The following is a 72,089-nucleotide window of genomic DNA, read 5'->3' as shown; positions in this document are numbered from 1 at the left end:
AAATGGATACTTGTTACAGGTACATTCAACATATATAACTCTTAAACTTTTATTGGGGATGGATGTATTCATGTAGTTGAAGGGCCTGGTCTTCGCTTATTTCTACATGCAAACAAATACCACTAAGACTCTAGGGCAAAAGAGGGATTGGCTTAAGGAGAGTTGACAGAGGGAAAATGATCGAAGAGGTGATGCTAATCAAGAGGCATTGTACTTATAAGTTGACATATTGAATTGGAACCACTACTTAAAGATAATTTTTTTAAGAAGAATAGAAGTCCATGAAGTTCTTCAAGTGCAAAATTTTTTTTGGAGTTTAGTCATGTTATTGATATATTTCCATCTGTTTCTCCTGGATATATATGAAAATACAGGTAGGAGAAGGTGGAGTAGCCAGAGAGGTATATTAGACCTTGATTTTGTTTTTTAGGGATTATTTTATTCCTGTTAAAAAAGGGAAGAGTTTCAGTGAATAAAAGGAGGTTTAAGCCAATGCTAACTCCCTTTGTTGTTGTCGTCATTGTTGTTTTGGTAAGCATTAATGGCAACAGTTTTGGGGATCTGATCCAAGACCTATCCACAAACCTCTTTTCTCCAGGCACATTTAAACTAGTGGTGACATGTAATACCATTTGGATGAGAAATAGGAATAAGATTGCTCTCTGAGGGGGCTTGCTTTCCTGATAGAAATAAGAGACTGAACTGGCAATCATCCATGCCTTTGGTTCCTTTCTCTTCCTGCCTGGAATGTAGATACTGATAATTTGAGATGCAGTATCAGTTTCCAGTTAGAAGGCAGTGAGTATGAAGAGTGAAACCTTTACCTTGAAGAGAGTGGAAAATAATGTTCAAAATGAGTCTCAGTCCATTAGTTGCTTTAAGAAAACAAACGTCCCACCATTTTTTTTCTGTATGTAACAGGAAAATTCTATATGGGTAAACCTTTATTTTTTTTGTTTTGTTATTTGGAACTCAACTCATTCCTCGTCAATTCCAAGTTTTAAACTTGCTAGCTACCTGTCATAAAGTGAGTACTTATAATGTATTGAGTACTGTACCAAATATTTTACATATTTTAATTTAGTTCATATGGAAACCGTGGGGTAGGTAATGCTTTACTACATACAGGTAGCAAGCAAACACAAAGGATGGAGCTTGGATTCCCATGTGACCAGATGCATCTATAATTGAAGAAACCAATACTGAGAAATATTAAACAATTTTATATAACTAGTACATAACAGGTATTGTCAGTCATGCTTAAAACTTTTAATAACAGTGCCCGCTTCAGCAGCACATATACTAAAATTGGAAGGATACAGAGATTAGCATGGCCCCTGCACAAGGATGACATGCAAATTTGTGAAATGTTCCATATTTTTTACCTATTGCAACAATGATACAAGACGCTATGTTGGAAATGAACTTTACTGGGGGGGGGGGGGGGGAAGAGAAGCAGCGGAGTGCGGGAGGTGGGGGAGGGAAGGGATAGTAGGAAAACAATAAAAGAGTGGGTAACAATGCTTGACAAGAAATGCACTCATTGCCTTACTCATGTAACTACAGCACCTCTGTTACAGCATCTTTACCATAAAATAAAATTTAAAAAATCTTGTAATAGCAAATTTCCCAAGTTATAAGAAGCTTGTTTTGCCTGCATTTGATTTGTTGTGAGGTATATATATCTTTTGGATGCCTTTGTCATTCATGTTATGCCTACTCTGCTAATTAGGACATTTCAATGACAAAGAATGGTGTTGAACTTCACCTCCCCTTTCATTTTTGTCATTTCTTGTTTTCACTTTGTTCAGATGGTTTACTTTTTCATACAAAATTATTTATAAAGTTATATTTGTCAGTAATTTATGATTCCTATTGTCTCTTATTTAATATTATTCTTGGTTTTTTCCAATAATTAATTTTTTTCCAAATTCTTTTACCTATGTAGAATTTTTTCTCGGGAGTATGTAATATGACAACTTTCCTAGTTTTTTATAATTGTATGACTGCCATGTGTAAAAGCCAACAGAAATCCTTCATACTTTGTCTGCAACTGAACTTTCTGTTCTTTTCCATTGATCTCTTAAGAGTCTTCTTATAACCATCACCAGCAACACAACTGATAAGACTTATAAAATATTTCTACTATACATAGGATAAATACAAAAAATGCACGACACTATGTAAGATTCTGGTGGTTCTGACCAACACATAAAATATTAAATCAGATCTGAGAGTAGACACATAGTTAAAGAAAACACAATATTTAAATATCTGTAAAAGATTTTCTTTACTATTAGAAAATTCGAGTGCCAACTGGGAAACTATTAGAGGTAATAAAAAACAGTAAATTAGCAGAACAAAATTTAATTAACCCAAGGTAATGAACTGTCTTAAATATCCATGAATCTGGGTAAGATCTTGAGATTAAAATTTATAGTGTTTTTTCCCCTCTATCTTTCCCTCTATCCACAATTTAAATAGGTCCCAGTTCTGCACTTTATTTCCACAGGAGTTGGCTGAGCTAGAGGCAAAAGAGGCCTGAAATATATTTGGCCTTTGAATAATATGTAGGAATTTTTTTTTGTAAAAATGCCATACAGAGGTGTTACAATTACATAAGCAAGGTAATGAGTACATTTCTTATCAAGCATTGTTGCCTCCTTTGTTTCCCCTTTCCATCCCTTCCCATCTCCCCCCATCCCCCCCCTGCCCCCTCCCCCTGTGCCAAAGTTGTAAAGTTCATTTTTCGACATAACATTTTGTACATCTCATTGTTGCAATGGGTCCACCTGTATCTCTATTTAAACAATTCATTGGCATAATTTGTGGAGGGGAAGGGAAAAAGCCAGTTGTTTAAATATGTAGGAATAATTTGTAAGTTGAGAGACCTTGCATAATGTGTAGGAGACCTTGGAGGAATTTTGGGAAAGGTAAGGGATGCGAAGCATATTGAAGATTCCTATAATGGAGATGTTGGAGATCAGTAGAAAATTTAGCCTGGCTTTTTATCCTTCTTATGTGTTCTAGAGTAGAGGTTAGGATGAGATCTTAAAATTGGCATTATTATCCCAGTGCCAGGAGGGTGGAATGGAGCAGGCTGGCAGTTTGCAATGCTACCCTGAAGCTATGATACACCAGGAGGGCTTTGAGTTACTTCCTTTTAGATTCAGTTCTGCCAAGTGTTCACTAAAAAAAAAAAGACCCATAAAATAAGGATTGAAGACTGTGTAAATTTTCTTTGTAATAAATTGTTTAAATGTGACCACTTATGCATTCGGGTTCTGCAACCTCGCTGGGAGGGAGACAGAGAGACAAAGTAAGAGAGGACTGGGAGTGAAGGAGGAGGGAGAGAGACAGAGAAAAAGCGAGGTGGAATGAAGTTTTAGACAGAAAACATCCTAGTGGAGTTGAGCTGCTTTGGAGCCACATTTTGAGACTGTACAATGGGCTGAGTATAAAGGTGATAGAATAGCTAAGCTGATGGAGAGAATAGGGCAAGCTAGCATTCAGACTGGGATTTGCTTATTGCTAATGTATTTAGCCAGGTTTGCCGTGAGAATCCAGGGCAAAACCCAGAAGGGAAAGATTTGAAAAAAAAACCTGAAACTGATTCAGAAAAGTCAGGTGGAGCTAAGGAAGGCAAAGTTTCTGATGGGATTAATACCATTAAAAATAAAGCAAGCACTTTTACATTCAAATAATAGAAAAGATGCCTTGAGAACATCTCAAGAATTGATCAAACCCCATGCATCACAACCAAGTAGAGTCCTTGGAAAGATTTTTCCCTTGAGAAAAATACTCCTTCAGAAGCACTCAGCTCACACAGAACCACCTAGGGAATTCTTTCTCTGGGATTCATTTCAGTGTGTTCAGTCATCTGGTCAACTCAGAAGCCAGTGAGGCCATACATAGTCAGAAGGGCCCAGCTTCCCTTTAAGCTAGTAGCAGATTAGCTTGACATCTGGAACTGTGAGAGTGAAGCCTAAGCTGCAGTGAAGACCGTAGGATGGCACAGATGCCAGAAATATGCAACATCTACCAAGAAAGACAGGCAGCAAGTGGGGCCAGCTCACTGGCAGCTCTAGTAAGCCCATGGAAGCAAGGCAGCCAATCCTGATGGGAGCTCCCATCATGCAACACAGGCCTGTGAGGCTGCACATGTAACTTCAGGAAGTAGGGTTTTCCCTGCTTAGTTTTGATGTTGCTTCAGCCTTTTCTTTCCTTGTTAAATTTTTATTCTTCCCTTTTGGAATGGGTAGGTGTACACTGTTTCATTGAATCATGGAAGTAGGTAGTTTATAATTCTACTAGAACTTATAGCCAAGAGTTTGCTTTTCATCATAGAGGAGACTTTGAACTTAAACTTTTGAGCAATGATGGGACTATGAAGACTAGAGAGTCTCGGAGATTGACTTATTACCTTATATTGTATAATGGACATCAGCCTTTTAGAGGCCCACAGTAAAATGTTATGGTTTAAGTAGTGTTGGGTATCACACTGACTCGGAATGGCCTGTGATGAGCAGTCATAATTATCAACCTGATTGGATTGAAAAGTGCCTAGGATATAAGTAAAACCCAACACTGGATATCTCTGAGGGAACTAACTGTGAAGAAGATTCTGCCACCCTAAATGGCCTACATATGAGTGGTATTACTCTGTAGGCTTCAGGTTCAGATGGAATAAAATGGCAATGAAGGAGAGTATTCACTAGTGCAGGAAATTCTCTTCCTCTGCTTCCTGCCTATTATGATGTGAACTACTCTTCACCATATCGCATGTACCCTGATAGAGCTCTGATTCCAGAAGCTTAAAGAAACATGTCATTCTTAAGTTATTCTCATCAGGTATTTTGTCACGCAGCATAAAAGAAAACCATTTCAGTAGAGAATAGCACAATTTATAGGTGTATAGTGATGTAGGATCCAATAATCCAGACATACTTCTAGACAACTGATACATCCAATGCCCTTGTGATAGGCACCAGAGGTTCTAAGTAGATGTGATTCTAAATGTTTATTCAATAACTTAAGAATTTATTTAGTAACATCACCATCTATTCAATAGACAAGGCACAGTATACTGCACTGGATAGTGAGAAAAATGATGCCAAAAAAGCATCATACAGTCTTGTTAGATGATGATGCAAATCAGAGCATCCTCTGAGATGTAAAGATGGCATAAAAGACTCTGATTTTGCCCCCTTTACAGTGTATAAGGAATTCCATAAGCTGGTCACAAGTATTCTCTATGTCATTGCTGTGCCCTTGTGTCACCTCACATTTACCTTACCTTGCACGTGAATCCTGGTTTCTCCAAGCACAGCACGCAATGTCGCACCTTTCCTGCCCCTTGGAGAACTGCTTTTAAGCCTGTCGTGTCCATTCCATTCATCTCTTGACAAATGGTCATTCGCTTTTTAAGAGTTCTTTTAGACTTCATCTTCTTCTTTCCTGTCATTTTTTGATGACCAAAGCTCCATGAAAGTAGGTTTAATAGCTCTGTATCCCAGGGCACTTTTTTCATTCTACATAGTATAAAAATAGTGTTTGCTACATTCTTTTAGGCTAGATCCTCCTTAATGACTTCTTTCTATATTTTAATCCCTGGCTCTTTTTACAGTGATAGTGTGTAATGAGTACAGGGTATGTGTTTATTTAATGGAGCAGAGTCATGAAGGAGATAATCATGGACAGGGTAAGTCAGAGAAATTGTCAGTGCTAACCTCAGAAAGTGGGAGAAAAACTTGATAGTTAGATTGATGGAGTGAGGGGAGACATGGGGCATGTAGAAATCAATGATGATCATCAGGATTGATTACTTGAGAATATCAGATAATCAAGAAGTGAGGTCAACTAAGAATCTCTAAGGTGTCTATTTGCAAACACAATTATACAGTAACAGGTAGTTTTATAATTGTCCTTACTAGATTTAGAGTACAAAATCATTGATCACTAATTTTCATTTTTAAATATTGTTCTTATATATGAACAGTTGTTCATAGAGATGGGTAGTACGGATGGTACAGGAAGGAGGCTCAGTGAGTGGGATGGGGAAGAAGCACACAATACTAAGTCAGAGGCAGATACTTCACTCCTCTGCAGCCAGGTACTTACAACTTCTGGGCTCTTTTCATCCAAGGAGAAACCAAACATGATACAGTTCAACGTCTCTTCATTAAATCCTCAGTCCTAACTCTTTGACTTCCTACACCTGCACCTGCACACACTTGTAGGCAACTCCGTTCATATGGGAAAGTGGAATGGCACTGTAATTAGGAGTGAAAATGGCATTAATAAAACTAGCCACCCAGGAGGCTGAGATCTGAGGATCACAGTTCAAAGCCAGCCCGGGCAGGAAAGTCTGTAAGACTCATATCTCTAATAAACCACTCGAAAACCAGAAGTGGCACTGTGGCTCAGGCAGTAGACTGCTCGCCTTGAGCTGAAGAGCACAGGGACAGCACCCAGGCACATAGTTCAAGCCCCACGACCAAAACCAAAAAACAACAACAACAAAAAACTACCTCACTTCTAGCTACAGGTATTCTGATGGATATCAACATTGCTAAAAGGCCAGGTTTTATTAGGTAGAAAAAGAATTTCCAAGAGAGTATCAGTGATTCTGTGTTGAGACCTGGTATCTCTCAGTGGATTCTGATGCTTCCCTATGGAACCTGCTTTGTGCAGAAACACACCCTACACCTGAATATGAGACCCCATATCCTGCTCCTATGGAGCCTGCAGATTCAAGCCAGCTGAACCAGATCATATAGGTTTGCTCTTCAGAATGCCCATCCTTACACCTAAGATCTACACAGTTTTGTGTGGTGGTCGCAATGGCATCTCTGACTTCTCATCCATTGCTCAGATCTATACATTTCAAGAATGTGACACTAAACACCTCTCTTAAAGGCCTTTGATTTACTCTTTTTGCTATGACACTGTGAAAATATCTCTAAGACAGTTTCCACTACACTCCATTGACATGGAGACATCTGTACACACAGGTCTCTAGTGGTCCTCTCCAAATACTATCCTGTATACTCCAGTTCTGTTCTATTTTTCTCACAGAACTTATACCTAAATATCTTTGATTCTCTATAGCACTAAGTTTTCAGTTAAAGAGAGTGAGGAATTTATATTATGTTCACAATTGTGTTTTCAGAGTCTGAAAGAGTACCCAGCATATACAAGTCACTCAACACACAAAATTGGTTTAATGAATAAAGAAATAGCCAACTGAATAGTTATTCTGGCTCTGATAATGGTGGGATGGATTTCTTCTATTCACATTCTTCCATTCTCTCAGCAATCACAAATTCAGGAAGGAAACAATGAAGGCACCAGAACCAGAATTGACCCTTGTCATAAAAGAGCCTAATTTCTCCTCATCGTGTCTCTTAGTTTGTGTAGAACAAGGGAGCAAAACTAGAATTGTAGTCGTTTTTGTCTCCATTGCCACAGGACTGAATCAGAGTTGGTCTTGGTGGCTGAGAACTTCCCTTTGTAAGCAAACAATATTAGAGGATGAACTACAGTGTAGGTGTTCTCTAAATACTGGGTGAGTATAAATGTAGGAATCCAAAGTACTCAGTGGAAAGTAGTAGTTCGGAAGTTTAAAAGGGTCAATAGAGATGTTAGCTATTGTCCACCTCAAGGGATATAGACATTTGGAGTATGAATCATAATCAATTAGATGGCTTGATCATACCTTTAATATCCTGTTGAAACACCATGTTTTTAGATTTAAGAGTATACCACAGAATTTGACACATGGGATTTGCCAAGATATGAACAATCCAAAAGTATTCCTCTTTTGACAATTTATCAAAGAACGGTTTCACCAGTCATTAATTGAACAACCCGCTAGGGGAAAAAGCAATAGTACTCAGAGAACATGATCTGAATCCTGTATCACCCCAAAGTAAAATCTGCCATGCCTAGGATATAACTGTTACTCAATATACATACTATGATGCTGAACCAATGGGGGAAATAACACAATAGAAATAAGCCAACAGCGACTGATTCTGTCCTGGAATTAGAAGATAAGTCTTTTAAAATATTACTATTATAACTATTCAGGAACTGAAAGAAAAAGATGGTCATATTAAATAAAGATGTAGAGATCTCAACATAGAAAGGTAGATATGAAAGAGTACTATGAAAATTCTTGGGCTGGAAATTAAAATATGTTAGATATTAGTACATTGGAGAAACTAGAAGAAACAGTTAAAAAAAGATAAAAAGATATCAGCCAATTTGAAGAACAAAGAAAAGAGTAAAGAAAAGGAAAAGATATTTAAAGATATGCAGATTAGTGAGACAAAGAATAAATGGTGAACCTGACAAGATACTTCATTGGAAATGAACTTTACAACTTGGGGAGAAGAAAAATGGGAGGGATGTGGGACAAAATGAGGGAGGAGGTAACAATGTTCAACAAGAACTGTACTCATTACCTTATTTATGTAACTGTGACTCCTCTGTAACTTTACAATTAAATTAAATTTTAAAAGACATGCAGATTAGCATCAAGTTGAGTTGTCTAATCAGTTGTATGTTTAATTAATACATAAACAGCTTTTGACTATGCATCATAGTAAAACAGCTGATAACCCAAAATAAAAAAAATTGAAAGCAACGGAGTAGTGGATGTCAGGGGAGGAGATAATAGCCTATTATGCACAATGAAATAGTGATTCAAAGATTTTTCACTTCTCACCAAACATTGCTCAGGCCAGTGAAACAAGATCTTTAAAGTTCTGAAAGACAATTCTCTCAACCCAGAATTATCTCCAGAAAGACTATCTTTCTGAAGAGAAAGAGAAGACTGAATTTTCAAATAAATGAAAGGTGATGATTTTCCCTCAGTAGACATATACTACAAGAAATACTAAAGGATTTTCTTAGAAAAATAGATAAGATTTCAAAAAGTTAGGATTTCAAAAAAAGGTAGGATTTCAAATCTTCAAGAAGGGGTTGAGAGCAGAAAAAAGTAAGAAAATATTAATTTGTTTAAGAACAGCTGCCTTTCAATAGATATGTTTGTGTTTTTAATGTATAGAAATTTGAGATACATGAAACAACATATAATATGTAGAATTGTGCAGTTAAACTGGTACTGTAGTCCAAGTGAAAAAAATTAACTATCTGTAACCTGTGTTAACAGGGTACATCTGATAATTATATATGAAATGCTTTAAAAATCCACTAATAAGTATAGCTAAAGTGCTTCCTCTCAAAAACAAGATTCCAAACAAAATATTAAAAATTAACTAGTGTAAAAGGAAAGATTGTAAAAAAAAGATTATTGTAATCTAAAAATAAAACTTTACATTGTGATATTGATATAAAATACAAGATAAATGCAAAACAAATGAATGAAAATAGCCCTAGTGGATTAGAATATTGAGATCTGGATTCAGGAATTTACTTTTTTATGACACATTTCCCCCTAATTGTGATTAATTATTATCCATGTTGGAAATTAATGGTAGGGATGGGCCTTACCAACTTTCCTGTATTGTGAAAGCACATAGCTTCTCAAACGGCTATTTTCTTCTTCATGTGGACATCTTACTCAACTGGGACAGCAGCAGGAAGTCTGGCCTGTCAGTGGAAGAAGCTGGGTATGGCCTAATGCCCTGCAAGAATGATGTTATCAAAATGGCTGCAGTTATGAAAGCATTGGAGAGTTTAATGGCTTGTATTCCCTTTTATTTTTACACACCTTTTGTCAAATTTTATCTTCCTTCCATTTGTCTGCCTTTTTGTAGATACTGATGGTGACAGAATTGTTATAATTTGACACTTATTTTTTATGAGATAAAGGAGACTTCCAGAGGATTATCAATGTTCTTGGTCAACTCTTATTTATGGGCTGATTAAATCTGACACTGAGATCTTAAGCAGAGAAGACTGTGGCAGAAACTATCCATAGAAAGCCAGGGCTGTGTGTAAGATGGAGAATCTGTCCAAAAAAAGTGCTACAGAGGCCAATAGGACTGGCCTACATTGCCAGGAAGTCATGGGATATTTCATACAAACCTGCTCCTCATGTCCCTAGAAATCACCTGCCATTATATTGGGGCAAAATGTAGAAGGAAACTCTTCAATAGCAACAACAAAAATACACTGAAATCAGGAAAGTGGTATCAAAATGAAAAGGGTGGATTCTGTCAGTTTTTGACTTTACAAGACCCCCCAAATTTGTTGGGGGTGTTATTTAATATTTTCTTATTGGGTTTTGTTGAGTTTCCTTAGTTCAAATACGGAGGTGCCTTTCTAGCTATCACCTTTTCTGTAGTTTGTTGTTCTTCCTGTGTAACCCTAAATGGTTTTACATTCCTGTCTTTCACTCTATCTCATACTTCCACGTTCTGAGTACCTTCTTTTCCCATTCGCTTTCACTTACTCATCCTTTTGAGTTTCTGTTGCTAGTTTTAAACTAACCCTAGGCCTATTTTAACTGAAAAATGTCACTCAAACTTTGTGCAGAGAACGAAACTGGTGACAATTTGAAGTAAGGACTCATATTAAAACTTTCTAATATTATACATCCCCAGCCGAGACATCAGTTTCTAGACATAAAATTGCTTTGAGCTCATCTAAGGAGAGGATTTATTTCTCATTTACCTCTACTCTGAGGGTTTTACAATGTAAGGTCCATGTTGTATTCCAGCATTAACTCAGCTTTACTTCCTGCCTCTTTCTTCTGAAGTCCTCTCATGGCGTTTTCTGAAACCAATTATCCAAGCAAATTTTATAACTCCCGGTGTTATTGTTCACTTCAAGTTTTGACACTGTGTTCTTTTGACTTGTGACAGGTTGGCTTTATTTTAAAAGGTGCTTGATACTATAACTTGAATTTTTGTTGCTTCAGTAGAACTATGGACTGTGTTAACTATGTATGTACCTACTTCAAAGACAGATTTCATTTTATAATGAAGATTAAAACCTTTCTCATCATGGAATAGATTAGCAGCTTTGCTCTCAAGCACATGAATCAAATTCACCCCATATAGTTAAACAAAACATCTTCCTGTTATAGTTTGAATATTGAGTATCATTCAAAGTTCCAGGTATTAAAGGCATGGTCCCTGCAGTGTACTACAAGCATATCCTTAAGCCCTTGGGTATGTGTCCCTGAATAGGACTGTAAGACCACAGGCTGTTTCCTCCTACTTTCTGCTTCATGCTATACACAATTTTGCTTCACCACACATTCTTGCAATGGTGTACTACCTTTGCCAAGGACCCGTAGTAATGAGGTTGCCGATCTTGGATTGCAAACCTGCAGACCCATGGGGGAAATTAACTTTTTCCTCTTCATTAAAAAAAATTGTGTGTTTGTTATAGTGGCAAAAAAAACTGATCAGGATACTTTCTTTTATTAAAAGCAAGAAAAAGTTGCATATATCATAATTATGACAGGAAAAAATAAATTTGATTGTTGTCTATGAAATCAATGCTCCTTTATGATCCTTAGAAAAGATAGAGAAATGCTGCATGATCTTACCTGATCCACTTTGAATTGATGTTAGTATAGGGTGAGAGACAGAAGGGTAGTTTCAGTATTCTGCACATAGATTTCATCTTCCCATTGCCATTTCTTGAAGAGGCTATCTTTTCTACAACTTACACATTTGTCAAAAGTCAGATGGCTATAGATACAATGATTCACTCCTATAATTTCTTCTAATGTGTTCCATTGGTCTTCAGGGCTGTTTTTGTGTCAGTTTTGTTTCTGTTATGATTGTAAAGTATAATTTCAACTTCAATATTGTGATACCTTCCACTATTGCTTTTTTTCTTTTTTTGGTTCAAGATTGCTTTGGTTACTTGGGACATTTAATACTTCCGTATGAGTCTTAAGGGTTCCTTTTAAAATAGATAAATCTTAAATTGTAATAAATAAACTCTGTAGAGAGTGACATTGAGATTTTTGAAGGCTGGACATGTCTTTCTATCTTCTGGTAGCTTCTTTAATTTATTTTTTCAAGGTTTTGTAGTTTTCATTGAAGAACTATTTCACTTCGTTGGTTTATTACTAACTATTGTATTTTGGGAAGCTATTGTAAATGGCATTGTTCTCCCAATTGTCCTCTTATCCTGTTTATTGTTGTTGTACTGAAAAGCTCCTAAAGTGAGAGTGTTGATTTTGGATCCTGCTATACTGCCAAACATGTGTCTCAAATCCAGGAGTTTTGCGGTGAAGTCTTTGGGGCCTTTTCAGTAGCATTTAAATTCTGTCAGCTAAGTGTTCTTCATAATGTTGCCTACTATATTCCTCTGGAAAAATCTTGAGATATTTTGTATTTAGAGCAGTTAATATAAAATTTTTAATGCAGTGTCATAGACATAAAGATGCCAACAACCTCCTGGGAATTTTTATATTATTACATGTTAACATGTTACATTATGTTAGCATCTTTACTTCACTTTCTCTTCTCTTCCTTCTTTCCATCTGTCCTTGCAAATTATTGCTTTACTTTTATTTCTCCACTTTATAGCTACATTTTCATTTTTGTAGTATGCATGCTACATTTTCTTACATCCATTCCACTCTGCACTTTACATTGTGCTATCTCTGTAAATCTTGGCACTTACTAAATTAATCTTTCTATATCTAACCATATCCACTTACAGTCTATGTCATAATCCCCTTTCACTTTCTGATATCTGTCCCATCATAAGATAGCATTTCTCTCATTTGGACTCAGTTCTTTGGCATTGTGAGTGTTATTCTAGATCAGTTAAATCCAACTGCAAATTCACACCAACCACCAGAGTAACAAAGAAATTGCAAAGAATTATAGGAGAAAGCCTGAGAAAATGGTTCAGCTTGGAAAGCACAGTGCAGTGATTATCCCTTGGGTTCCAGAGCCATACCTGGGTTAAAAACACAACTTCACTACTTCCTGACAGGGTGAGCTTGGTCAATTGAATTCCCTTGGCTTCAGTTTGCCTAAATTCTCTTTATATCCTGGGATTTCAAACAATGGATGTAATATAATTAGTGCAGTATATAGTACAATACAGCAAAACACTTAGTATATTTTAATTCATATTACTTTGGGGATCTTCTAAATGCACGATGACAATGAAATAGAACACAAGTGAGTGCTTTGCTGAAAACTAACTTAATTACCATTATGATTAACTTCCCATTGCATTCTTTTTTCATAACACCTTTCATATATTCTGAATCTTGTATGTTTCCTAATGTAACCAACTTCCTTTTTGAGATTCAGAAATTGTAATGCATTTTCAAATATTCATGAACAGAGAAAATCTCAAAATGGCCTTTTAATATCTACTCACTGATTATGGAACATTGTCTACACATTCTTGTTAGAGGAATGAATAATAGGATTTGTTGTAGATAGACAGATGAGACAGATAAGATTTTGTGTATAGCCACATTCTCTCTGGTACCTTGAGTATTTATGTTTTGTATTGTATCCTTTATGAACATGAGAAAAATATTAATTTAGTAAATATTATGATTATTTCAATATTGCTATGGTAAGGCAGACATTTCTGTTTTGTGTCTTTTTTTGGTAAGACTGAAGCTTTAAATTTAGATATTTGGAATTCATTCTTCCTTTAAAGTTTATTTTAAATCATACATAAACATGTCATTTGAATGTTGATTAACTGCCACAATTTTCTCTATAATAATCTCAGAACTGGAAGTGTGCATAAATCAGAACCAAACATTTCTATTCATGCAAAAGCTCATAATAATTTCAGTGATTTTTTAAAGAAAAACTGTAGTCAATGTGCAAATTATATATTTTGTTGATAAATGCACTATAATAGATGCTTAATTGAACATTTGTTTGTATATAAAACTTAAGATTTGCAGATCAAGGACTGTAAATACACACACAAAGAAGTCTAGCCAAACAAACTGAAGTGAAAACATCATGTAATCAAATTAAACAGCATAGCTGCCATAGGCAGTTAATGATGGAAATCCTGCAGTGGCACGCAGAGGTATTACCTTCTGCAAGGCAGGCGAGGGAGCTCTTCCCCACAATGTGCCAGCTAATAATCTGCAGCAGTAAATCAGATGTAAAAGGTCCACTCAGAGCAAGTACCCCAGAAGTTCAATTAACATCCTGGCAGATGCTTATTTGGATGCCTAGAAAAATATAATCACATTGATCACAGCTAGTCATAGGGAAGACTTTGATCAATCTTAGGGAGGTTTTCAGAGATTCCATGTAGTTCTGGAATAACACCAAAGTTACAGTATCTATTCAAAATGGAACAAGGTATTTCAAATCAGTAAATTCCTCCAAGTTTACTCTCATCCTAGAGTATCAAGTGTACTTAAGGCTAATCTATACTATCTGGGCAGGTTCCTTCTAACCAGATTCCTGGACTCCTGGTGGTGTGGGCAGTGGTGAACAGTGCTGGGATAGGGAACACTTTATTTACTCTTCAGGGAAGTTCTAGTCTCCCTGGTAGAAGATTCCATCCAATGAACTTTGCCTTAGATTCTGGATACTTTCTTTTATGTATCCTTTAAGTTTTGTGAAACATAGAATGGAAGTTTATAATCTTTGGAAGTTTGAAGATGTGAACTGCTTCTACCTTCTATAAGGGATGGTTTTGTATGTGTGTTTGGGGAACTCAATAGTTAGAATCCTCCTACACCTTTATTCTTCTTTATTTTACTCTGTGATAACTATGAGCCTCTCCTCTTTATTGAACGTATTGTCTGTCATATGGAAGTAGTTATTTATTTTAGATAACAATGGGAGTGAGTATTGCATGTTCCCTAGCCTGAAGTTTGTCTACAATGTGACCATTTTAGTAGCATGTGGATATATATTTAAAAGAACTGTCCACTTTAATCATGTCCTACTGAGCTCATACCGTGTGTGTACATAATGGGCTTAGAGTTGCCCATCACATCGTGTCAGTCACTGCTGTGAATGCCTGCAGTGGAAACATGATGCTATTTCTTTCAGCAGACCACTGGACATTTCTTAGGTTCATCAAGGGGTTGGAAATAAGAGTGAGGGTGATGATACTGGATTGTCAGAGAGGGAATTAAATAATTTGCATTGAATTTGTTCTCAGGAATAAATACAAACATCAGATAAGGGGTTATCCTTCAGATGGTAACATTTTTCAATAGATTTCTAACAATAAAATCAAAGGAATGAAAATGTTTTCAAGGAAAAATAAGAAAAAAATGGAACCCAAATGCCTTAGTAAGTTTTTAATTACTTTATTTTTATTAGCATAGATTGGTTGTACAAGGGTATTTCGTTGAGATATGTCCACACAGGCATACCCTATCTCCTGGTCAAATTTACCTCCTCTATCCCCCTCCCTCATTCACCATCTCCTACCTCTTAAAATGATCTGGACAGGTTCTGTTTTCATGCATATAAAATACTTAACATATTTACCTACCCTCATTCTCTTCATTCACCTTTTATCTTCCCACTCATACCATCTCCCAACAGCAATATCTTATTAAGCCATCTTTCTTCAATTAAAATCATTGTCTCTGGGGAGAAAAGTTTGATTCTTAGAGAAAAGAGCAAGACACTGAAGACAGCGGAGTCCAGGGTCCACAGCTTACTGACTCCATCAATGCAGTATTCACAACCTACAGGGAGGCTAAGGCTGCAAAGTATTCCTTTGTGCAGGAAGAGACATAGTGGATGTAAAAGTCACTGGAGCACTTAATGCTATTCATATGTATAAAATACTGTGAAGGAAAATGAAAGTGTGTGTAAATGTGTATATATATATACATATTTATACATATATGTGTACTTTCATTGTATTCATATGCCTTTATATATGTATGCTTTCATTTTCCCTGTACATATACTAAGCTTTTGTTGCACATAGATGCTTTTATTTTACATGCATATACAAATGCAAATATATCTATAGGCTAGATACAGATATAGACATAGTCCTACGCATTGCCACATGTGGCAGCATGGAAAATAGGAAGTAAAGGAAAAAGCTTGAAGGAGAAAACAGTTCATAAGTGATTATCAGTAATGATTATCTTCTATTTTTCTCTTGGCTAAGTTGTTTATAAGTATCTTGTTAAGAAAGAAAGAAGGGCATGCAAGAAATATTTCTGTCCACTAGAACCAAATTGAATGAAGAACATTAGTTAAGTCAAAAAGTAATGAATATTTTTCCCAGATGCCAATATTTACATTTTACTAAGAATTTTTTCCAGCATCTCTATATTATACATGCAGCTTTGCCTACGGCCTGAACAGCTCTGAACCACTGACCCATTTATTTCCTTGCTCTGGGGATACACCATTTGCTGCCTTTTCTTCCTCATTTCCTTCTGCTTTGCTTTGCTTTGCCTCCACTTCCCATCTCTCCATAGGCCCACACTGCCTTTCCATGCCTGGATAGTTTTGATCCAGTCATCTCTCCTGTCATTTTCTTTGTGTGCTTCTTGATTTTTCTCTCTGCCTTCCATATGCATTTGTTTCTCCCCTGCTTTCTCTTAGGCTCTTCTCTTCCTCCTTCACTGAGCACAAAATAAAGTAGATCCAGTTTAAAGTTTGATGTACATATTAACCAAATCTTATACTTCCTTTCTTATTTAAAAATGGGGTATTTTGAATTGTATCTATGATCTTGAAGTAATGACAATCCCACTTGAGTAAGGTAGGGGCATAAATGACACTGCCATGGACATGTCACTGCATGGTTAACCTGTGTGTCATCACTCAGCTGGCTGTATCAAAGCTTACTCGAGCAGAGACAATGCCAACTCTTGTTTCCTCCACTGCTCATGACCCCTTAATGCTCATCTGCATGAACTCCATCAGTATCTGATAGTGATAGTCATGTTTGTTCCTTTGCTTGTGATTCAGATTTCTTGTGCTCAGACCTATGATGTAGTTGGATATAAATTAGACAATTGCTTGTTAAAAGAAGCCAACAGCATTTCATGCAGTTAGAATAGGAGTTAGTAGATGTGCAGTCCTAGGAGAATGATCCAGAAGGAAAATCACTATTCTAAGCCGTTACTGCTCTCTTCCTTTGTGCTTTCCTTCTCTCTTCCTTCCTGGTGACCTTGACTTCTTCCATCCCTGCAACTTGTCTTCTAGGATGTCACATGCTTTTCAGCATCCTGCCTACACCTTCTAATTAATCTTTGATAAACAAGCCCTTAAATTATCCTCGTTGGAATGTGTAACATATATTCTATTGGACTTGGCCCAGAGTAATGCATTCAACTATTCCTTCATTTAACAAATTGCTCTTCATTGTACATTAAGTTGAAGATATGGACCCAGAATTAAGGGAAGGCATGAAACATAGACAAAAACCTGCCATCCCTTTATCTTCATAGATAATAAAACTTAGAATAAAACTCTCCACTTTTGTGGAAGACTAAAATGGGCTGGGTTCTTTATTTGGTATTAAAAAATAAAGATCAGTCTTAACTTAAATGTCACTTCAAACATTGTCAGTAGTTTCCTTTTCTCCTTAGTATACTTTCTAACCGATATTTTGTTGAAGAATGTGTGGGAGTGCCAGGTGCAGGTATTTTCGATAGGAACATAGTAATTAGCTGCTAATAATTTCATCTGGTTAGAGGTGTGATGTGGAGATAGAGTTCTTCCTCAGAAAACTGCACAGATAGGTGAATTCAAGTAAATATGAAATTATCCTTAACTGATAGAGGAATTCATTTGATTACTCACTTTATTTCATCGAGGGTAATCTAAAATAGTCAGTTTCTTTGCAAGAAGTTCAGTCATTTGAATGTGTGTATGACAAGTGACTTGTAATCATCTTGAAATTTTTTAAACATGTAGATGCTCTTGCATTTTTAATCTATGTTGTGATGTTAAAATCATCCTACCTGCCCTGACTTCTGAGCATAATACTGCAGCAAGATAACTATTTGTAACATAAAATATTTGTAAGGAAAAAGTAGGTTAAGAGAAGATCAGAAAAACCTTCAAGACAAAAGACTTACATGAAAAACTTAAGTACTTATGCACTGAAGTGTCAGAAGTGTAGATTGAAGAGGGGAATGGATAGATCATATGGAGTCTTTGGCTCATACCCTTTCGGGAGGTACCTTCCATCAAGGGTCTGGTTACCAACATAGTACGACCTGCTTTGCTACTGTCTACATGGAACTTGCATTTTATATCTTTTCTCATGCTACTCCTTCTGCATGGAATAACTGCCTTGTTCTCCTGGTTCATCATTCAAAGTTCAGTTCTAATGTTCTTGCCCATCTTTATGTTCTCTTTCTGGTCTAATTATTTTCCCTCCTCCTGTATTCTGTTAGTTACTATCATGTTTGCAAGGTCTATGATATCGCCATTTCCCTTCTGATTTTATGAACCTTGTCCCTAATTCAAACAACAACCTTTTAAAGATGTCTCATCACCCTTGAGGAAACCAGTCTCAGCTAGGACCTAGTTGCCTGGGTTCCCTGGGCAAATAGGATCCTACCTCAAGGCCTTTGCACTTAATGTCTCTGCTATCGGTGATGCTCTGCCTACAGGTTCTGGATAGCAATTTCTTTATTTCCACTCAACTTTCCTCACAAAAGGCACCTATTCTAGATAGACTTTTCCTTTTCACATAATATGCTTATTTCTTAAAAGTAGTGACTGATGCTGGACACCGGTGGTTCATCCCTTGTAATCCTAGCTATCAGGAGGCTGAGATCTGAGGATCATGTTTCAAAGCCAGCCCGGTCAGGAAAGTCCTTGAGACTCTTTTTTTTTTTTTTTTGGTCCGGTTGTGGGGCTTGAACTCTGGGCCTGGGCGCTGTCCTTCAGCTCTTCAGCTCAAGGCTAGCGCTCTACCACTTGAGGCACAGCATCACTTCCAGCTTTTTTTCTTTTTGCTTATGTGGTGCTGAGGAATCGAACCCATGGCCTCATGCATGCAAGGCAGGCGCTCTACCACTGAGCCACCTTCCCAGCTCCGTGAGACTCTTATCTCCAATAAACCATCAGAAAACCAGAAGTGGGGCTATGGCTCAGGTGGTAGAGCACTAGTTTTGAGCTGAAGAGCTGAGGGACAGAGCCCAGGCCCAGAGTTCAAGCTCCACCACCAACCAAAAAAAAAAAAGTAGTGATTGCTTCCTGAAAAGAGCTTATTCATGGTTTGGTTTGCTTTTTTAGTTACCAATCTTTTATTTACTCTGCTATGATGGAAAGAGTTTAGAGAAAGGTCTTGTGTGACACCATTTTTCTCTATTATACACCCTGAGCTTCTGAAACCAGTGCGTGAGGTTCTCGGGTGTTCAAGAAGTATTTGATGAATGACTACATGAATAAGTGAATGGAAAAAAATCCAAGTCAATGAAAACTAATCTAGGACATAACCCATAACTTCCTTCTCCAAGCATTTTACACCCTAACTTGCTAGATTGGACCCATGAACCATATGAAACATATCCCAAGAAGTTTATGGCCACGCCGACCATTTCTTAAGAATCCCTTGAGAAGCATAAGTCATGGAGAAAGAAACTTCTTGGGGTGAAGTAGTTCATACAACTGTAGAGTCTGGCAAGTTCAGAATCTCCATGGTCACTAGGGAATCTGGAAATTGTTATCAAGGTCAAAGCCAGTCTTCTGGTACCAGGAGCAGTCATCGGTTTGCTGTATTCAGCCTTCAGCTAACTGACAGAGGCCCACCAGATGCACACCACACCCCTCCCCCACCGCAGCTATGTACACACATCCTACTGCTATCAGCCTGATTGTTCTGGAGATGGACTATATGCTTGCCTCTTCTCTGGGTGCAAATACGTAATGCAAAACAAAACGAGCACCTTCCTATGTGTTTACATGAGGTGGGATGAGGTGAAGTTCTATTAGCCAGGATGAGGCTGTGGCAGGCCTGGGCTTCGAGCTCTGTGAGGATCCCTCCTGCAAACAAGATGCTCTATATAGAGGCACTGAAAGCACCCATCATGGAACAGACATTTGTTCACTCACAAATGAGGAGCCTGTGACACAGGAAATGCCCTGCAGAAATTCTGTAGGCACCGGACTGGATGGATTTCAAAAGATAACATTCCTTGAGCTTACTGTTTTAAGTCACTCATGACAGCAAGTTATTATCAGGTGTTCTTCTGTAGATTATTGTTCAGCGAATTATTCAGTGGACTGCAACTTTTATAAATGGACTATAACTTTATCCTATGTTCTTCTCCAATAGAACAGAGTTCATTATTATTTTACTTATTATATTGGATATTTTACTTATTATATTGCCAAGAAACTACACAGCATATGTTTAAAATAATTATTTAAATATTTGGTTAGTTTGAGTAAGATTATGCTTGCTTGTGATTTTCTTCCTGACAAGAATAGCCAAGTATACAATGTAGTAACACAAGTCCTACCTTTTGAAAGCTATTTAGCTGCATTATGTGGCACTGAAAATATATAAATGTGCAGATTCTAGTTTTGCATCTTCAAAATTTTCTTATATGCTTTACCATATTTGTATTTTTCCACAATCTGGATAAAAACACTTTTCATTCAACCTCAACAATTCTTACCATTCTCAAAAACTGTTAACAATGTCAGCTGTGTGTTGATAAAATTAAGACATGGTTAAATATTGTGCAAAACCAACCTGGTCGATTCATGCCACTCAAACACTAAGATATCTCATCCCCAGAAGACACGCACAGGCATATAGACTCTCTCCACCCCAGCCCCCAAACTCTCTCACAGAGCTACCTTAAATACTTCATTGACTTTATATACCTCTTAGGTTACCAACAAAAGTATCTCAGGTCTATACTAAATTCAACATCTGGCCCCCAAGTCTCTTCATTCATTCTCATCTCTCATGCTATAGACACCTGCTGCTCTGCCTTAATCACAGCAATCCTCTTTCAGTCTCTCAGCTGATCATATTCTCTCTCCTGTCCCAATGCCTTTGGACAAGCTATTTATTTCCTTCTGCCTGGAATATCTCTGTCCCCTTGCTGAGTAGTTAATGACTAAGAATCTGTTAGAACTTTTTTTTTTAATAAAAGCTATGCTTAACCTTCTGGATTAGATAAAATGCTCCAGTCACAGACTCTCAGCATCTTATATCTGTAGCTCTCTTTTCATCAACTTTGTCTCCAAGGCAATGTCACACTTGCATGTGTCAAATGAATTGCTATGCGGCCACCCCATCCTCATTACACTGTGACCTTATGAGGAAGAATGCTGGTCCATTTCTACACAACACTACATCTCTTGGTGCCCAGCACTGTGCCTTGATATACTAGGAGGCTTATGAATGCAGAAAAGAGCAAAGAAATAAATATGAGCAGTGCATAAAATCATGTAACGATGGCCTAGTTTTAAGTCTATAATTTTGTGCATCTGGGTTGTCAGAGACATGTGAATTTACTTGCTGGGGAATATTAAAAGGAAAGGTTTCTAATATTTCAGCTCTTGATTTCTATTCCTTGGGGGCACCTACTAATTTGCCAAATTCCTTCAATGAAAATGTTTGCATTTTCTGAGGCTTTGGTTTGTTTGTTTCTACCATCCCCAGAGAGCAGAATGCCTGTCTGATTCATTCTGACAGATGAGCGGCAGCAGATTTGCTGTTACTGAGAATTCTCCACCCTAAAGGCTCTATCTCTCCTGCAGAGAGAGCTCACAAGCAACGTCTCTCTGCAGCAGCTGTGCATTGTTGAAGACGTTCAGCGAGAAAAGATGGCATTTTCATAGAAAATCATGAAAAGTTTTCAGGTTACCTACTATATATTAAAACAACAACTTTTCACCTATAGCCTAAGAAATTGCTTTATCCTTTGGCTTTTTAAAAATTTTCTATTGTCTAGCTCTTTAAAATTAACTCATATACTCTCAATTTGCAGGAAGGATGCTTTCATCTAAGAGGTTATTATTTACAGCTGGTGTTCACTCCCTTTTTAAATAGATTATTTCATTCCTCATAGTTTAAAATTATGGAAAGAAACCTTTTTAAATAGAGTATTTCACTCCCCATAGTTTAAAATTATGGAAAGAAACCTTTCCTAAAGGTAGGACAATAGCTATGCAAGCTTCTTAACAGAGATTTCTTGTTGCTCTTTTTATTTACATGAAAGCACCTCCCTTGAATACAAAAGCCAAAGAATATGTTTTGAATCATGTAAATAGCCTGTGTACATGCATTTATTCACAAACACTTTCAAAAATAGTAATACTTTAATACATCTCTTAAGATGTTTTTATAGCAATGAACTACAATGAACAACTGCATGAGAACCATAAAGTTAGATGATCGAGTAGATTTTGAGCAAGCAATGTATTTTCTTATAAAATGGAAATATTAGAGTAGTCAAATTAAAAAGGTGTTAATACATATGTCTAAGTTTGTTTTCTTTCAGGTTATTATAGTTCAGGAATTGGCAGTCTGCATTTTATGGGTGGAACAATAGCATTAGTGAATCTAGCAATTTTTCTTAAAATCTTTCTTGAAGGAAAATATATCACAGAACTTTGAGCACAATACACTGAGTGCTCCACTTGGAAAATCACTACAAATGTGTTTAACAATTTTTGCAAACATTCTCAATCCACAATCTTTAAAAGATAGACCACTGTAACATTCTGTTAAACAGAGTTGATATTTTTGGCTAGTACTGCATGTATCATGTATTATATATATATGTATATATACATAAATGAGCCATTATTTCTGTAATAACTCATGAATATTAGTACTAAAGTTAGAAATATAGCCAGTTTCCTTTTATTTCTTCTGGTGTATAACTGATCTATAAGAAAGAGATTTTTAATGAATAATATAAAGAGTATAAAGGACTAATATTTTCATTAAGCAAATATTTTAAATGTTTATCATTTTTAAAATTTCATTTATTCCAACACTGTTTTAAAGTTTCCAAATATTATATTTGCACAAAAATATGAACTATATAATCTCTGTAGTTAATGAAAACCTCATGTTTATCATCCAATCATCCATTAATATAATATATATATAAATGCTAATTAACACAGAGTAATTTTGATTTAAGTAGTGGTCTGAAGGTATACTTTTACTAAATATATTTTCACCAATTAGCAAGCTTCAACATCTATTGAGCATTCTCAGTCATAACTTCAAATTATAATAATTTTATAACAATAGAAGATTAACAGGATGTCCGCATAAAATAAAACTGAACTGATTTTTCCAAATGGCACCCAAAGTTTATAGAGTTATAGAACTTCTTAGAGATTAAAAGTGCTTTTTTATATAATTTTGATGTCTAGCTGTAGATTGTAAACAACTCAAAATTAAGAACTGCTGTAGTGAAGAGAAAAAAAACTCTACAGGTTAGTGTCATCAGTTAAAATGGAATAATGGTGACTAAAGTCTGATGAGAGAAAGATAGGGAAAGTTTGATTATTGAATATTAATTCAGAGTATAATAGGAGGAAAAAATCAGCTATCTACTTATACAGTGGAGTGACAATAAACAGTGATTATGTACTATATATTATGTATATATACAGTATATATACTATCAGTATAGATTTATATGTATATAAATCGTCTTTTTAATATATATATTTAAATATATATATGTATCATCTTTCTTAAATATTTCACTTGTTTCATTTCTCTTCTTCTCACGCCCAGACAGGAGAAATGCTTTTGCCACTCAGCTTCCATATTCTCTGGAAGAATTGGGTAACTCTGCTCCACTGCTAAAATCCTAGGTTACACATCTTGTCTTGTGAGTGTGCCGCAAGGCATGTAGGGGACAGTGGAGGTGTATGACTCATTTTCCTGTAACAGCTTCCAGAAGGGTTATGCTACAAACTCACCTTCGAAGATTGAGCAAGTAGAGATGTGAGAGGGCATAATGTTCTTCCCTCCTTTACACTCCTCCATTATAGTTTCTATAGCAGATACTTGTTTATATGTGAAAACCCTGATGGCTTATGGGCAAAACATTTTTGTTTAGTGACTCAGTATATGAAAAGAGTCTTATACAGATTTAAAGGCAAAACTCTAGAATAGTCAGTGCATGAACACATTGCTCTTCCTGTTCAGAATCCCTTCGCAGACTGACAATTGTCCTAGAACTCACTTCTGTACATAATGTAACTGTGAGCTGTCTGTAAAGGCTATATGCTATTCGATTTACACATTTCCTCCGCCATGGGTTAGAAGCCCAGGAATGGTTATCTGGCCTTGTTGCAGCCTCTCCTGGAACACTGAACAATCAAAAAAGAATCATGTCAATGACTAACTTTTCCATGCCTAAGAAAGGAAAGAGTTGACAGGTGAATTTCATGATGTAGGCGAGGGGCAAAGGAAGTTGGAATGTAGACAGAAAGGAAAGCTAAGTGTCCAGAGAAAATGAGGGATGGATCTTTGTTCAAATATTTCCCTGCCCCTCCCTTTGCCCTCTCCCTCTATTCCTGTCACTTTTACTGTACATACTATCAGGTCTCTTTTTGTTGAAGATTGCTGGGTCTTAAGTCCATTCCGAATGTATTATGTATACCTTTACTGACTCTCTGGTCCACCTCTCCCGCTTGTTTCAACTCTGTTTCCAGCTTGTTATCCACACTGCCATTTTGTAATGTCTGTGCTGCTGAATTTCAGCCTCTCCTGGTTTCATTTGCCCTTTTCCCTCTTTTCTCCTATTCTCCCATGTACACCCACCAGTCTCAGGTTAAATCTTTTTGTTGTTGTTGTTTGCAAAGAAGGGGGCAGGCAGTCCTGCAGCTTGAACTCTGGGCCTGTGCACTGTTCCTGTATTCTTTTTTGCTCAAGGCTAGCACTCTACAACTTGAGCCACAGTGCCACTTCAGCTTTTTCTGTGACTAATTGGATATAAGAATATCACAGACATTCCTGCAAGGAGTTGGCTTCAAACTGCAATCCTCAGATCTCAGCCACCTGAGTAGCTAGGATTACAGGCTTGAGCCATAGACACCCAGCTCAGTTTAAATCCTTAAGGACATCCATTTGATCTTGTCACTAGTGTATGTAAGGTATTTTTCTATGTCTTTGTAGCATTTTCCATTCCCATTCTACAGATAATTTTATCATGGCATATTCCCTTTTATGTGAAACATCTTTATTAAGGTAACCTCATTTATGGACATATGGAATACAAATTCCAGATTTAACATCACATTGTTTGTTTTCACAATGGGAATTTTAGTCAATCCCCTTTGTAGTTAAAAGACTTATTTGTGAATCTGTGCTGTACATGATAACTAGTTTCTCATGCACAAGACACCTTCACTCCTCTCTGCATGGATCATCATTTTATCCAATACACAAAAGCTGTCTTTTTATTGGCAGTTAAAAAGAGAATTCAGTTTACTTCAATGACGTTCCACCAAGTCACCAAAAGGGAATTAGCAGTAACCAAGACTTTTTAAAGCACTATGAATTTATTTTTTTCCAAAAGGTCTCGGTAGACTAGCATATTTTAAAGTGCTACATGGCTGTTCATGTAATTATACAAGAGCATAGAAGGCCCTGGGGGGAAAAAGTAATTTCATTAGAAAATATTTGTGATTGAGCTGGGGGCCGGTGGCTCATGCCTGTAATCCTAGCTACTCAGGAGGCTGAGATCTGAGGATTGTGGTTCAAAGCCAGCCTGGGTGGGAAAGTCTGTGAGACTCTTATCTCCAAATAACCACCACCAGAAAACCAGAAGTGGCACTATGGCTCAAGTGGTAGAGCACTAAGCCTTAAGCTGAAGAGCACAGGGACAGCGCCCAAACCCAGATTTCAAGCCCTATGACAAAAGAAAAAAAATGTGATTGAGAGAATATGGCTCCATTTTAAATTCTGTTGAAGAACATAGTGTTAACTGGTCCTGGAGGTTAAGGGTCCACGACCTCCTTGCTCACCACTGTCTGGCCAGCCTACATACCACAGTAGTAGGTTGGCACATACATAGATACAATGATGTGTATTTGGAGGTCATCATATTCACAAGTTTACCTGTAGTCAAATGACCTGTTTCTATAATTAAGCAGCTCTTCCAAAAATAAATTATAGGCATTTTTAAGACCAAAACTTTTTATATTACTCTTAACACAACATGGACTGCTCTTGCTTCTATACATTCTATCTTCCTTCTCTTCTCCATGTCTTTTCTGTAGCCTCTCTCTGCATCATGGACTCTTTCTTCCTCCCATTTTATATATCTGGCTTTCTCCAGCTCCTGCAGGAACCCTCCCAGAATTTCTGTCTCTTTCCCTTAAAAGCTCTGAATTTTAATGCAAGTTCCATTTCTACTGCACTGCGTGATAGAGAGAAAATAACCTCACCCATTTTAGTCTTAATATCTGTATCTCTAAAGGGATTAGACGTCAAATTCTATTTTACCAATGCAATTTATTATATGAAGTCTGATATTGACATTGACAGAAGTCTTGTCAAAGAGCAAATGCATCTCCTCTTCTCCCTTAAGCTAAGAAGCTTCTTGGAAACTTGGGAGGGAAAAATACTGCACCCTGTGTTGTCCAGAAGCGCCACCATGTGGACACAGCCATCAGCAGAGGACACATTTTCCCAGGTCAGGCCACCACAAAGATCTGCAGCATGCCATCGTGGGTGTGTGGCTTCTGCCACTGAAGAGGAAACTTCAGTTTCTTTGTTGTCTGAAAGCCTAAACAAAAGCTTTCACAGTGTCTGTGGATGGATGATCAGGGAAAAATGCAGATTTCATGAAGAAGGCATAAATCTGTGGCTAGCTTGGAAGTAAGTACCTATGGCAAACTAAAAATACAAACGTTAACATTGACTACCTTGAGCCAAAGGTTACATTTTCATGTTAAACTGAAACTCCTTTGTAAAATTAGGTAAAGAATTAAAAATATCATAGAGTGAAATAAAAAACAAAACTTCTATAATAGCTGTCAGCTGTCTACAGTTATAATAGACACACCTTCTATACCTTTTGAGGGTTAAAAATAAATATAAAATGGACAGAGAAAATACTTCGTATAGAACATCCTGCAAAGCTAAGGAAAGCAACCCAAAGATTGCACTGGAAATGTTTACTTTTTGTTGACCAGTCTTTAGGATAAAGTTTTATAATCCTCATGAGGCAAAACTTGTCATGGTACCATTTATATTTCAACTATGAATCAATGAAATGGCTAATGAAAGTGTGAAGACTCAAGGCAGGCTTAGATGTCTTCATTGATTTTTTTTTTCTTTTTAAAACGGGGGTTCAAATCTAGTAGGTTGTGAAAAGAGCTAAATCTATGGTGTGTTCTTTTCTAAAATCCCTCCAAACAACGTCAACCTTTCACTCTTCCCAGTGAAATGCATGGTCTGCCTCATTAGATCTGTGTACAAAGATTAATTTCTAGTCAAATGTATTAGCATTTGTTGTGTTTGGTAATGACTGATACTTCGGTAGTTTGGCTTGCTTTTGTCATATCGAGTATCAGCTTGTCACAGAAAACTGACTTATAGCATATATTTGGCCAGAGATAGGGCTACAGAAGATGAGAATGGTTTGTTTTGGAGAGTTTTCGGAGGACTCTTGTTATTAGCACAAGCACTCTTGTTATAGCACTCTTGTTATTATCTTTGACCCAAGTAATAGTCGAAAGGAAGAAAAAATGTTTCTTAATAATATGATCTTCCCTCAGGATAATTCTTGAAATTTTCTACTAGCTATGTGTTTATAAGACATAATGTTAAAGCAATGTAATTAACTGGTAAAAGGAAGTGTATCACTTGAGAAACTCTGACAGAACAAACCCTGAGATTCTCTGGTCTCAGATCATGCCTGGCATCATTATTGACTCAAGGCGCAGTGAGTGCCTAATTATCTGTTTCTCAATGGGTTTTCATTTAGAAAAATGAAGCTGCATTTCACAAGCATTTGTAGCCACAGAAATGTGTGAACATTTGGTTACATATATGCTGATTCACTTTTGCCTCTTTTTGTATTCTAGTTTCTTTCTTTCTTTCTTTCTTTCTTTTTTAACGAATAGTTGCTCTGATGGGTAGAGTAATGATACCAGTAGGGTCCAAACATATTTTATCATCCCAAGAGCCACATTATTTTTTGACATGAACAAAGGACTATTCAAAGTATTGTTCTTCCTTTTTACATATTAAGTAATTTTGATGTTTGACAGTTTTAAAGAAACACAACTGCATGGATTTATAATCCCTAAAAGAACACTCCCTGTCCCCCTTAATTCTAATCAGTCTTTCATATGTGGCAAAAGATAAGGAGTAGACTAGCTGGACAATGGAATCTTCCAGAATTACAATTAGTAAGTAAAAGATTTTTGTTTTGTTTTGCTGTTGTTTCACTTTTAAAAATTTGAATCTTAGAAAAAGTCTGTTGGTAGCATGCTACACTTTCTTTTGGAAGCATGATCCTTTGTAATTCTATGAAGCAAAAGTATAAGGAAAATATTTGGGAGGAGAATTGACTTCTGGGTAAAATTTTTTCCTGCTTAATGATGTACCTTAAAACTTATATAGTCATTTCTTTTCATCCATAATATGTTTTATTTCAACTCACCACACTCTAAAGGGTGTGTAATGGATTTTATAGAAATGTCGAGACAGCTAATACTTTACATGTTCTCTTTTGTATAAAAAAATCAATATTATGTAATATAATCCCTCTAGAATGCTTACACAGAGAAAACTCTATGTTTAAGTCACTACTTTATGTATAGATAAATGGCTGGGGTTCTCTGCCAGACAGTAACCAGCTAACTTCTTTTGCCATTTGTATTTCTCAAGTGCAAACTGCAAAAATAGATTAACTGTCACTACTCCCATTTAAAAATTATACTTACAGCTGAGATAAGCTTTGGGCAACATTTGTAAGACATTTGTTTTTCTTGGTGCAGTGAATGCATTCTAAATTTTTAAATAAAATAAGCCTGTTACTTTCGAAGTTTATTGATCAAGCTTATTCTCCTTTAAGACCTGTAAGTTCTTAATGGCATTTAAGAATATTTAATGGTTAAATAGTACTAATACTTGAAGCAACCACGACACTGAATATTTTCTACTTCAACTTGTCTTTTCATATCCACTTAATCAACATAACAACTCAGGTGGGCAGAGCCACAGGGAGGTATTTGTATCTCTGATTTAAAGGTAACAAAATTGTGTTTCTGAATAAAAGTCCAATACCTGATTTTGTGCTGAGGTCCAGCACCCTAGTTTGTGCTCTCTGTGTTTTTGTGGGTGGCCAGAATAAAGTCCTTACTTAAGTAGCCAGGAAAGCACTATTGTGTAAGTGGAGAAGTGAGGGGGGGATGTACTGAAGAACACAGAGGTCTCAACACAAACATGCACAGCAGCCCTTCCTCCCACAGTGGACACAGGTGATATAGTCCACCACTTGGTGAAAGAGGCCAGACTCAAGTCATTCATGGGAAAATTGCACTGGAGCATCTAGGAAAGGGATCAAGGGGTGCCCTTTGTTTAACCTCAATTCCTTTCTGAGTTGAGGTTCAACTCTGTGACACATTCAGGTAATCTCAAGTAAAAATGAAGAGGAAAACTGGTTGCACATATGACCTATGGGTCAAGATAATAAGATGAGAAGGAGGGACTATCACACTGGCTTTATTTTGGCAACTCTGCCCCCCAGTCACTCCACAGCTAACCCAGATTATTCTCTTCCTGCATTCTTTCTAAAGAAACAAAATATCACAGTTAGTGGAGAGGATTCCTCCTATATTATTCTCATTGCTATTTCTTGAATTGACTGGTATTCTTAAGTTGTATATTTTCCACTTATATATCTTTCAGGATATAAAATATGACTTAAATTGTTTTGTATTCATCTTAAAAGTTACACAGAAGTGGGCTGGGAAGGTGGCTCAGTGGTAGAGTGCCTGCCTTGCATGCATGAAGCCCTAGGTTCTATTCCTCAGCACCACATAAGCAGAAAAAGTCAGAAGTAGCACTGTGGCTCAAGTGGTAGAGTGCTAGCCTTGAGCTGAAGAGCTGAGGGACAGCTCCCAGCCCCAGAGTTCAGGCCCTACGACCAAAACAAATAAACAAACAAACAAATAAATAAATAAAAGTTACATAGAAGGGACATCATACATTTAAGTTGCTAAATTTCAACAGCTTAAGTATACTGTTTCTGAGATGCAGGATGCAGTCTGGTTGATACAGGTAAGTCTGGGTTTTATTTATTTGTGTGTGTTTGTGTGTCTGTGTGTCTGTGTCTGTGTGTTTGGGTACTGTGGATTGAACTCAGGTAGGGTCTTAATTTATGCCCAGGTCAGTCTGGGCTGTAATCTTCCTGCTTGTGCTACCCTTTGTTACTGGAGGTGATAGTCACATGTCACGCTACCCAGCTATTAGGTGATGGAGTCTTGTGAACTTTCATGCCTGGGCTGTCCTTGAATCATGAGTCTCTATTTATGCCTCCCAAGCATCTAGGATTACAGGCTCTGGCATTGCACCCAGTGTCTACCTTTTATTTTTTCTACAATAATATTAAAATTTGTATTCTTACATTGACACTGTTTGTATCCTTTTTAGTCTGAAAAAATAAATATGGAGGTTTACGCTTGCTACAATCCAAAGCTATACTAGGGTATGCTTTTATGTCTAGTATGTTCTCAGAACATATAGACCTTCAATGTTTTAAAGTATTAATAAATTACTTTTTCTTTCAACAGCAGAGTTTGAGAATTCCTGTTTCTTCCTATTGTCTTAGTTAACTATTATCATTCTCTTTGATTTTGGCCAGTTTAATTGGGTTCAATTTCATCTGTATTTTAATTTGGGATTTTCTAATTATTATCTTTCTATATTTTCATTGGTTATGTAATTTTTCTCTTTGGTGAAATTATTGATCCCATACTTTGTCAGTCATTTTCAATTAGGTATTATTTTTCCTTGTCAGTGACTAGATTTGTTTTGTAAATATTGGGCATTAGTCTTGTATTCTAGCCTGCAAACATTTCCCTCTTTGTTTTTTTTCTGATTTTGATATTAAAGTATTGTTTTTATTTTATATTAGTGTATATTTATTCCCTAGGCCATGACAAACTCCTGTCTTCTCGTGAGTGCATATTGTTGAATGATTTGGTTTCTTTAATGTCATTTATTGAGCTAGCTTTCTGCACATTTTTTCCTGGAGTTACTTTCACAGTTCATATTTTCTATCTCTTGTCTATAGTTCCACATTGCCTTGTGTATTCGATGATTCTTGCTATTGCAACAAATAGCCACCAACTGAGTGGCTGAAAACACATATTCATAGCTGGGCAGGCCAGACTTCTCCGAGGGTAGCAGAGCCCTGTTCAGGCCCTCAGAGCTGGCTCATATAACTTGTGGCTCTGCCCCCTTCTGCCTTCCAGTTTCAAGGACTCCTGGGATCACAATGTACTGACCCATTATTCTTTCCTTCTCCTCTGCTTGAACTCGCGGGATCAGGAAGGAGTACCTCTGCTTGGGAGCCTTTAGGCTTCTGATCATGATTAGCACGCCTTGCTCACATCCTCTTACAGGTTAGATCAGTTCATTTTGTTGGGGTGGTCATTTTTCGTGGAAGAATGTTTGTGTCTTCTTTATCATTATCTTTTGCTTGATCTGATACATGGCTGTTAACTGCTATTTTCCCTTATTGGCTACACGGGGGAGTGGGATTATACAAAGACGCTCAGCTCCAGGGCTGTTAGTTGAGTTTACAGCTCTTTCCACGCCCGCATGCACAACCCCCTGGGTAGTCCTCACTGGCCTTGTGCTCAGGGTAGCTGGAAGCAACCTGTGTCGTTGGATGCTTCCTAAGTTAGTGTTAAAGGTGCAAGTTCAACCGGAGCATGTTCATTCTGCACCCGGCTCAGCCCCTGGACGTGAAGCTTCAGTCAGCGCTCCCCATAATCTCTAAACCTGGGCATGCGCACCACAGTCTCAGCCGGGCGTGAGCTACTGCCTGGTATGGCTTGGGTAACCCCACTTCTCCCCTCTCGGCCACGCCCACTCTTGCCCCGCCCCTCCCCCTCGATTCTCACCCCGCCCTCCCGGGGGATTCCGGGCTCCCGGTCCCCAGGGGCACTGAACCAGCTCAGCGGAACTCCTGGGTCTCCGAGCCTCCGCCCTGGCTCCCAGGCCACTCCCAGCTCCGGGGGAAAGCAGTTACAAAAGGCATGAATGAAACCTGTGTGTGTGTTGGGGGAGGGGGGTGGTTCGTGTGTGGTGAACCATCGTGGGAGGGGGGAATCCCGTCTCCCCACACACCAGATTGTCGGGGGGGGGGGAGGAGGAAGGGGGGGAGGAGGAGGAGGAGGAGGGAGGGAGAGAAGGAGGGAGGGAGGGAGGGAGGGAGGGGGGTCTGGTCTCGCGGGCGCGCGCGCAGTGGCCAGGGCGGTGCGGGGAGGCTGGGCCTCCCCCTCCCCTTCCTCTCCGCCTCCCGCTCCCTCCTCCCCCTCCCCTCCTCCCCCTCCCCCTCCTCCCCCCCGCCCTCCCCGCCCCGCCCGCCCCGCCCGCCCCAGGCGGCGGTTCCAGGCACCGCACTCTCCGCCTGCGCCGCGCTGCCCTGCGCCGCGGCGGCCGTGCCGAGCTCCAGCGGCGCGCAGCGCTGCCCACCGGCGAGCAGCGCCGGTCCCCGCACCGGCTGGGGCGGGGGCAGCTCGGCAGGGGCAGGTCGCCCAGCCCGCCACCGGTGCCCTCCGCCTGCCTGGTCAACTTTGAGCCGGAGGAGAAGCAAGTTGAAGCAGTGGGCGCGGATCGGGAATCCGGCTGCGTCTGGGTGGCAAAGTGGCCGGACTTAGGTGGGGCAGGAGTTTGCCAGGTGCCATCCCTCGGGGCGTCTGTTTGGCCACCAGTTCGCAGCGAGCCGGGAGGGGGGTTGTGCCTGTCACAGTCACCTGCGGGGGGGGGGGCGGGGGGAAGGGGAGGGGACTGGGCCGGCCACGGGACCCAGCCGTGTGGAAAGGATGTAAATAAGCCCAGCAACTGTCACCACCAGGCAGCCACCACCCGGAGGCAGGGAGGAGCGTGCGGGGCTTCGCCGGGCCCGGCGCCGCAGCAGTCCATCAGCAGGTGGTGTTCGCAACTTTTCAAGGTCAGCCCCTTGGACCGGCTTTCTTTTTTGTGTTTGTTTTGTTTTTCCTCCCAGAATCTTCAAGGCTACCCGGAGCTTGGATTGCATCTGGTGGGGAGAAAAGCCCAGAACGCCGATCGCGGGGAAGACTTGTGAGGATGTGTTTATGACTCCCAGGACCCATCCCCCACGCCCCCTGCGCGCGTCCTCCCTTCCCCGCGCTCCGGGCGGGAGGGGAGGGAGTGCGTGATGAGAGTCTCACTGGCCGCCGCGAGTTAGGCAGCAGGTGTCGGTCCCGAGCCAGAATCCGGCTGCCTGGGGCGCCCTCGCCCAGCCATGCGCCGCCCGGGCGCGCCTGGCGCTCGCCTGGCGCCGCTGCTGCTTCTCCTGCTGCTTCTCCGGGCGTGTGTCTCTTCGGTGCTGGGGAGTCAGACGTGTCTTGGGGAGAGCTGTTCCCCCCTGATCCAGCGTCGCAGCCGAGATGCTCAGGGACTGGGAAATGCTGCTGCGAGCGACGTCCTGCGAGTCCGTGCGCCCAGGGAAGAAGGGCTGAAGGCGGCGGGGCAGGTGGCGTCCTCCTGGGACCAACCGGTGGCCCCCGGCCGCGACCCAGGTGCGGGCCGAGGGGCGGAGGCGTCCGAGCCTCGGCTCTCGGGACCCGCGACGAGGTCCCCCGGCCGCTGGAGATGGAAAAGTGCCCGCGGTCAGGAGCGCCCTGGAAATCCGAGGAGAGGGGACCCCACGGATCTCCAACTTTACCTGCAGACTTCCGAAGAGGAAGAGGAGAGTCCCAGAGGCTCGGGCATTCCCCGACGACGCAGCCAGGAGCCGGAGCCAGGAGCCAGGGATCTTTTCTACTGGCCAAGGAGAGCCGGGGGACTCCAAGGCTCCCATCACAAACTTCCTCCCAAGCTGGGCTACGGACCCTTAGGGCTGGAAGGGCGGACTGTGGCGCTCCCCGGGAGGGCTCTACCCCAGAATGGGTCCTTGGGTGATGAGGTCCACGAACCTGGGGGTCCCCGCCGGGGGAACAGCACAAGCCGTCGCTTGAGACTGAAGAATCCCTTCTACCCGCTGACCCAGGAGTCCTACGGAGCCTACGCGGTCATGTGCTTGTCCGTGGTGATCTTCGGCACCGGCATCATCGGCAACCTGGCGGTGATGTGCATCGTGTGCCACAACTACTACATGCGCAGCATCTCCAACTCTCTTTTAGCCAACTTGGCCTTCTGGGACTTTCTCATCATCTTCTTCTGCCTTCCACTCGTCATCTTCCACGAGCTGACCAAGAAATGGCTGCTGGAGGACTTTTCTTGCAAGATCGTGCCCTATATCGAGGTAATAATGCCTTCTAAGGGGGTCTCAAGCTACTGGCTCTATCCATTCCCAGGATTATAGAGCGTCAAAGAACTGCAGCTGGATGCAGCTACTTGGTTGGACCCCTGGGGCTTTTCTATGGGTCTCTCTTCCATTCCTTTCCCCAATCATGTACACACATACAGGTGTATATATACATATATATGGATATATATATATATATATGTATATCTCCACACACATATACTGGCAGCTTTGCTGAATCACCTTCAGTTTCTTCTGGGCCTGGGAAAAAAAACGATTTTATCTGGTATAGAATTATGTGGATTATAAATCTAGCTCTCTGAATTTGGTAGTACGTGTATTTCTAATTTGCTACCCATCAGAGAGACAAGGGTTAAATAATGGCCAGTTCATGGGTGTCCTCATCAGGGCCTGACAAGACACACAAAAATTAAAAAGGAAGTGATTAGCATGTGTGGATTAGATTTCTCATGCTTCTATAGGATTCCACCTCCCCTGTTCTTCCACCAAGGAAGACTACTGCATTTTCTTTTCTTTTCTCTTTACTTTTTTTATGGCCTAAGTTGGAGTAACTGATTTTTCTTTAAAGGAAATCTTTGTCAGTTGGCTTCATGATATACGAATATCTCTCAAATTCCTTTTTCTGGCTGTCATCCAGACTATTTAAATTCTTAGGTCATTTCTTGTTTCTCTGTGTTTCCATCCCAATTTCTTAAAACTTATTTTCTTTCTTTTTTATATATGAATGATTTTAAGCAAAAATAAGGTACTGGTCACCATAGCACAGAATCTGTTGAGCGTTCTCGAAGTACGTAAAATGTATTTGTGATTTTTATTATGGGGGATAAAGGACTTGCTATTTTAAGGCATTTATTATTAGACTACTAAATTGCTTAGGAAGAAAGAGACATGTAATAGGTTCCAAAGTTTGGAAATGTGAATTGTTTGTTTAAGACTTTCCAACCCCATGCTACAGCTAAAGGTCCTGAGCCATTACTGTGGTCGTTAGGATTTGCTCTGTAAATGGCCTCTCTTTAAACACCAGCTCTTGGAAGGGGCCCAAGTGCTTTGCTGCCAGTAGTGTTTTTAGCCAGCTGGCCCCTTGATTTTCTCCATTCAGACTGTCCTTTTCATTTATGGAAGCAGAAGAAGGGAAACTGTAAATATTCCAGAGCCTCTGATCCTGTCTGGCACTAGGGCCAGTCAACATCATGTTCAACATTGTTCCAGGGCCTACAGCTAAGGAGAAAGTAAACAGAGAACAGTACCTACTTAGAAGACCAAAGCAAAAGACAGTAAATAAGACCCTCTGTTTTCCTGTCAGGGATCAGATGCACAATCATTCTCATGGCTACTAAATCAGCTGTTGCTGTTTTGCCAAAGTACAAGACTTCTCCTTTCCCCAAGCTGGAATTTATATTTCTTTGGGACATAATTCATTGAATTATAGGAGGAGGAGGTAGTGGAATTTATGTTAGTGAATTTGTGTCACCCACTACCTTTCAGTTTGAACTTTCTCTTTTTTTGAAGAATGGAGAAGAAATTGACTTCTGCAAGAAGGAGATGAAGAATACACTGAAAAGTTAAGCAAGAAAGGTTCGCAATAAGAGGAAGTGTATTGGTTTGTCTCAGTGGACTTACATTGGATTAAAGGCATCAATATACTTTAGATAGGAAAAACAATTGACAGATAAAAAACAAATAGGCAAAGAAGAAGGAATTATCAGGTATTTTTTAGGGGGGAGATCTTTAAATGAAAAGAATGACCAAATTCAAAAAATATAAATATAGATTAGGGCCATGAGACCTAAGGGTTGAAAAAAGTTTTTGATAGACATTTGTTTTAATATTCTGTCTTACTGATTCTGATAGTCCAAAAAAATGTAATATCTTCTAAATTTATTTCACATTTCAAATTAATTTCTCCTCCTTAAAAATATTTTGGTTTTGCAACTTTTTCATTGTTAATATTATTGCTCACTTTATAGTTTGTTTTCTCTCCTAAGTTTTAGAGCCCTTTCAGTTTTCTAGTAACTGGTACCAGGATTTTTTTTTCCCAGAAAAGAACAAAATGCACATACTTTTTTTCCCTTGAGAAACTAAGTTATACATTTTTACAATCCACACTTTTTAATGTTCGAGCTGTGAAGGGCAATATTAATATGCCATGTTTTTACATTCCTACCTGGTCTTTATTCTTCTGAAATAAGCTTATAATGTTTCAACAAGCCATGTAAAGAGAGTTCCTAGATCAGTGTCAGCTTCCTATTTCCTAACTTCTGAGGACCAGAACTAAAGTTCCAATCTCAGGGTGAAGCAGTCTGCCTCCAGGAGGCGCTGCTGCGCTCACATAAGATGTGACACTTGTGTATTGGGTACTGAAATAGCTCATCCTAAAGGGGGGATTGATAGGAATATTAAGTTTATCAGGGCATACTTTTTGGTTCTGCACCCAGTAAGTAAGGAAGGGCAGAGGGAGACAGCGAACTGTGGTGCACTGGAGGCAAGGATGTCAGCTCACTCCATGAGGTGTTCTAGGGTTTGCAGTGGCTATGGGAAGAGGACCCAGCTTTTACTTTATCCCTCCATCCCTGCTTCCCTTCCTCCTTTTCTTGAAGGTGCCAAACATGATGGTGGTCTTGATGATCAATTAAAGTTATGTAGGATGCATTTTATGTTCTGAAAATCACAAAACATGTTAGGTTGATAAGGTATTGTCAGTATATTACATTTGTTCAGACTTTTTCCTCCAATTGGGAAACTTTCCCTACACTATTGTTTCTTCTTTACCTAAAGATTTACTACAAGTTATTTGACATTATTGTTTGTCTTTGTGCATTTCTACATTTTGCCCTTTTTACTTTTTATTTATTGGTATTTTATTTTGGGGGAGGGGTAGTGTTAGTGATAGGATGGCAGTTTGAACTCAGGACTCTGCGTGCTCTACCGCATGAGCTACACCCATAGCTCACTTTTGCTTTGGTTGTTTATTTCAGATAGGATCTTGTCCAGTGTTGGCTTCAGACTTATATCCTCCTGCCTACAGCTTCTTGAGTGGTCTTATATCACAGCCATGTGTCATTAGACATGGCTTATTGTTTGAGATGGAGATTCACTAACTTTTTGCCCAAGTTAGCCTAAGTTTTGTTCTTCACAATCTCTGCCTCCCATAGCTGGGAATACAGGTGTGAGCCACTGTGCTGGTTTATTTTGTGTTTTTCTTTTCTTTTTGTTTCATGCCTGGTAATCTCTTGTTGATTATAATATAGGATAAACTTTTTCTGAGAAGCATGATTATCTTTTCTCGTAATGTTATTCTTCTTATATTTTTTTAAATTTAAAATTTTATCCACAATTAATAATGACTGATTTTTACAGTTTATTTTTCCTTTCACATCTCTTGTGTTCATTTTCCTTTTCTACTGTAGCTCTGTTATTTTTCCTACCAATGGTTGTTAGCATAATCTGAAGCATATAATGGAATTCAGTGGAGAGTTAGATTTATGTAAAAACATAGGAGATTGTGTTGAGCAGAAACTGCATGCCCATTTGTTGCCATTTGCATTCAAGTCTTCTGTTAATTTCAATTTGTGTGTCCCAAGGATAGCTCCTGGCTTTCAGGGTCTTTCTTAAGCAAGGGGGTTTTACCATAATGTGGCTGAGTGGGAATGTGCTAGAAGCCATTGTAGTTGCTAAGTTCTCTCTTTCTCTTCCAGGATTATGCTATCTTTGTGGCCGAAGCGATAAATCTCATAAAGGCCCAGGGAAAATGGAATGATGGAAAAAGAAGGGATAGAACAGAAGAGGGTTTGAATGGATTTAGGGGTGATGATCATAAATAAAGCCTTTCAATCTGGTTTACTATGTAGTCACCAGAAAAAAAAAGTTATATTCTACCCTCAGTGCAATAGTTGTATGTCCAGGGGAGTGGGATGGAGTGGAGGGAATGGAATCAGAGGAAAAAGAACAGATAGGCCTAGGTATGCCTTACACAAGGAAATTGACAGGGAGAGTCCTCTAGCATACCACATTGAAAGGATCCCTGCATCTATCCCAGGGAACCACTCGGAGGCAGGCAGGCACAGGAGAAAGATTATCACAGGCTTATTAGAGGAGCCATATTTGCCCCAGAGAGAGAGAGAGAGATAGAGAGAGAGAGAGAGAGAGAGAGAGAGAGAGAGAGAGAGAGAGAGAGAGAGAGAGAGAGAGAGAGAGAATGAACATGAGTACATGTACATGAGTACATACCCGCTATCTAGGTAGCAGCATGGTCTGAGGGTAGGAGGTGAGGTAGATGGGAGTTCAGGTGGGTCTGGGTGGAGAGAGGGAGGGGCCAGCTGTATGTCTGGAACTCCAGGGCAGGGAGGAGCTCAGGTCTGGATGGAGCTGAGGTCCAAAGGTGGGCATAATGCTTACACCTACAACTAAGGATCTAACAAATATTTAAAGAGAAATAATTCAGGCACTGCCTATGGGAACAGGAAGAGCTCTGGGCTCCTTACTTGATGGATAGAAGCCAATCAGTCAGTATGGCAAATGAGCCAGACACACTGGTAAATATTTACTTCTATTCTGAACTTCAATTGGAGATTTGAATGACCTAGGTTCTTATTTAAAGAACTCACACTTTCCTGGTAGGGCAAAAGATTACAAGTAGGTTTAAGATAACCCCAAGCACAACTGTATTTTTTTTTAAACTGAGACACACAATTCCTGTGTCATTGTAAAGAGCAAATGAAGGATCATATCTTACCAAGGCTTTTGGTCAGGGATTTAATCTTTTCTGACCAGAGGAGACAGCTTCCAATCAATGACCCTGAGAATAGTGGTTTTAAAGTTTGTGAAAGAAGTGACACTGTAATGGTTGTGTTTGTAGTCAGCACTATTAAAAAAAAAAAAGAAATGAAAGTGTTGGAGGCTGAAGATGGCATGGCCATACAACTATGAGAGTTTGCACAGATTTGCCTGGAAGGCCTACAATGGAGTAATAGCACATGTATAATGGCAGATGCTTAATTTTTTTCTACTGGTGGATTTGCCATTAGGTATTCTGATGGACTTTTAAGTGGAAGCATGCAGTTTTATGGGCAATTTGAAAGTCACTAATAATATTCTCAGGGAAAATGGACTCAATCTGTGAGCTTGTACTTAAGAAATACTTTATGACTTTCCGTTAATCCCTTTGTAATCATTTCTACATTTCTATAAAGTGAAAATGCTTAGCTGATGACTCTAGCAGGAAAGCAAACCTGTCTCTTAGTTATTTTTATTTATAACTTCATTCCTGAATGAAGTTATATTTAAATTAACTGAATTTGTGACTTACATAGCAAACAAAATCTGCCATACTGAAATTCAAATTTCAAATCATTAGCTATTGCTTAAAATGAGACTACATCTTTTTCTAAGGCCTGTGAGAGAATATGTATTTTTCTTTATTTCCCTGTTAGATTTATTATTTAGCATTAAGCTGCTAAGGATTATATATAAAATAGCAGTACCGAATAACTTATTAAAGGATCGTTTGCATAATTCATTATATACAAAAATCATTTTTTATGTACAACATCATACATTTACTGGTTTACCATCCATCTGTTCATTACACATTTATTGGGCTTTTCTTCAATGAGAGACAGGATATTAGGGGTAGGTAGTAAAAGATTGGAAGAAGATAAGAGGCAAGAGCTTCCAAAGATGAATGCCATAGGCAAACTTTTTTAAAATGAAGGTATGAGAAAGTAATATAATGTTTTCATAATCAAAAATACAGGTTTGAACAATGCAGTAGGAAAGTTCAGGAATGGCCCCGGGATGCACTGGCTCACAATTATACTTGGTTATGACCAAAGATGAGAAGATTCAGGTGAAATCTGCAGTTAAGAAATATAGTCCCTGGGCTGGGAAGGTGGCTCAGTGGTAGAGCGCTTGCCTTGCATGCATGAGGCCCTGGGTTTGATTCTTCAGCACCACATAAGCAAAAAGAAAAAAGCCAGAAGTGGCGCTGTGGCTCAAGTGGTAGAGCGCTGGCCTTAAGCTGAAGAGCTGAGAGACAGTGCCCAGGCCCAGAGTTCAGGCCCCACGACCGGATCCAAAAAAAGAAAAAAAAAAGAAAGAAATATAGTCCCTAAAATAACTATCTTCACTTGATAATTATTATTCTTTATTAACTAAGAGGACATAAAATAAATTAGATTTTAATATTTTACATGTAATTTTTTGCAATGTAGTAACAGTACATTAAATTGAGTTCTCCCCCCCACTCCCCGGAAAATGTCAGAAACATGCAAAGTACTGAAGATAAGCTCAGAGGACTTAGGGAAAGATGGTAACAAGGGAGAAACTTCAGATGTTTTTGTAGATTGTGGAAAAGCATCGTGAATGCAAACGCACAGTCAAAAATGAAGATTTACTTCTAAGGTCCCAATTATGTCAGCCTGACATCCTTCAGCAGGGAAATGGAAGAAAATGAATCTGTAGAGCCAACCAAGCTTATCAGTGCCCAGAGCTGATGAGTGAGGGTCTTACCTTGCCTTTCTGCTAACATTGCATTGACTACAATGTGATGGAATTTGCTCATCTTTTACAGGATTCTGAGGTGCTGAGACTTGGTTTAGCATTGTCACACAGGAAGCACACTATAGCATGTAGGAAAACACAGAGAGGCAGATGGCTAGAAACTGCCAGGGCCATCTCCTAAGTATTGTAATTAAAATAGTATTCTTTGGGGCTGGGAAGGTGGCTCAGTGGTAGAATGCTTGCCTTGCATGCATGAGGCCCTGGGTTCGATTCCTCAGCATTACATAAGCAGAAAAAGCCAGAAGTGGCACTGTGGCTCAAGTGGTAGAGCGCTAGCCTTGAGCTGAAGAGCTGAAGAGCTGAGGTCCAGAGTTCAAGCCCCACGACCAACAAAAAAATAAAAAACAAAAAAACCCTATGGTATTCTTTGTGCCAGAGGAGATGATCTCATCTAAAATTTCAAGGTAGAGTATACAAAGAGATTACTATAACCTTAAGTAGAGAATCTTGCCATTTGCTCAACAGGTATAAATGTGTTTTCTTTAATAATAAAATTTCCATTCAGCACAGGATGAAATCTCAACAACAAGCTTGTTTCTGAGACAGAATTCTTTCAACTTGTAACATTACAATTGTTGTTAATGCTATCTCTGTGCCCAGTTGGATAGCTTTTACTTCATAATATTAAGGAGGTCAAGGTTGTTGATTTGAGCCCATCTAGAAATAAGTCATTCTCATTAAGTCTGTGTCTACTAAGAGCTAATAAGGCCTCATTTTTTCCCCCACTCTCCACATTTTCAGGGTCTTTCCTTCTACATTTATTGTTTTGTCCTTCCATCAAATCTCTTCTCAGAGTGAAGAAAACCTTTGATAAATTAATTTACATCAGGATGTGAGAATTAGAAATATCTATCCTCATAAGAGGCTTAAATAATCTCTCCTTAATAGACTACCAATGGTAGAATTTTGATTAAAGCTGAGAAATTTCATCTTCAAATGTCATTTTTCACTACCACTCAAATCAGAATCACTCAACTATAAAAAAAAATGTGCTGTTAGTTTGAATTCACTATCATGCAAATCACTGCCAGAAGTCTAAAGAGAAGTAGATAAAAATTCATCACTGTGTCTATGGAAGGACCCAGGTGAAAACTGTAACTCCAGATTACCTTAAAATGGTTAGGAGCATGATAATCGTACTGAGGACTGAAAACTGGACTGGGATTTGGGGTGTAATATACAATTAAAAATGAATTTTTTATTCTTTTTCCCCAATTTTTATTACCTTTAAGAGTTGTTCAAAGGGGGTATCTTCTATCAAAGCAATTTTATGAATACAGTGCATCTTGATCAGTGTTACCTCCTTCAAAATGAATTTCTAATTTTTTAGGAATATGGAATATGAACATTTCTTTAGACTGGTTGATTCAGCAGTTACATTAGGACAAGTGAAACTAATCTGCCTTCATTTGCATTTGAACATTAATGAACATGACAAATTTATAATTACATCATAGTGTTAGACAAGATGTAGTAAAATGAATTTTATTATAAAAGAATATACTGTACTGTACACATTTTAAATGATAAAATGAGAATTTTATGGCATAAAATTGCTCAGTATTTAGTTCTAGCAATAAATGTTTCAATAATATTTATAACATTTTCCTGGATAGATTTCATTTGTAATAAATTTTATTTTCCATTATTAAAAAAAGGCTTAAATGATATGCATTCACAGAACTGTGTTGCTTTTTATAACGTAACATTAAATATTTTTTGAAATCATTAGAAGAAGTTGGAGTTGAAAGGAAGCTTTAATTCCATCTGGAAGCATGAGAGGTAAAAGTTTATATGATAAGACAATTTTGGGAACAGTTTCTGAGCTTTTAAACAGTCTTAATTGGATTTTTAATATGTGCTTGCTGATAAACTGAAGCAAGGGAAAAGAAGGTGAAAAGTGAGGCAAAAATAATAGGCAATCGTTGATGCCTTTGAAATATTTTTTTATGTTGTTGAGACTCACATATAAATTAAATTGAATGTAATAGGCATAAATGGATTTTTATTGTATATGTATCTGTTAGATTAAATTTTGATGCTGTTGATGGGGTATGAAGCTTTCTCTTCGAGGAAGATTGATCATGAAAAACTCTACTTCATCCTAGAGATGGTTGCAGGCTTTTTTTTTTTTAATTTTATTTTATTTTATTTGAGAACATACTGTACAGAAGGGTTACAATTACATGGGCAGGATAATGCATACATTTCTTACCAAGCATTGCAGCCTCCTCCTTTGTTTACCCTTCACCTCCCTTCCCAGCCTCCCCCCTCCCCCCCAATCCTCCCCCCCCTCCCCCCCCCCACACCGACATTGTAAAGCTCATTTTTGACATGACATTTTGTACTTCTCATTGTTGCAACAGGTCCACCTGAATCCTTAAACGATTTGTTTGTCCCCATCTCCTCCACAAGTTATACTGACATCAAATATAGTGAAAGCGGGGGTTACACTGTGGGGGAGGGACATACAAAGCAACAAAGAAATAATCTTATAAATGCGTTAGAAACACATGCATGAAGGAAAAAAAACATTAAAATACATATTTAAGGATTGCAGGCTTTTGTGAGGCAAGTTTCCTCTGATTACCCTGTATTTAGTTTGGGAATTATTTTATTTTATTTAATTTATGTATTTGTTCTTGTTGTTGTGGGGCTTGAGCTTGGGGCCTAAGCACTGTCGTTGAGCGTATTTTTTGCTCCAGACTAACGCTCTACTACTCTGAGCCACAGTGCCACTTCTGGTTTTCTAGTGGTTGATTGGAAATCAGTGTCTCATGGACTTCCTGCCTGGGCTGACTTTGAACCACGATCCTCTGATCTTCATCTCCTGAGTAGCTAGGATTTCAGGTGTGAGCCACCAGCAACTGGCTGGTTTGGAAATTTTAATCCAATTGTGTCCAACCATCCTCCCATGCTCTCTGAAGTGAACACCTGTGGTAGAGGGCCTCACATCACTGCAGTTTGGTTAATGGTGAGACTCTCTAGCATGCCCTCCCACTGGTGGGAAAAGCACTATCTCTTTTCTGTACTCCTTGAAGTGCTATAAAGTTGAGAGCTACAGAAAAGACAAGAAAAGCCAAAGGCATTACAAGATCAAGCCATTTAGAGTTTCAAAGGAAACTCTACCCTGTGTTCCTTTTGCTTTCTTCCTGACTGGTTGTTAGTCCTGTAACCCCTGACTCACAAAAGATTATCATTCATGGCCAAAATGAATGGATTTTCTTAACAATAATGCCCTTGTTTCTGAGGGCTACTTGTAAACAAAGGGCAACACATAAATAGATGTATTATATTAGACATTTTTTGGATGAAAAATAGAAGTTAGAATGTAGTTTTCATGACCTTGGTTAGGAATTTTCCTATTTTATAAAAATGAGTGTATTCTATTCATATACATAAGCATGTAGATTCACAGGAAGAAAATTATGCTTAAAAGTACATTGATTTTTTTTGACCTAACAATGGCATCACTGATTTGTACCAGAAAATTTAGAAAAGGATACTATTTACTTTATGAGTTGTACTGTGCTCTGTGCAATCCGTTTTATCTTTTGACAGGTTCACTTTCATTTGCTGTTTGTCTATAATAAACACCTGGGAAACGGAGCACTAGTTACAACAAAGTCTCCATAGACAACTGTTTTCCTAAAGCATCTACGTACTCTTGTTTTATATCATGTTAAAGGAATAATAATTTCATGCATTATACAGAATATGTTTTACCCAAGTCTTCTGTGGGACCTGATGTTTTGCGAATTAGAAACCTGAATGATAGCAAAGAAATCCAGTGGTATATCTTTATATAAAAATTACGTTTCCATGCAATTATTGTGCTTTTCCTTATTAATTTTACTTTTTAAAAACAGAAACACAGGAAACCACTGACTTTCAAATTAGCTTGTGATAGGAAAAAAATGCATTTTTTTTCTTATTAGGGGAGGAGACATTTTCACTTGAGTCTTTCCACAAAGTCACTACTATCCCATACTTGTGTGAATGAATTAATTTATCAATTGCATAAAATAGCAATTTTAAACTGGTTAAACTATGGCTGAACAGAAATTCAGGATTCATTCTATACATACAGATCGAAGAGAGGAATAAAATATTTGAAAAGCTAGAAAATGTCCATGGTTCTTATAACGACTGGATTGAGTTTTTCTTAATTCAGTCTTCCCATACAAATAAATGAATAGCCAAAGAACTTTATTTACTTTCATGCAGGAAACTCTATGCAGTTATGTTACTTGATCACCATTTTCATCATTGTCATTATCATAATCATCATCATCATCAAACAACCCACTTTTTGTTGTTTCTTTACATAACAAAATAGAAAAGGCAACTGTTGAAGCCATTCACAAAAATGTCACTAGAGTTTTAAAGTCCTTTACTCTTTGGCTTTCTTTCCTATTTTTTATATGGCTTTCTTTTCTCTTTTTCCAGTGTTTAATCTTCTCTGGGTCCACAGTGAAGGAAAAAATGTGCATGTGTGTAATTACTCTAATTCCTTATTAAGGAAATTGAAGCAAGGGGAAGATGAGCACTGCCATTGTGTTGGATATCAAATGAAATGTATTGGTCTTCACCAGAGTCAATAGCACCTTTATTGTGATTAGGAATAAACTCTTTCAGTTGATTACTTTGGGTTAGTATAACTTTTAAAATATAATTATGGAACTCTTTTATAACCAGGGTAATACAAACCCTTGCTATTCATTCTCAAGTAACACGTGAAGCTTGAAATTAGAAAATATTGTAAAAACAAAGCATTAATTTTATCCATAAAATACATTAGAATATAAGGGAAAATTTAAGTAATACATTCAAACATTAAAAAAAATCCATAATTGACCAAAGTAATACATAAAACTGATCATCTTCTTTTCCTGGCTACTTACATTTTTTTCATGGAAGCAAAATTCCTACAGCTTTATAAAGTTTACTGTGTGTATCAAGCTGACAGAAAGGATTTTAAGAATGAAATGCTGAGTGGTCTTCAAGGCCTCTTGCTTTTGTGCACCATCCTTGCATTCCGTAGATGTAAGTATAACTCATTCTGTCCTGGAATGGATGCTACCATGTAACTCAGACCATTAAATCTTAAGATTATCCTACTAGACTAAAACATACATGGCATTCTCAAGGATTTAGATCATCTCCCCTAAAATAACAACTGCATTCCATGGGAGGCTTATATCAGGGTTATTTTTGGAAGCTAGTTAGGCATGTGTGTCAGTTTCCTAGGAGATATTTAGTAATTTTTGTCTCTCAATCTCCATACTAACTCCTTGAGTTGATTCTCAACTATATGACTTTGACCCAGAGCCAGAGGAGCCATGGAAACATGGCAGGAATTGGGTAAAGTCAAATAGATCTGTTCAGAAGACAGTAATGAGCCATGTCATAGGTACATTTATCTATTGGGTGGGGAGAGGCAGGTAAGAAATAGTAAAGAAATTCTGTTTCAGAGTCTAAACCTATTCATCATGATCTATGGAAGAAAGCACAATAGAACATTTTGTAATCCTTATCTCTGCTTCTCCAAAAATGTGTGTGTGTGTGTGTGTGTGTGTGTGTGTGTGTGTGTGTGTGTGTGTGTGTGTGTGTGTGTGTGTGTGTGTGTATGACTGAGCTGATGCAGCACTCTCTTCGCCACTGAGAACTAAGTTCAGTAAAGCCATAATGGTACTGAAACAGGAGCATAGACAGTATGGGAATGATCACAAGGAGAAACCCCAGAGTCTATGTTGGTACTGGGGCTGCTGCTCCCTGTGTGTAACCTCTTGACTAGATGTTGGTTCTAACAAAGCTGAAGGTGGCTGCATCTGCCGTGCATGTCCACAGGGCAGGAGCTGAAGGACCGACATTGTTGTTACTCTGGGATACAAAGAACAACAGGACATTGTTGTTGAAAGAAAGATCTTAGAGTTGTTTGTTTTGATTCCATTGCCATTTCTGAGTTTTCCTTTCAAAATATTAATGATGTATTTTCCTCAAGAGTTAAACTTTTTTTTATAATTTTTAAGTTTTTCCTTGGTTTTTGAAATTTTCAAAACCTACTACCTGTCTATTGAAAGTATTTACACTTTCTGGTTTTGTTGCTGTTAACGATTCCTCCTATTTCAGTTTAATTCATGAGAGTTTGCAATCTTACTCATTTCATCTCTGAATGTTGCTTGAAAGAACGATCCCCCTAAGCAAACACTTAACAACGTTCCTCCCCAAAGCATATTTATAGTGATACTAAATTTTAGTAATCAGATATGGTCATTAAATGTAGAAGATCCAACATTCATGATACAGTTTTCTAATTGCATATAATTGCACCATTCATCTTGTTAGAAATTTTAATAGGCTTTACATAAACAAGCATATTTAAGAACTGTGATGGAAATCATGTTATCCTAACATTTAGGAAGTTTAATTACATGGGTATATTTTATATTGGAGTAAGCAGAAACTAGGTCAACCTCATCTTCATATGATTGTGTTTTATCCATTTCTGAGATGTTTTGCTCATTATTTACCTATGCTAAAACTTCCTATAAATTTCTTGAGCAAGTACTGAGTAAGGCTTTTGTATTTTTCTTGATCTTTCACATCACAGAATTTAACATAGAACTGAATTTGCAGATAATATCTAAATTAGTAACACCATAAATGGTGGGCAGAAGAAAACATAGATGCCTAAGTCAACATTGCTAAAAGCAACTTCCAGAAAATCATTTGTGACAGTCCAGCTTACTTCACTTTTTTCAGCAACATTTTCTGATGCTCTTGGGAACCACCTGGACGGTTTTTTCTTCATGTTTTACTGGATCCTACCTGCAGAACATTCTATCAGAACAAAGTAAAATTTGAAAACAAGAACCTGGACACGGGAGCTTCTTAAATTGTATGTAGAAGAACAAAGACAGTTCCCTATATACATGGTTTGTCAAGAAGACTATAGATCTTCCTCAATTTGTTTAAGGTTACACTTTAGTACTAGAACTTTTGGAAATATGCCTGAAGATCTGACCATCTTGACACACAATACAGTTCAAATAATTCCTGAGTATAAAAAGGGAGAATAGAAATCTTACTTAAAAATTTCCCAGGCTTTTGTTATTTTGTGAGATTGACTCTTTGGGACCTGAAAAATGTTTTGCTTTTTGAGACAGAAAAACCTTCTTATGTAAAAGAGCTTTTGCTATCTAAGGAGCTGGCAATCTAACACACCCATCTTAACACACTTCTGCCCATCTGTATTTGTTGTTACATGTCATGAAATGTTCCACATCCTACATGGACGTAGGGATGCTGATGCTGATACTTGTGGTAATTCCAGGCATTTGAAGATCTCTACACTTATAATTAAGGAGATTGAGTAGAAGATGCTATCTATTGTGTACTGAATTTAAGTAATGACAGAAACTCCAGTGAATAGATGTGAACAGAGTGTCTCTTCTTACAGCCTCTGGTATTGCTATATTACTGAACTTGCCTTTTAATAAAAACACTTCCATACTTTTAAAATAATGCATGGCATAAGACTTGGTAGCTTCATCTTTGTGGACTGACTCCGGGCATACAGTGAAATAAAGGTATTACAAAGATTTCCCTTCAGCTGGGTGCTGGTGGCTCAAGACTGTAATCCTAGTTACTGAGAAGGCTGAGATCTGAGGATCATGGTTCAAAGCAACTCCAGGCAGGAAAATCCATGAAACTTTTATCTTCAATAAACCCCCAGAAAACAGGAAGTGGTACTGTGGCTAGAGCATTAGCCCTGAGCTAAAAAGCTGAGGGACAGCACCCAGGCCCAGAGTTCAAGCCCCACAACCAACCCATCCCCCGCTCCCCCCCCCCCAAAAAAAGATTTGCCTTCGTAAAAACTTGAAACGTTTTCTGAAGATTGTATGCATCAGATCATTTGAGGTTTTTTTTGTCTCACATCTTAAAAGGAATCAAAATAAATGAAAAACTTAAATAGAAAGTTAACAACTAAAAAAATCTATAAGACGAACTATTGTTATTTTTACATGCTATTGCTTGACATAGATCTTCAGATAATGGGCACCCTTCCCACATTCCATAAGGAAGGTCACAAATGGTATGACAAAGCATAGGAGTGGAAGGAAATTGTGCCATGTTAGCATTCATATTTGGAATTGTTTGAGGTTCTGAGAACGGATGCAAACAATCTCATGATTATGAATGATCCATTAATTAGAAAGTTGATTTTTACGAAGTGTGTGTCAAGATGGCTTGTTACCCCATCCAGCTAAGGTTGGTGGCTTTGTTCATGGTTTTGTCTCATGTTCTGAGCAATTTGGAGAGTAAGAATTGTGCTTGCAGCTCGACCATGATCTGTTCATTTGCAATGATTTAGAGCTGTATTAATCACATTTTTCTTCAGTTTTGCTTTTCCTGTAAGTAAAACCTTTCTGTGCTTCTTTACAGACGGTCTCCACTCATAGCTACAGGTCTGGTCACATCCTGGCTGGTACATCCTCATTTCCCCACTAGTACTAGGAGACACTGTGTGATGTGTCGTGTGTGGGAGGAGGAGAGAGTATTTGCCATTAGAACTCTCAGAACCCACACAGCAAGTTGCCATAGCTCTGGGGACAGCGACAGCTTGACTGCAGTAGATAAACAACACGTGCTTAAAGTATTAAAATCGCCTGACAAATGGTTTTCCTTTTGTCACCATGGTCCCATCAAACTCTAAAAAGTTAGATACTGACATTATGCGTATTTATTTCCTTACTCTCTTGACAAGGGATGCTCTTATTACGATGTTTCTTGTACATTCCCATATGCGAGCATGGGAGAGGAAAGTAGCATACACAGATTTGGGCAGGACAAAACTCAAAGTCTTTTCTTCACCAAGAGAATTTCTTTTAAAAATCATATTTTATCTGAAACCTCACTGACATTTTACAGTCTATGCATTGGCCTTGCTCAAATATATAAATAATGACTGCATTTACTCCACACTAAATTGCTTAAATTTCCCCTGAAATACCTGAGTAGATTTGATGCTCTCAGATGATTACTGTATTTATCTTTGACTTTGAGAACCACTCAACTCTCAGTGGTATGTGATGATCTCTAGAAAGGAATGGTCCATATTTTATCCATCTTTCTCTCTCCAGTATTGAGCTAAGTGCCTGGTATAAATCTCACATCAGCAAATATGTTTGTGTCAGGTATGTTTCTGTGTGCCTTGTGAGAGAATTGGTGGTGCTCAGTTAATATTTAATTAATAGTGTGTCCACATTAGGGACATGTCAGGGAAACCCTCTGAGTGGAAAAAGTAGGACTCTATTTTTGGGGTGGTGCTGGTGGTTGAGAAACAAGTAATTGTTCATTGATTTAATTGTTGATTTTTTTTTTTTAGGTTTCTGGATCAGTGCCTTTTCGATATGCTGTGTGTGTGTGTGTGTGTGTGTGTGTGTGTGTGTTTGAGAGAGAGAGAGAAACAGAGAGAGAGACAGAGACAGAGAGAGAGAGGAGAATTCTGAGGCTTGAACTCAGGGACTGGGCGCTATCCCTGAGGTTGTTTATGTATGTATGTATGTATTTCTTTATTTTCTCTCAAGGCTAGTGCTCTACCACTTAGCCATAGCTCCACTTCTAGCTTTTTGGTGGTTAATTGGAGTCTCCCAGACGTCCTTGCCCCAGCTGGCCTTGAACCAGGATGCTTAGATCCCAGTCTCCTGAGTAGCTAGGATTATAGGTGCGAGCCACTGGCGCCCAGCTTGGGTAGGTTGTTCTTTTTGGCCATGTAAGAATGTTTTTTGATCTAAAATTTTCCTGCAGCTAGGATATCTAAATATGCTAGTTGGTTTCTTTATGCCCATTTTTATGGTTACTTGTATATACTATTTTAGACACTTTATTCTAGTAGCTCATGTATCTTTAAATTTGATAAACATGTAATCCATGATTACATGTGATGTCTGTTTCTCTACATTATATCCTTTGGCATAAAATTCTATTGAGGTTGATTATATCTCCTATATTGTGATTTATTCTTTATTCTTTGAACTTATTTTCACTTGAATTTCATCAGTGGGATTTCTCTGAGTCCTGGTTATGAAGTGTATTCTTCCAGAGAGGACTTTTTGTCTTTTTTGCCTCCACTAGACAAACATAAATGTGGTTTAAATGGCTTTTTGTTTTTCTACAGAGATGGTGTGAATTCTAGTCCTAGTGTCATGTTAGTTCAGGCTCTTACAATTGGCTATTTTTTTCTCCTTCCCTCTCTATTCTCTCTGGCTACTATAATTTAGGCAACTTTCATTGTTTTCCCCTTTTTTTCTTTCTTTTTACACCCCTGAAAACATCAGAATTAGGGGAATTCCAATTTCAAAAGGAAATCTCTGCCCTAGTTACTTCCACTTTGGTGCTGGTTTTGTCTCCTACTTCTGGGGACCTGGGAACCTGTACCAATTCTGTGGCTAAAACTAACTTGACATGGGGCACCAGTGGCTCCGGTCTGTAATCCTAACTATATAGGAAGGTGGAATCTATCTGAAGACCTCACTCAGTTTGAAGCTATCCCAGACAGAAACATCAAAAATATTCTCTATTCAATTATCCACCCAAAAAGTTGGACGAGAGGGATGGCATAAATGGTAGAGTACCAGTGAAAATGCCCAGTAAGATCACACACACACACACACACACACACACACACACACACACACACACACACACACACACACACACACACACAGAGTGTAGTAGGATAGGTATTAACTTGCTTAGAGTTCATTTTCTCATGGATTTCTTTGCCACTGGAAAATTTCGTTCTTATTTTCTATAAATGAATGCCTTTGCAAGCAATATTTAAAAGCTTTGTTTTGCATTTACAAAAAAAATTGAGGATGAGTTCTAGTCATCCAGCTTGCTGGGAGCAATAAGCTTTTTTTTAAAAAAAAAATAAGTTTTTTATTATGAAAATACCGTACAGAGGGGTTAGAATTTCATGAGCAAGGTAATGAGTACATTTCTTATCAAGCATTGTTGCCTCCTTCTCTGTTTTTCTCCTACCACCCGTTCCCTCCCACCTCCATGACTACACTACCCCCCACCTAAATTGTAAAGTCCGTTTTCCAACATAGCATTTTGTACATCTCATACCTCATTGTTGCAGTGTGCCCACCTGTATTCCTACTTAAACAATTTTTCCCTTCCCTCCCCAAATTATATTAAGCCAAGTAAGCCAGGCCCTAAGAAACATAGGTCCCATGGTTTCCCTTATTTCCAATAACTAGTATATGTTTGAGACAAGCAGAAAAGGTCAGATAAAATAATGTTAGGTGAAATGAACCCCAAGATAAGGACACAAGTGGTTTTTTCTTTCTTGATATTATTTCTAGCAATAAGCTTTTGAGAGCTTGCTGTATGTAATGCAAATTATTCGAAAATATGATCATGGAATTCTATTTTATGTGTAATTAACACTGGACTTGATCTTTCCATTCTTTTTTGAACTTTATTTTATTGTAAAGATGCTGTATAGAGGGGTTACAGTTACATGAGTAAGGCAATGAGTACATTTCTTGTCCATTCTTTATGGCTCTATCTATGGCTCTATCTACTCCCTCCCTCCCTCCCTCCCTCCTCCCTTCCTTCCTTCCTTCCTTCCTTCCTTCCTTCCTTCCTCCCTCCCTCCCTCCCTCCCTCCCTCCCTCCCTCCCTCCCTTCCTTCCTTCCTTCCTTCCTTCCTTCCTTCCTTCCTTCCTTCCTTCTTCCCTTCCTTTCCCTTTCCTTGCCTTTTTTTCTTTCTTTCTCTTTCTCTTTTTTCATCCTTTCTTTGCTTTTCCTTTGTTTTATACATTTCCTCTCTTCTCTTTCTTCCTCTTTCCTTTCTTTTTGTCTACACCACCAGGCAAAGCACCCAAAGCATTACAATTTTTTTCTGTAAATCTGTTTACCATGATTCATTTAAGATGAGCATCTCAAGCCCTCCCCCTGCTCCTCTGCGCTCCTCCCTCGCCTCCTCCCTCGCTCCCGGGCAGGTGTGTACTTCCCAGGGCTCTCAGCTTTGTGAGAACCCCAAGGTAAATCTCTCCCATGTCCTCCCCAGGTGGCTTCTCTGGGTGTCACCACCTTCACGCTGTGTGCGCTGTGCATAGACCGCTTCCGTGCCGCCACCAACGTACAGATGTACTACGAAATGATTGAAAACTGTTCCTCAACCACCGCCAAACTGGCTGTTATATGGGTTGGCGCTCTGCTGTTGGCTCTCCCAGAAGTTGTCCTCCGCCAGCTGAGCAAGGAAGATTTGGGGTTCAGTGGCCGAGCTCCTGCAGAACGGTGCATTATAAAGATCTCTCCGGATTTACCGGATACCATCTATGTCCTGGCCCTCACCTACGACAGCGCCAGGCTCTGGTGGTATTTTGGTTGCTACTTCTGTTTACCCACCCTGTTCACCATCACCTGCTCTTTAGTGACTGCCAGGAAGATCCGTCAAGCAGAGAAAGCCAGTACCCGCGGGAATAAGAGGCAGATCCAGCTGGAAAGCCAGATGAACTGCACAGTGGTGGCCCTGACCATTCTGTATGGGTTTTGCATCATTCCTGAGAATATCTGCAACATCGTCACGGCCTACATGGCGACCGGGGTCTCTCAGCAGACCATGGACCTTCTCAACATCATCAGCCAGTTCCTTTTGTTCTTCAAGTCCTGCGTCACCCCCGTGCTCCTCTTCTGCCTCTGCAAGCCCTTCAGCAGGGCCTTCATGGAGTGCTGCTGCTGTTGCTGCGAAGCGTGCATTCAGAAGTCTTCCACGGTGACCAGCGATGACAACGACAACGAGTACACCACGGAGCTCGAACTGTCACCCTTCAGCACCATCCGCCGGGAGATGTCCACCTTCGCTTCTGTCGGAACGCATTGCTAACCGAGGACTGGACTTGGCATCATCAGCCTTGTTCATTTGTTTGGTTTTCCTATGGGGTGAAAGTTTTTACTTCGTAGTTTTCCTTACAGGAAAAAAAAACCATGCAAAAGGAAAGAAAAAAAAAAAAAAACAAGAAAGAAAAACATATTAACTACTATAGAACTGATTTTTTTGCAAATTTAATATTTGTGCTCGGAGAAAGACATGTTTATATTTAGTTATTTAAGAAGAATGGAGAAGGCTGATAGTTTTAGATCATTTTATCTGGTCTGGTGCTAATATTTTATTCAAGAAAAGTTGCTGCACCTTAACTTAATAGCTAGATTTCTTGCTTTCTTTTAAAAAATATAATCCTTGTATATTGGTTCTAGCCATGTGATATTTGCAAGTTATTTTACGTTTCGGTTGTGATCGAAAGTATATTGTATATGGTATTGTGAGATGATTTGTATGTTGAGAAATTTACAAAGTAGCACCAAATAAATTACACTCTATTCTTTAATGTCATTGTCAATCTACTTTTAACCAAGACTCAATAAATCTTTTACTTGCCTTAAAGACACAATTACTGGTTCTATGCACAACTTAATAACAACTTTACTGTTTTACAATTGTATTTTTCTTTATAGTTTCCATTATATTATAGAAACTAATAGTACAGTTTCCTCATAGTAATATGTATGATTCACAAAATAAAATGTTTAAGCAAAAAATTTATTTTTAATACTTAGAAATAGTTTAAAGACCCTTTTGCGTATGTATAAAGTATGAATCGATGACAGAGTACAAGGAAATTATCCTTCTAAAAGTGGACCTCTGAACTAGCATGTGGAGGTACTGATTTTTCCATGAGGAATTATGGGTTGAATGTGGAATGAAAAACACAGTGCTTGTCATTTGACTTCATTCTGGACTATAGCCCCTGGAGCTTGCATAAAGCATTCTGAATTCTGATTTTCTTCCTTTGAGAAAATGAACCTGGTTAAGTCTGTATGGTTTAATTTCCTTAAGTGGATATTTAAATACAGCCATAGAATAAGAACAAAACAATAAAATATTTCTACATCTAGATTACAGCATTTGAATATTCACATGCTACCTTGAAAATGAAGTTTCACGAATGGCTAATTTTTAAAAAATAGGAAACACTAACCACATCCATTCAGATTATGTGAATACCCTCTTTTGTGTATAGGTGTTTAAGTATCAGCAGTTTTGTGAGAGGTCCTAACACACAGGGAGCATATCTAAACGAGATGGCAGGGGTACTGACCTGGTGACACAAAGATATTTAAAAGCTATGACAGAACGTGTGTGATGGAAGATCTCTTTCTTTTGGAAATTTCTATAATAGAGAAACACATTTTCTGTCTGCTTAATGTGCTTTCTCTTTGTCAATTCTATGCTATTTAGCATACTGATTCAGAGCTCTCCTTCTCCTAGACTCTAACAAGATGTATTGAAAAATCATTAAGCTCCAGGGGTAGAAAAAACTCAAAAAGACTTGATCCAGACCATTTATCTTACAGAGAATGCAAGTCAACTAAATGGTAATGCTCAAATCACCTATATTTCTCCAGCCTTATAATCTTCAAAGGCGTTTTCCCTCCACCACAGAGCAGGGATTTGAGAGGAGGTTAATAACAAAGCATCATTGTCCTCTCACAGCCGCTGTTAGTAGGTCTTTGGGAAATTCTCAAGAGGGCATCTGAAGGCCAGGTTTGTTCTGCAGAGAAGATCAACAATTTTGATTTCACTATGACTCTCCTGATACTTTGGCAACTCTCTACATCCAGAGAATTCATTATGTAGAAAGGTTCTATGCTATTAGTGCTTCATATCTTACAAAACCTGGCAGAGATAGATGGACAATAAAAAATAAATAAGTAGTAAGACAAATACATGAACAGCTATAATAAAAATCTGGGCCTGTGCCAAAAGGAAAATATAAAGTTAACTATTCAAAAAAGTGAGATGAGAGAAGCCAGATTGGAGGAGAGCATGAATTGAAAGATAAGTTAACAAAGAAACAGTAGGAAAATTAACTGTGCTTGATGAAGAATGAGTAAGTAGTCCGGCATTGTGCCTCTAGCATGGGTAGGATATGGGCAACCTGGGTCTCGCCGTGGTTATTTTTTTTTGACTAGAAAGTTGATCCTCCATGTGGAGTTGATTGGACTTGATGGAACCTTTAGAAGATATAGTTTAGGGAAACTGACCAGACCATCATTAGATTAATGTGTCTCATGGGATTTCTAGAACTTGTTATTTTTTCTTTTTTTAAAAATGTACTTTTATTATCAAGGCGATGTATAGAGGGGGATATAGTTACATCAGTCAGGTAATAAGTACATTTCTTTTTGAACAGTGTCACCTCTTCCCTCATTTTCTCCCAGTGTTTGTTTCCCTCCAGAACCCTCTCTGCACAAATTGTATAGTTCATTTAGAACATAGTTTCTAGTGAGTGTCACTGCTGCATTAGTTCGCCCTTTGTCCCATTAGAAAAGTTGCTCAAGAACAGAGTAGATTGAGTAAAGAAAGACTACCTCATATTATTGGTTGCTTCTGCCCACATCGCCACCTTGCAATGTAGTAAGTGGGTCCTCACAGAGACTAAAGAGGTGGGGTATGAAATTAGACAAGTAGTCTTCAAAACTAGGTTTCAAATAAACTATTATACTTTGGGGTATAGCCATGAGTATTTTGTTATACCAATAGAATACCAACCTAACAGAGATGCCTTGTGAAAAAATATGTATTAAAGCCATAGAATAAAAAAAATACTATGTTTTAAAAGATGTTTAGATGTCATTTTAAGTGAGGCTTTAAAAAAGATTCCTATATATTTCAGAAACTGTCAGTGTAACTCTGTATGAGAAAGATAAACTTGAAAACAGTATAAAAAGGCTGGTGGGGAAGAGTCTGAGCACAAAAAACACTATATATATTGCATTACAAAGGACACAGTATAACTTAAAGTTGTTATAAGTCAGGAAGAGGTGGTAGCAATTGAGGTGAAATCACCTTTCTCTGAGTCAGAGACTGGCAGGAAAACAGGAAGAAGGGAGGGCTTCACAGAGGCAGAAACCAGTGCTCAATATTCACTTGATAAATATAAGCATATAGACAGTTCAAATTGTGTTGATTCCAATGAAATACTTATTTTTGAATCTGTTCCTAAAATTATTTTTTCTTTTGATTATTTCTCATAGAAGAAAAATAAAACATCCAGTTCTCTAAGAACAATGGTACAATGGGCTTTCAGGTGTGACAAAAGATACTAAGTGTAGAGCATCCCTTAAGTAATAGATCATTCACAACACTCAGACACTAATTAAATAAATGCTTAGTGAGTATTCTCCACAGAAAGCACTGTGACAAGCATGGGATAGGGTTGAAAATATATCCCCAAGAAGCTTGTCCTGTGCTGTTGAATAAACTAAAGAGAATACATAATATTTTCTCTATTTTTTTCCCTCTTTCAGCAGTTCTGGGGATTGATCTCAGAGTCTGGAACTTGTTAGGCTCTACCACTTGAACCATGCCTTTAGCCTTTTCTTGCTTTAGTTTGTTATTCAGATAAGATCCAAATTGTTTTTAGAAGGGTTGGTGATTAGGCCCCTGGCCTCAAACCTTGGTCTTCCTACTGTGCCTTCCGGGGCAAGATGTGGATGGAGTAAACACTATTCACTTAATGAAATGTTTATTAAAAACTGGATTCATGCTGAGAAAGCAAAGTGCTTGGGAGTTTGTAACAGGGGAGCCTGATCTAATAGCAGTGTCGGAGCAATTCCCTTGACGAAATTCTAGGAAAGGCTTAAAGGTGCTGGGGGAAGGAGGGAGTAGAAGAAGCAGGTTCTGAACAGAGCAAGTTCGGAACACTATGTTTACAAAACAGTAGAAAGAAGAGCATAGCATTTTACATGGGACAAATAGATGTTTATTTAGAATAGATTTGTCATATATGGATAGGATAACTTCACTTCATCGTTGTTAGATTGCTTTTCAATTTATCAGGAGATACCACTCATCACATTGTCAAAGAGTAAACATACATATTTGAAAGTTACAGCCTCACAAGCCCTGATTTTTAACTTTCCTTCATAGAATTATGCCCGCCACAGTTTTACTCAAACACCGTGTTCCTCACTGGTTGCAAAAGTTATATTTTCTTAAATGAAACAGAATTATTACTTAGCCATCATGGCACTACATCCGTCTTGCATTGTAGCCTATAGATTTTTGTAGAGTATTAGAAGACTTTGTGGCTCATCTTATAAATTGTAGAGAACTCAAAACCTTGGTAGCTCAGATGACCAGAATATGAGTGACTACCTTTTAAAGTATGGTTGAATCAACTTCAATATGATCATTCTCCTGAGCTAATAATATTATAGAAGTAATTAATAAATACTATTTTACTATATACTATAATATTGATGACATGCCTATTGATGACATTTCCATTTCCTGTTAGTTCACTTGTTAATTATCCAATTGAAATATTTTTTTTCTAGAATTTTAAAGATTGTTAAGTAATAAGCATTTAATTAGTATGTTTAACTTTTAAATAATTTTAATTTTCCTATTTTTAAGTAGTTGTTCAAAGGGGAAACCATTAAACAAATCAGTGTACTGATTTTATATAGAGACAATTAGGCAGTTTACTGATTTACTTTTTTATATACTTCAAATTAAATTTAACTATGGATATTTAAAATTTACTATTTAATCATAATTTATCTTGTTCAGTTTTGAGAAAATACAAAGCTTATTGGACTTGTGTTCTTTACACACTGTTCCTTACACAATTTTATATTTAAAAATGTATTTAGAAGTTTAGGCTGATTAGGATATTTTTCCCTTAAACAAATATTTCAAAATAATATTTTCAACTTGATAAAATTTGGAAATTAGTCTCAAAATGTAGGAATTTTCAAGACTTTGTATATCCTCTTTTGTATTAGCATAAAACAGTTATACAAAGAGGTTTATTGTGATATTTCTTCATATGTAGAAAATATATTGTGATCAATCTTACCCACTCTGTCATGCTCCTCTATTCCATTCCTCCTTCTTAGACAATTTCAATAGATTTCATTGTTCTATTTTCATACATGTAAATGAAAAGCATTGGCCATTTTCATCTTTATTTACCCTGTTTCTTAGTCTTCCCAGCTATTACCCATCTGAACCTATTTTACTTTCCTGTCATTATTTAGAATTTAGAAGTTTAAGGGAACAATTCTCACTGGAAGAAAGGCACTGTTCACACACACATACATTTGTGGCGTCCAGAATAAGTATAATGGGATAGTGATGATTGTGAAAAAAAACTTGCAAACAAATTTACAAAATCATGTAATCATATTTTTATCTCTTGTCTTCCCACCGATGAATTCTTTTCTCAAGTTATTTGTTATCCCAGACATGTCTATTTAGACGAATGACTCCGATCACAAGTCCTTTAACAGTAATGGAATTGTAATTGTAATCATAAAATGTGTTGGCAATAGGAAATCAATGCTTAAAGATATAATTATGCACTTTAGTCATTACAAGAACTCAGCCATATTACTATTTAAAAAGGTGTTTGCCACTTGTTTTGATCATAGTGATATTTCAATTTTAAAACCTAGAGATTTTAAGAATAGCGTGTGAAGTCTAATGGGCTATTTTGTGAATTATCAATGTGTGTATCATGTTGGGGTCCCTGAAGCTACATGAGTCACATGTTCTTGAACTGTGAAAGTGAAATCTTGTCCCATGCAAATGGACTAGTGTGGGCAGGATTCAGTTCTAAGAGGCTCTAATCTTGTCTCCCTAGGAAAGAAGACATTTCTGTTTTTGCCTAAAGAGGTTTGACTTAGCCTTGATGATTTGGTGTTTGAGAAATCTATGCTGACTTACTCTGATTTGAATTCCAAGCTGACTGAACAAACTCCACATTAACAGGTTCACATTATTCTGTGCACATAATACAAGGATTGTTAGAGAAGTGTGGCTTCAAAGTCCACCCGGGGTGGCAGATAGTAAATAAGCCTTTTGTTGGCTTTGGGGGTTGGATTATTTTTCTTTGTCTTGTTGAATTTGAGATTGTTGGACAGAAATTTAACTTTTTCTTCTTTCCTTTTGGCAAGAGATTAAACATCTCCATAATGTTTCTTCCAAAGGCTGCATTGGCCCCTCTAAAACTTTGTTTCTGAATTAACTTTTATCTCCTGCAAGCTTTGGGTAGGACAAACCAGCCATTGACAAGGCTCTTGCAACAATTAGAAAGTTCACTGGCTGGGACTGATCTTTGGTCAGTGAGTTTAAAAAGATTGGATGCTGTAATGCCAGTTGGTTGTGTGATTGTTTAAAACTCCATCAGAAAGGATTTCAGCTGGAGTCTTTGTTTAAGGCAAGCCTGAGGTCCCCAGCTGCATTGGCCCAGGGAATGAAAGCCTTTGTGTAAATGGTGAGCCAGGCTCTGATATTTGATCAGCTCCTATTTGTATCCCAACATCTTTCTACAAAAGCAAACGACAGGCTTTGTAATGTGGTTGAGAAAATGCATAAATATTTGGAGATTCCCCCCTCTACTGTCACCTTTGGATGATTAAGAAGAAAGAAACTTTCTGTGGTTAAAGGAAACACAGAATGACTACTCCATGCCAAACTGAGCTCTAAGACCAGGCATTTCTTTTTAATGTTGCAATTCCCTGTAGCCAAGGGGGAGCTATCTGGATTTGGTGCTTTGATTCATCAAATGATCTAGAAATTCGAATAGGTCTTGAATTCCTAAGACATTGTCATCTTAGTCACTAGACTTCAGTAACTGGAAAAGGTGGGGGGAACAGGAAGGAAGGAGGGAGAGAACAAAAAATAACAATAGAGAGAAAGAGAGGGAGAATATATGAACAGTTAGGGCTTTTTACGAAAGTAAGAAACTCATGTAAATCCAGCTTAGCCCCCTTTCTCCCTCCCCCTCACATGCACAAACAGTGCTTTATCCAGGTACAATTTTCTACTGAGATAGCAGTAGGAAATCCACTTAGATCTCCATTGTGCCCTTGCTTACATCAAAATCTCAGAAAGTAAGCATTCACCTGAATATCATGGAGGAACAGTGTTTCTCAGCAAAAATATCATGAGTATTGGGGACAAGAGAGTTCTCTATTGCTATTTGTTCGTTTAGTATAACTCCTCCTCCTCCTTTGCTCCTTCAAGACATGCCCTCCCCTCCTGCATTGGTATCATTCATCAGGAATATTTCCCCATCATTTTAATACCACAAAGCACCTCCTTTTCCATCCCTTTCCAGATGTTCCTGGTAGGATGCAGAAGCATGCCAGACCACGCAGTCTGAAAACCACAGTAAGGTAGTATGGTTAGAAGATACTATAAAAATACATAAGTATAACTCCTATTCATAGTATATAGTATGGTATAAAAGTTAAAATATGAACAAAACCCGAATTGCTTTAAAAGTCTGTGAAACATGTGGACAATTTCTGAGTTTTGAAATGTTATGTCAAGAGAGATTTAATGCTTTTAATTACTTATTTTTAACTGGATGTAGAAATTTCTAGGTTATCTTCCTAAGATTCATTTGATAAGTTGTGGATGTAAAAAACAATACAAATACCAATGGTTTGGCAAGATTTGAAGTGCCAGAAGGGTAAGAAACCCTAGAGTTGACTTTCCCAAAGTCCCAAAGCTAACTTGGATGTCAGAATAACCAGGACTCGTGTGATTTTAGGTGACTGAGATGGAATAAGAAGAAGGATTGGGATTAGGGGGGGAGGGTGGAGTCTGGGAAGGGATGTGAAGGGTAAACAAAGGAGGAGGCTGCAACGCTTGGTAAGAAATGTACGCATTATCCTGCCCATGTAACTGTAACTCCTCTGTACAGTATGTTCACAAATAAAATTAAATTAAATTAAAAAAAAAAAAAGAATTCCAGTTACAGGGGAGCTCTATGTGAGTCTTTTGAGGAACCTCCATACTACTTTCCAAAGTGGTTGAACAAGTTTACACTCCCACCAGCAATGCAGTAGAGTTCCCTTCTGTCCACATCCCCTCCAGCATCTGTTGTTATTAGAGTTGTTGATTATAGCCATTCTAACTGTGGTGAGGTGGAATCTCAATGTTGTTTTGATTTGCATTTCTTTTATGGCTAGAGAGGTTGAGCATTTCTTCATAATGTCTATTGGCCATTCTTATTTCCAGCGTGTATAAACATGCATTCTCATCCTATAGCCAAGACATCCAGGCTTATATGAAAGAACCTGAGGATCTATACTGGTAATGGTTCTGTGGTTCTCAAGAAAATGACAGGGCTACTGTCTTTTCTCCTCTTGGCTTTTGGGCCAAGTTACTTCATTACTGAAATGTCATGTCCCCTGGATACTGAATTACTTTCCTTTGGATAGTGTTGAGTAAGATGAATGAATTTATTTCTATAGGCTTTTACGTAAATTTCACTGATTGAATTGAATACTATGTCTGGCCAACATTAGTTTCAAATGCTTGGAAAGTTTTTGGTTTCTTCCAACTTGGACTGACAGTAACTTTGCCTTAAGAAGGAAATAGTCTTTGTCATTGCTCTGAGTTAACCTAGAAGAAGCTTAGCCAGGTCACATACCACTGTAACCCATTATAGAGTTAAAATAGCATTAATGACAAAAATATCTATAGCATTTTTCCATGTCAAAAATGAAAATGGAAAGTAAGTATATGCTAATAAACATTTGCAGAACTCTTGAAAGACCTCCATGAATAGAGGATTATAAAATAAATTGAAAGAGACTGATGTAATATGTTTATGAGTTCATAATCCTAGATTTTTCTAAGTAATGGAAACATTGTAACCTCATAAACATTTGCTCATGCTTGTGTCTTAACCTCATTTTTCTTCTGGTAAGCATCAAGTAAGCAATCTCCAAGAATTAAATGGCATTTACTCTCTTTCCAGGCAGGTCTTGTGACAAAGTACACCCTCTACAGATGTAAAAAAGATGTCTGTCTCTTTCATATATATATATATATATATATATATATATATATATATATATATATATATATATATGTGTGTGTGTAGAGAGAGAGAGATACATATTTAGTAGATACATATATATGTATCTATATATACTCTCTTTAATATACGTATATTAAATATATATGTATATATATGTGTATTAAAGAGTGTATATATAGATACATATATATGTATCTATATACGTATATATACGTATGTATATACATATGTATATATATATATATATATATGTATGTGTGTATATATATATATGAGTTACTTTAGATTTCCTCATTTGCAAAGAGGGTCACAGCTTATTATTTTGTTAAAGTCTAACCTGAATTTTTAAAATATAATATTTACCTAGGATAATTCATAGTAAGGATATTAATGAGTTACAGTGTATCTGTAGGGAGTTTAAAAGGAAATGGAGATGTAAATAAAGAAGGCTTTAATATGACAAGATTTGAAGAGCTCTCAATACACAGTGTACACTGCTCTCAGGTGTCTCAGAGAAAAGGGTGCTATTCTCCAACATGACTATCAAAATGTTATTGGCTCACTATACTCTTCAAAACCCTGCCATTTTCCATTAGGAGGTACAGTACATTTCTTTGATCTTTGAACTTGGGCAGGTTTGTGAGCACTCCAACCAATAGGGTGAAAGTTATTCATGTGATTTCTGCAGCCAGGTTATACTTTTGAAAAGGCTTAGCCTATTTGAATATATATTTGAAGAATGGAAGTCATAATAATGATAAAAAACTGAATACGATAGTGACTTTTACTCCTGTAGGTATTGTATCAATATTCTTATTAAAATGATCCACAACCTTGAATGAAAAACATCATCATGTTATTACTGCTATTGGATAACTAATGAAGCAAAGGGAAAGGAAGTAAATCATTCTGGATCAAAATAACTGAACTTGTGACTCTACTAACTCTAGATCTGACACCCTACCGCATGCTTTTCTCAGCATTTCCTGGAATCTCTATCTAAAGCTTACTTTCTAAAGTCAAATATCTCATAACGGCACAATAGGTTGTAGTAATGAATGCTTTTTACCAGCTCCCTTAAACCACAAAGTAATATGCTGAAAGGATAGGAAGTAGTTTACAGAAGAAAATGCAGGTAACATGATAGCTCTGGAGTCCAGATTAGGATCAAATAACACAAGGGAGATGATTGTGAGCTAGTGCAGTCCTCTTCAAGATTCAAATCTTCATCCACCCGTGCTGAGGCCTGAAGGAGAGCAATGTGTCTGACAGCACTGCAGAGATTGCATGATGGGATTTGGGAGGCAGAGAGCATTTCTCCCAAGGGAAGTAAGGCTATTATTACAAGAGACAGCAGAAAGATGCTGAACAGCTTAAAACAAATGTCCACTCTGCTGAATTCTAGAACTGCTTCAGACATTAAGTAAGTGTGAGATGGCTAGAACATCATGTTCAAGATAGTAGTGATTATTCTTATTATCTTCACTTAAGTAAAACCCAAGAGTCAATGTCTGATGCATTAAACATGTAGTTTGAAAATAATCAGCAACATTAATCATGCTTTATGTGAGATAAAGATTTTTTTCAGAGAGGTTGATACATACATTTCTGTAAATTGTGTTGTCAGGCAGGAAGCCAACCAGTTAAGCATTTGAGGCACAAGAACATCAATGATTGTATCTCATTCCCTCTATGTCCATGCCAATACTAGAATTGCTATTACCATTTGAGGGACTGGTCAAATTGGGCAGTGACTAACAGTGTAGAGTGAGATGTCTTTCTAGACACTGGAGCAGGGTAATAGCTTAATTAGCTTTAACAAGGTGCAGATTTGGAATCTGGGTAATTTTGCCCTAGATGCTAGCCATGATTAGCTAAGATATTTTTTGATGGCAGAGCATTATCCCAGGTGAAATGCCTGCAGCACTTTGTCTAGTACTACAGCCAGAAGAAGTACTTTCTAATTTATAACAGAAATGACTTTGTATAAGGCAGAAATGCAGGACCATATTATAGGATATTTTGAAAATACCCCCCAAATCTACCAAATGTTTGCTTCTATCTTCTTAATGAGGCACTTATGTGAACAGTCCCATTTTAGGGCTTTCTGCTGAAGAAAGAGAGTAATTATTTCAAGAAAAGCCTACTACCATTGTAAAGTGAAAAAAATTCTCTAAAGTTAAAAATGCATTAACATAAATATAAATAGAATAAAAAAACTGTATACCAGGAAAAACATCATTGTAAAGGATGACTGCTGAAAGCATGCAAAGAATCCTGGCTCTCTAGAAACTCAAAAACTCACGAATGCTAAGAAGCAGCAATGTGGAGCAAAACTACCTCAATGAGCATTTGCCTTATTTTAAAATTTGATCAGGATATTTGGCATGAGGATAGTTGCCAAGTAATCATAAAGCTATAGGTAATTCACCAGTGTTCAACTAACATTGCTAGTTATTTCTGGGAGCAGAATGTGAAGACTAAGGAATAAATGAAAATGTAGAACACTAAATGACATGAGATCCTCTAGTTTTACTGAAACTGTTAAGGTTTTTAGCCTCTCCTATTAATGTCACCTTCTTTACATTTATGTATAGAGGAGAGAAATAAAGAAGACTTGTGACTTCCAATGTTTCTAGTTAATGTTTTAAATGTTATCAAATTGAAATCATTTTAAGGAACTTGGGTAGGCTATGCATTATGACCATGTATCATATTGCCACTATTAAATCTTAAGAGATTTAATAGCAATTATAAAACGTATCAGAAAACTGTCACATCTCATTATTAATTATGTGTCAGGCTTGTTTACTCAATTATAAAGCTACCCATTAAAGGTTCCTTAATAAGCCCAGACGTTTATGATGATTTTATTGTCTCCTGCCATGCTTCTATTTCCTTTAACATGAGTGCCCAATATTCACCTTGACTTTATTCAGTCTTAAGATAGCAAATGGATAATTGACCAAAGTCTTCAGATTCATGACACAACAGCTCACATAGAAAAACCAGGCACTTAAGTAGAGTGGTCAATCTCTAACCATTAATATATTATGATCGCTATAAAATTATTATACATCTTTTATATGTGTTAGAGCTGTACTGATGGGCTTTTTTCCAAGATGATTGTGTGTACAGGACATAGATACCATTTGATTAATAACAGACCTCTATTCCATACCTGCAGACAGGTTCACAGAGACATAGGTCACAGGTGAAATTGTGGTTGAATCATCTGTAGCTGCATCCAATTACAAACACACATAAGCTGGATTAAGACAAGGATCAAATATAGTTAACTGTTAAAACCATATTAGGAGAGCATGTTATTGAGAGAACATGTCCAATGTTATGTCATGACTTTTGTCAAATACTCCAGCAGTGATCCAGCAAATTTTAGGATCCTAGCATTATAGAGTTTACACTTGCTGAGAAAAATGATCCTATCACAAATCGCTAATTTTGTAATGATAAATATTAGCTCATCCATCACTAATTGTACTATGGAAGTCAACAGACTAAAATGAATTGCAACTATTATTAAATGACAGCTTCTGATTAAATTATTAACTTTTTACTAAATTATTAAAAGATGGTTTTTGAGAAAGTCAAAGAAATTAAGTGTTCTTATACCATGCTTATAAACTTTTAGAACTATTTAAATTAGAAACACAGGGTCATTATCCACTTTATATTTGGTTTAAATCAAACCATCACAGCTATTTTACATATTGAAAACAGTTAAAATATTGGAGTTTGCAGATAGATCAGCCTAGGAGTCAAGAAAGTGCAAATAATTTACACAAGCTCAGGGAGTTGAGTGTGGCAAAGCCAGGTTTGATCCAAAGCCTATGTCCAAATATCTCAGCCTGTGTACTTTCAGTGTTTAGACCTGCTTAGTGTTTCTGTGGCATCCTCTGTGACGTCTGCAGCTCTGTGGCAGTTACACAGTTATCAGAGCAGGATATCCTAGAACACTTCCACATCCCAGTGAGACACAGCAAACATATGGGTCTACTTTCTGCCATACTTTCAGAATGCATGGATCTATTCTTCTCTCTTTGAAGATCTTACCCTCGGTGAAACCCAGAGAGAAGATATAGTCTTCAGCAATATGTGCAGCAACAACAACAACAAAACAAGTCCCAGGTACCTTAAAAAACAAAGCGCATTCAAATATATTTTATAAACCAATAAAGCTGAGTTAATAAGTGTCACAGATGTTCTTCCAGAGACACTATTGTATTATATGTATTTTTGTACACATATGCTGTTTGAGGCAAGAAACAAAAATAGCCTTGATTCTTTGCATAACTATGCACCTAAATTCTTTCCTTGTGTGTTTTTTTGCCTCATCAACTTAAAATCTCTTGAATTAAAATTAGATAATGTACAATTAAAATTAAAAAGAGTAAAATGATGTTCTTTTCCTCGTGGGAGATACAGGTATATATGTATAATTTTTTTCCCCTATTCTCCTATCCTACTGTATATGAGTCTGTTTCTGGGATATTTTATTTTGAAGGGAGAAGCACAGAACCAATTCGACATAGGCTAATATTTTCCTCATAGAGAAATGTGGGGTCATGTCAGCCATAATTTCATTCTCTGAAAATAATTGTAAAGGCCCACCCGTGGTCTGCTTTGGAAATGATCGTCTCTTTATTTCCTTTATGTAACCGAGATTTTTATCTCTTGGCTTTGTATGGAATCTGAACTGAACATGTTTCTATAAAAAATCCATTTAAATTGTAATATCAAGGAAAAATGAGCTCTTGAACATCCTACAAAGATACACATTTATTTTACTCCCTTCTATTCTTTTTACATTCAGCCCCATCATACTGATGTTGTAGGAAATTATTTTTAGAAAAGGATATGTAGCTGGAATTCCAAGCATAAATAGAATATGTGTTTTTTTATGTTTGTGGAGAATATCACAAATTTTCTGATAGTTAAAATAGTGATCTAATTATTATATTTTCAAAATTTGCTATAGCTGGTATCAAGAATTATATAGAAGTAAATATTTAAAGCCAGATTTATCAAACTATGACCAGAGAGTGAAACTACTTGAGTTGTTCTGCTTTGATTAAAAAAAACAAACAAACAGTAATGTGGCCTTACAAAAACACTGATGATAAAGTTACAGGTGAATTCACAATCATAAAATGCCACCATTATCCACCATTTTTATTACCAGACAATTCAGGTATTTCTTTTGTTTATTCTGAGTTTTGGGAGAAGTTGGGCTTTGAGTTACTTGAGGTAGGTGAGGTTGTAATACAGTAATAATTCCCCAATATAATGACCTAAATATGAACCTCATGTGTCTAGTTTGAAGACTCAGCTTTGATGTGACATACCACCATGATTGTGGCAGCAAGAGAGAATGCTCTGGCATGTCTCACTTCAATTGCTCCATGCTTCTACCCGGGGATTACACAAATCATCTCTAGTTATCTTCTGTTTCCTCTTCTATCCAGAAGGAAAAAATCAAAAGCGTTTGAAGGGCACCAGAGGGCAACTGGACACCAGTAATTTTCCCCTATCTTTGTTCATGGTCTTTTCACAAGCTGCTAAGAGTATCTTCAGAAGATCCTACAGTCTCATTGGCTGGAGAAACAAAGTAGAAAATATTGATATTAGAAGTATACACAGGGGTTGTAGATTTAGCTCCATGAAAGTGTACTTGCCTAGCACGTGCAAGACCCCAAGTTTGACTATTAGCTTTGCAAAATAAAAATAAAAAAAATTAATAAAAAGAAGTATGCACAGACAGGCAAACATGTAGGGTGAAAGCTTGATTGTAAACCTCCTCTAGATTTTCAGTTCTTGGTCATTACTCGTTTTCTTTATTCTCTAAATTGTTTCCTTTAGCTTCCACTGTTTGCAAGAAAATCATGGCTTTTCTCCAACTGGGTTCTTACTGTAATATTCCCCACTTACAGTGGCACATTCTTTCATCTGTCAGCCGCTCACACAGGGCATTCCCCATCAGCTCTATTTTTTAATTTTTATTTTTTATTGTGAACATACTGTACAGAGGGGTTACAATTACATGGGCAAGATAATGAGTACATTTCTTATCAAGCATTGCAGCCTCCTCCTTTGTTTACCCTTCCCATCCCTTCCCAGCCTCCCCCCACCCCCCCCATTCCTCCCCCCCCCCACTTTACAACCAAAGTTGTAAAGTTCGTTTTCGACATGACAACTTGTACTTCTCAGTGTTGTAACGGGTCCAGTTGTATCCTTAAACGACTTGTTTTTCTCCTTCCCCTCCACAAATTATACCGACATCAAATATAGTGAAAGCGGGGGTTATACTGTGGGGGAGGGACATACAAAGCTACAAAGAAATAATCTTATAAATGGGTTAGAAACACATGCATGAAAGAAAAAAAACATTTAAATACATATCTAAGGGTTCATTTTCCTAACATCACACTATCTGACCTTTTCTGCTTGACTCATACATATAGTAGATATTGCAAATAAGGGAAACCATGGGACCTGTGTTTCTTTGGGCCTGGCTTACTTCACTTAGTGTAATTTTTTCCAAGCCTTTCCATTTCCTAACAAATGGGGCAATGTCATTCTTTCTCCCCATCAGCTCTTTATCTCTTGTTCAGCCCCAGTGCTTTCCTCCAAAAAGCCGTTCTTGTGGTAGTGTCTGTTTGGCTGACTCAGTTCTTTCTTATTCTCACAATTTAACTAACCCAAAATATTATTTTTCTAGTATTTTTGTTCTAATTCACATCTCTTATCTTTGTTTTTCTCTTTGGCTACAATATGTCTGTATCATTTTTCTCATGGCAGTAACCAACTATCTAAAACAATCGAGGAGGAGGAATTATGTATTTTGCTGCTGGGTTCCAAGTTGTGCATCCAGCATAGTGATGCCATAGAGGCCAGAAAGCAGAATGGAAGGATGTATATGAGGAGAGTTAGAACAAGATATAGACCCCAAGCAGTGACCTACTTCCTTCAACAAGGTCTCATGCCTGTATTTCACAATCTGCCAATACTGCCCTTGTATTATGAATCTATATCATATTGATTAGCTCAGAACCCTCAAAATTGAATCATCTTTAAAAAGCTGGCCACAGCACCCCCCAATGCCAAATCCTCTGGCGGACCACTTCTTCTTCAAACCAGTCTCTGTTTTTCTCATGAGTGTTTTACCACTAGTATACACTATCATATAATACTCATAAGACAAGTTTAACTTTTCTCATACAAAACTGGGGAAAAGTTATTTATGATGGTCATGTCTGTTTATTCCATAAATAATTTTAAGATTTTGTTAGAAAAAATGGATTCATTTATTTTTGGAGTTTTCCCTATGGTGAATAAAGAACTGTATTCCAATATGGCCAACCAGTCTCCAACTGCTACCTCCCATTCACACATTTGTAAAAGTCTCTCTTCCCCAAATGTCTAATGCTTTTAACTGATTTGATGGGTTTTTTGTTCATTCTTTTTGTATATATGCATTCTAAAATGGTCCTTAGGATTTTGAAAATTAAGTTTGTTTGTTTATTGTAATGGAATAGCAAATAAGTATAAATACTCCCGATCCATTGTCATGTACTCTGAAAATTTCACAGCATTAACAACTCCTTAGGCCTTAAACTGGGTGCTTCAATGTTTATAGGCATTACTGTATCAGATTTATGTTTCTTACTTCGGGAAGACTTGCAGCTTCATCCTGTTCACCCAGGCTAAGTGGCTCTCTCTTCCATTTTCACCATTTCCATGTCCAATTTGTTCCCACATTAATCTTACAGAACCCTCCCTAGCCATGGAATCCAATTTGGGAAAAATTGAACCATCTGAAACGGAAAAATATCTACAGTGTGATTAATATCTTGCATGTGGTTGAAGGAGCAACATGTAGAGACCTGCTTCAAAATTGTGTCCAAAATTCCTAAGTCTTTGTCCTGTCATGAGAGCTGATCAATGACTATCACCAGTGGGACATTGAGCATGGGTCTGACGGGTTTCTATTAACACTGGGCATTATTGATGGTGCCCTCTCGCATCCAAACAGTCATGTGATTCGCAGTTGGCATCTTGCTGAAGATTGATGGCCACACATGAAATGATGGGTCTGTGATGGATTTCACTTATGACTTTTCCTTGACTGTTTCACTTGGTATTTCTCTCAAGGTAGGCATTCAGCAGTTCTAGTCACTGAGCACAATAAATGCAGGATTTCAAATTTTCACGTATGTACTAACCATATCTTTCTAAAATTTTTCTTTTCTATTAAAATGTGAATAAAATAAATAAAATTGGTATGGTTTCTCTTTCTACCCAACACAAACTGTCCTCATCTAAATACAAATTATGAAGTAACTATCCCAAGTGTTGGTTTACTTTTTTTGTAATTTAAAACCTTTAAAAAACATGTAAGTCAGAGGATGACTATAAGGTCTAATTCTGTTTTCAAAAAAAATCACATAAGAGATATTTTATTGTAATTTATTCACCTAAAAACATGACCAGTATAAATTAAAATTAAATTTAAATAGTTTAAAAGTAGTTGGAAAAAAAGGCTTAACTGGGAAAATATAAACCATTTCTAAATTTTACTTGTTTTATTTTTGAATTAGCATGAGTTTGTACTATGCGGATTTCACTGTGATATTTCCATACATGAGCACAGCACATATTGAACAAATTCACCCTCTCACCACAGTCCTTTTTAACCATCCCTCACACCTTTTAAAACAATATGTGGTTGGTTCCATTATATTGTATTCGTGTATCTCTACATGTCAGATCTTTCAATACCTCCTCAGTATCCCTTTCTCCCCTACGTGTCCTTTCTAAGACAACCTTATTTGGAATTCATGCCTCATTGCATTGTAAAATCATGACCAAATGTTTAATAAAAAATGAAACCAAAAGTTTTCATCTGTAGCCAATTTAGAAAAATGTGAAGATTCTCATTTCTGGATTTTGTTTTCTGTAATAATTTTCTAATTGTGATTCTCTTTGGTCGATTTTAATGTTTAGATGCATGATACTCTGGCTTCATTTCCTTGACTACTTCTTCATCGGTAATGTCCTTTGTATGGCCCAGTATAATAACTCTGGCTTATAATTCCAGCTACTTGGCAGATGAAGATCAGGAGATAGCTATTCAGACTGGTTCTTGGGCAGATATAAGCAAGATTCTT

General features: G+C 37.8%; 1 protein-coding gene and 1 non-coding gene across 2 annotated transcripts; both read left to right on the top strand.

Annotated features, from left to right (window-relative positions):
• The first annotated feature begins 1,278 nt into the window (after window positions 1–1,278).
• On the top strand, window positions 1,279–1,382 carry LOC122121894. The gene has a single exon (XR_006150048.1). It is a non-coding gene; the product is annotated as a U6 spliceosomal RNA (small nuclear RNA).
• A 31,996-nt stretch (window positions 1,383–33,378) lies between these two features.
• Gpr37 (G protein-coupled receptor 37) lies at window positions 33,379–54,381 on the top strand. The gene is made up of 2 exons (XM_042696017.1): window positions 33,379–34,390; window positions 53,061–54,381. The coding sequence occupies exons 1-2, from the start codon at window positions 33,389–33,391 to the stop codon at window positions 53,877–53,879; spliced, it is 1,821 nt and encodes a 606-aa protein (XP_042551951.1). The 5' UTR covers window positions 33,379–33,388; the 3' UTR covers window positions 53,880–54,381.
• Window positions 54,382–72,089: the final 17,708 nt, after the last annotated feature.

The sequence above is a fragment of the Dipodomys spectabilis genome, unplaced genomic scaffold, assembly GCF_019054845.1.
Source record: "Dipodomys spectabilis isolate Male_0828 unplaced genomic scaffold, ASM1905484v1 ptg000197l, whole genome shotgun sequence".
Lineage (NCBI taxonomy): Eukaryota > Metazoa > Chordata > Mammalia > Rodentia > Heteromyidae > Dipodomys > Dipodomys spectabilis.
This window is presented reverse-complemented; position numbering and strand designations above follow the sequence as displayed.

Excerpts from the sequence above, each read along its gene's own strand:
- Gpr37 (XM_042696017.1), top strand. The coding sequence starts at position 33,389 with ATGCGCCGCCCGGGCGCGCCTGGCGCTCGCCTGGCGCCGCTGCTGCTT. Across the intron at positions 34,391-53,060 it reads AGATCGTGCCCTATATCGAG|GTGGCTTCTCTGGGTGTCAC; the intron begins GTAATAATGCCT and ends TGTCCTCCCCAG.